The sequence below is a fragment of the Vidua chalybeata genome, chromosome 12 (assembly GCF_026979565.1).
Source record: "Vidua chalybeata isolate OUT-0048 chromosome 12, bVidCha1 merged haplotype, whole genome shotgun sequence".
Classification (NCBI taxonomy): Eukaryota; Metazoa; Chordata; class Aves; order Passeriformes; family Viduidae; genus Vidua; species Vidua chalybeata.
In genome coordinates this window covers 20,190,386-20,261,785 of record NC_071541.1, presented here as the reverse complement: position 1 = coordinate 20,261,785, position 71,400 = coordinate 20,190,386, and the positions used below count along the sequence as shown (strand labels likewise).

The following is a 71,400-nucleotide window of genomic DNA, read 5'->3' as shown; positions in this document are numbered from 1 at the left end:
CTTCAAACATCCCCAGCTGCCAGGAGCCTCACCAAATAGTTATTTGCTGCTGTGGCTTCTGTTGTCAAATTTGACCAGTTTGGTTCACGGCAACACTCAGGTGTTAAATAGTCTGAATTCCCAAGAAGTTTTTTGCAGTGGTGGTTGAAACTTGCTGCAGTCTACATGCAGTGATGGTTTTGAATGGTTTTTTGCCCTATGATAGTTAACTTCATGAAGAGGGACCTAGAAAATAACTGTATTGTGGTATTTTTAATAGAAGATTGCTGGCTGTGATTTTTTTTCACTGACTTTTTTCCCAGGTTGTACTCTGTGTATCTTATGTGAAACCTCAAATCACATAGGTCATGCTAGGAAATGATTTTGCATACTAATACTGGAGATTTAGTACTTCCTTAGTCAAAAGGAAGTTTAGATGAAACATGAGTTCACTTGCTTTGTTTTCGTGCTGCAATGAGCTGTATCCTTACTTCACTTTCCTTTTGATAAATGTCTTCTGTATTTTCCTCTGTTTTTAGTGGTGGAAAACATCGGTTCATTTGCAAATAGTGAAAGGCTCCCAGGAATTAGAGAGGGTAATAGATGTCTGTTTATATTGCCAGTTAATAACGTAACACAGCAATCTTGAAATATTTTTGTGCACTAACTTACTTGCTGAATTTGTGTAATTGTTATCATATGTGAACTTTTTTCAGAAAAAAAAACTACTTGCTCCTAGCATGTTCTAGGAGACATAAATCTAGTGAATAAATACACAGTTGTGTATTTCATATATATATGTGTATATATACACAAACACACACATTTATGTTTGAAGCAGGGCCAGATAACCAAACTAATGCTTTCCTTTGAGAAGGGCACTGAGGCCTTCATAATGTTTGAGGCTGAAGTGTACATTCATTTATTTATAAAGATCTCCCTCTCTGTGTTCTGAGAGAGGAGTACTCAAAGAGGAGTAGAAAATGTGACTATTTTGGTGTCATCATTCTCAGGCCTTCCTGAGGTTTCCAGCAGCACTGTGCAGTGCTGTAGCACATGCACCACTTGGATGCAGAGAGTTTAGTACTATTGCTGTAAAATCACGTGTGTATAGGGAGAGATGCCAGGATTTGTGTTCTGTGTTCATAGCAGAAATCATTAATTGTGCTCACAGACTTTACTTTTCCACAGGAGATGGACTTCACTCTGTGCTTGAGCGGGCAGTGGTGACTTCCTGTTTCTCTCAGGCCACGGTTTATGGATATTTATATTCCATCTATAATTACATGGTTAGAAAAATAAATTGAAACCAAGCACACTAATTGAAAATGTAGCACAACAGTAATATTTTGTGATAATTACTTAAAGCCAGAGTGCTCTGTATTAATTAAATGCAAGTGGGGTAGAGATTTTTGAAAAAAAAATTTTGAAAAAAAAAAAATTTCCAATTGAGGCAGTAGATAAAGGCATTTTTGGTAGTAGTCATTCCTATTAGTCTTAATGTTGTGTAAAAAATTCCAAAAAATACCATTGTGGACACGTATTCTTGTCTGTGTGTGTGGACTGTGGTGCTGCCCAAGAGCACATCTGTGCATTTTTATGTGCTGGAACTAGTTCTCCTTTTCTCCTCAGGACAATTTCCCAGTTCAGAGCAGCTTTCTGGTATGATTTACTCTTGCTCCAGTGTATTGCTGCTCAGTGGGCTAGCAGGTGCAAAAGGAAGTATTAAATGTTTCAATTTTGGGTCTGACTAGGGGAAGAAGAGGTGCCTGGGTTTCAGCTATGAGATGTTACCTTCAGAATAGCATATTATTAAGACAAAGGAAGGTACAATCCAAAACTGAATATGCAACAGGAAACGTTTTTAGTTTATGCTGAAACTTTTGTGTCAGTCACCATCTGATTTTCCTGAGCTTGTTCTGGGAAGAGGGGCTGAGATGTGCCTGTTGCATGTGACAAGAGGCAGTGCAGGGGTGGGTGAGTGGAGTGAGAGAAGTGGTATCAGGAATCATTAAGTTTATATTCATTATATTTATTAATTATTATATATTGTATTATATTAATTGTGCTGCTCCCTTTCTTCCTGTTGTGCACTCCAGTCACACATAAACCCTTTGGAATAAGCACATCTGAGGCAGGAGCCTGCATCAGTCACTTGGGATGCTTGGCACAGCTGGAGAAGTCAGTACACGGTCACTCAGCAAGCTCCTGGGATTCAGGAAGTGTGGCTTCAGTGCAGGGAGTGCTGCTGGAATGCAGGGGTAAAACTGAGGAATTGGTGTTGGAGCTGGTGTAAACCCGGGAGCTCCATCGTGTGGTAGGAGCTGTGCAGCCAGAGCTGCAGCCTTGGCACCTGGGGCTGCTGAGATTGTCCAGCTCCACAGTTGGAGTCAGTTTGTCTCCTTGCACTGCTCTGGGGATTTTAAACACATGCTGGAAGGAAAAGCAGCCCTTGGGAGCCTGGCTTTTTTAACAGGGAAAGCAGATTACTTGGGGATTGTGTTAAAGCTTGTCTCTCACAATGTGTTGTGCTGAAAGAGTGAACGTGCAGGTGCATGACCCTGAACTCCTGTGCTGCACTGGCTGTGACATCAGCAGCATGGTGACATCAGCAGGAGGGAGCTTCTGCAGCTCTGGATTCACTGGGGATGAGAACACACCAGCTCAGTAGAGACTGTGCCAGCAGGATGATTTGTCAGGCTTCCCTGCTGCTGGGAGTGCCAGAACCCCCTGATGCATGGTGTGAGAGAAGCAGCCCACAGCAGGTCCCCAAGGGGACCTGGCAGATCTCACCTGTCCAGAAACATAGCAACCTAGGTGATGCAGCTTGGAAGGACTCTTAGAAATAATCCACAAGTTAAAAATGCCCCAAAATGCAGGATTAATGTAAAGCAGAATACTAAGAATAAAAGTTGTTTGATACATGTCAGGTTGGTTAGGTTTGCAGCTAAGCTTTGTCTAAAGGTGGAGAAATGAAACAGATCTATTTCTAGGTTTATTGTAATCCTTATGTCTTTCAGGCTTAATTTTAAAAAGAAATGGAAAAGCATTGCCTTACATTTTGTAAAATTTAAACAGGTGTGTAATACCCGTCCAGGTTTTCAATGTGCTTCAAACATTTTCAGTACATCGCAGAGCTATCAGCTTCAGACACTGAACGTGGGACTTCATTAACTTCCTGGGGTCACTGTTCAACTGAAGGTGCAGAGTTGGTGCTATGCAGCTCAGCTCCAGGCCAGGCCGCCTCTCCCCATGAAGAATGGGAATTCACACAGATTCTGCTCAGCTGCTCAAGGCTGGGATGCAGGAGCAGAGAGCTGAAAGCAATGTCAGCTTCCCTGCCGAATGTCAGCTCTGCCAGAACTGAGTGTGATGGGAGCTAGTGCTCTGTAAAGGTTTGAATCTGGCCCAGAGCTGTTCTGATTTATTCCTGCTTTGGGCATCAGGACCAAGTACTTGTGTCCAAGCTGAAGTTTATTTTCTGGTAGATGTGTAAGTTAGCAAAAGCACATAATGGGATTTATACCAGTTACAAGTGAGATTTTAAGGTTGATTCACCCAAATTTGTCATCACTATTTGTATAAAGGATTCTGTAGTAAGGCACTGAGGGGGCTGGAAAGTAATTTGATTTTGTGTCTGTCCAAGGAATAACGTCATCCCTTTGTGTGAGTGCACGGGATCACGCGCTGTGTGCTTGGCAAGGACACCAGCGGGCATGAGGGTGCTCTTGTTCTGTGCAGGCTTTGTTTGGAGAGTGGGCTGAAAACAGCAGGCTGCAACTGGGATCAAGTACTAGTAAAATGTATTTAATGTTTTAAAAACTGCTTTTCTCTAAACGTTTTCAGCTATTGTATAAACTACCTGGACAAACAATCATTTTCCTTTCCAGCCCTGTTCTCAAGCTGTCCTTGCTACAAAGGGAATTCTGAGTCACACGTCTGTCTGGCAAGTGTTTTCATTTCAGTATTCAAAGATGATGTTGAGCTGTGTTAATGTGGAAATTGGCTTTAAAGTTACATCAGGGGCAGTTAGAGAAACTCAGACTTCTTTCTGATGGGAAAACATGTCTTTTCAGTGGCCTTTTGGTAACGCAGTTTAACAACTAAATGTCAGGCTAGAGCCCATAATCTTATTGAGTTTTGTTTCTAAGAAAAGAATTCCTGTGCACAAGGCGTAATATAATTTAAGACTAGCAGAAAAAGCTCCAAGCAGTACTTTAGACAGTGCATGACTTTTTTTTTTTTTTTTTTTAGTTATTGGTGCAATAGGTGAAAAGGTCACTCTATGTAATAATATTTTTTAATCAGGTTTGCAAATATTAGGGCAAATTTTTAAATCAGGTTTACAAATGTTAGGGCCTCATCCTGATCCGTATACATCAGTCACATAGCTGTGGTCCTAGATTGCATTATTTTTAAGTTCTAAAGAGGAAGAAATGTATGTCTACCTACAGTGTTTCTGATAGACTTTCTTCTGATTTCAGGTGAGAAGTGACACCTGTGGAACATGGTTGGTAATTCAGCAGAAGTTTAATGACTGTAGTTGCTATGACTGCTACAGCTTGCTTACTTAAGACCCAGGCAATTGGTAAAATTTTGAAATTAGGAAACCTTATTTTTAAAATAACTTCCTTCTGTGACTAGGGGGAGTAAGGGGAAGGCTTTTTCTATGGTGAGTATTAAAAATGCTGTCTGCAGCTAGCCTGACTTGTCTTGACTGAAGCAGCAATCCTGCCCCAGCTCTGAAGATGCCTGCACTGTGGGATGAGGTAGTAGGTTGTATAGTTTTAGGGTCATACCCACCACTGGGAGATAACTATACAATCTACTGTCTTTCCTAAAGCAGCAGATAATCAACAATGGAAGCTCCTCAGTTTTAAGCTCAATGTCAGATTTTGCTGAACTTCTGTACTTGTAGTGCTTATGACAGGAAAAAAATATTTGTGTAATAGCTGTGTGAATTGTGTTTAGATTTTTCTAGTTCTTGGAAAAGCTAGGTTTCATTCTGCAATATTTTTTCTGCCCTAATGAGTAAAAAGTTACAAAGAGATTATTACTGTATGTGTATGGTGGGGTAATCAACTACAAATTCCTGGTGTTCCAGTTGTTGGGATGTTGGATCAAACATCATTCAGAATGAAACTCGGGTTGGCTGCTGAGCTCTTGCTTCTCTGTCAGAGTGAGGTAGTAGATTGTATAGTTGTAGGGTAGTTATTTTACCCTGTTCAGGAGATAACTATACAATCTATTGCCTTCCCTGAGGAGTAAAACAAACTGCGCTCCCTTGCAGCCAGTCCTGGGCTAAAAACACTCATTGAGTGAAACCAGATGAATTCAGGCTTGGAAAACAGCAGTGCCAGAATGTACAGGACTGACAGTGTGAATGGTGCAACCCCCACAGGATATCCTTGACTTAACATAACTTTTCTCCCAAGGTGAGTGGCACAGTGCTGGCTGGGAATGGAGAAATGCCCATGCATTAAGTAGAGGGTAGAACACTCCACAGAGGGAAGTTATTCCAAGCCAGTTAGGAGAACGTAAAATACAGGGAGCTCAAGTTTGTGTCATTTAAACTCTTCTGGCACCCCAATTTCCATAATGCATTAAAACTCCGTGACTCCCAACTGATTGGTAGAAGTTGGAGGGAAAACTGAAAATTACCCTTTATTAATAAGTCTACATGTTTTTCTGCAGCTTTTCCAGATCCAATGCAAAATTTAAGTGTTGGCCAATTTTGGCCAAAACTGACCTCTCACCTTTCTGGGAGGGGTGTGAAGCTATGGAGTCTGAGCATTCAGGAACCAGAACTTTTCTCTGAGGTGGTATTGTTTCTGTAAAAAGACTTCTAAAGTTTATTGCATTCTCTTTCGTCTTCCTGTGCTTGGTGTACCCAGTCTGTAATTGATTCTGTGCTAGCATGCTCAGCAAGCAGCTTGCTGCAGTAACAAAGAACCCCATGGAAATGAGTGATTTTTGGGACGGGAAGTTCAGCTTAGGCAGAGTGAAAATGGAGCCATTGGTGAGTGTTACAGGCAGTGAGCCACTGTTTGTCAGTGCTGACAATGTCACCTCGGAGTGTGTGCCCAGCCAGGGCAGAAGAGCAGAGCAGCAGAGCAGCTGGGGAGCTAAAGTCCTGCAGAGAGTGAAGAACTGCACAGAGGAAGCGTGGGGCTCCTAGGAAGAGGTAGTAGGTTGCATAGTTTTAGGGCAGGGATTTTGCTCACAAGGAGGTAACTATACAACCTGCTGCCTTTCTTAGGGCTTTATTATAACACCAGGACCTTTTGGGCTCCAGCCTGCAAACCTCTGCAGCTTTGGGACATGGAGAGAAAGGACAAGGTATTTCTAAGCGTGCTGAGGCTTAATGAAAACTGTGTCTTGGCAGATTTGGTCCCCAGTTGAAGTGTAGAAATGGTGGCTGGAATGCAGCATGGTGACATTGGGGCTGCACGTGCCACTTTGGGGACACTGGGCTGTGGTAAGTAAGAGGCTGTGCTGGGAAGGCACTCCTTCCAGAGTAAGCTGGAGGCCCCTGAGGTTGGGGTGGAGGTGGTGTCAGCTTCTGAACATCAAGGTACTGGTACTGTGTGCTCACAGGGAGTTGAAATACACCTTCTTTTGGCTGGGTGCATTTCAAGTGGAAAAAGTCCAGTTTTCCTTCCCTGAAAGTATCAGATTCCAGCCTTCCTGAAAGCTGGTGCTTTCTCACCAGGCATGGGCACTCCGAGTGAAACAAGCTCTCGGTGCATTATTTACAGTGCTGCAGGAGGGAAGTTTCCAGTTAAAAATGGTGGTGTGGTTTCTCATGGAATTGTTAAAAATCAGTCCATGTTTTTTGATGTAATTGCAGTGCACCACAGCAATAGTTCTGGTATGGCTCCAGCTGGGCACTGTTCTGTGGGATACTGTGATGTCAATTCTGAGCACCTTGCAGCATTAATGTGCTGTGCTCACACCAGCCACTATTTAAATTGCAAATCAGACACAGAACTAGCTTATAAACATGTTAAGTATTGCTTATATTGAACATTTTGTGTGAATTTAACTACTTTCTTGATTTAGTTAATAAAATACAGCATTTTGTGCAACTGATGGTGAATTGCCTTTACTCTCTCCTAAATGAAGATGTGAATTTTAAAGGAAAAAACAGTGCTCACATTGAAATAAACTCAAGGCCATGTTTGGTCTTCACTATAATTCCAACACTCTAATTATAGTGTTACTTATTCTAGTATTAACTTTTGTTTAAGATCTTTGGTACAAGACTTCACTACTTGGGTGGGGAACATCTGTTTACTGTTGAATGTGCAGGAGCTCTGCTTATTCCTGACCTGGTTACTGACCATGAGTTTAAATTGCTGCATAAAAATCTGGTAAGTTATCTACAGGTAAGGCTCAGGCAGAGAAACACCAGTGAGTTTGATTTTGGCAGTACCAAACACCTTAAAAGCTTTAATACACTTAACATTTTATAGATACAAGTGGTATGCTTACAAAAGGTTTAAATCAGCTGCTGGTTCAGCAGTCTTGTCTCACCAGATAATTTCTCACCTTGATCTGTCTGTGGATTCTACCCAGTGGATGGGAGCTGCGCAGTGGGGCTCAGGGTTGTTTTGCCTTTTCCATGTGGGTATTCTGAGGGGTGCAAGGATGAGGTGACAGCATGCCAAGAACCCTTGTAATACAGGCAGTGGTGAAAGAATGCACAGCAAGCAGTGCAGGAAGGGTTGCAGCAGCAGTGGGGACTTGTTTACCACCCATAGTGCAGTGATTGTGTCATGGTGGTCTTGGAAACATTCCAGTATTGCTCCAAAAATAGAATACATAGCCCCAGCCCAGATCCACATCCCAGGAGAGCAATTTGTGTGCTGTGTGCGTCCATGCAGGAAGGTGTGCTCTGAATTCCCCCTGTAGTGTGAAGCCTGAGACCTGTTAGGCCTTTTCTGGGAGAGAAAACACTGCTAATGAACATCCCTGTGCTTGCAGAGGGGCTCTGGGTGCTCATGCTGTGGTCATGGTAGGGGAACTTGACGCATTAAAAATTTCTTTTGTTGAGAACTTGGGGTGTGGCAGCCAAGAGTTTCCCTCTGCTGTGTCCAGCTCGGGGATCTCCAATATAGGAGGGATGTAGAACTGCTGGAGAGAGTCCAGAGGAGTCCCTGGACCAGTTCCCAGGGCTGGAGCCCCTCTGGAGCTAGGCTGGAAGAGCTGGGAATGTTCACCTGGAGGAGAGAAGGCTCCAGGGAGAGCTCAGAGCCCCTTCCAGGGCCTAAAGGGGCTCAGGAGAGCTGGAGAGGGACCGGGGACAGTGGATGGAGGGACAGGACACAGGGAACAGCTTCCACTGCCAGAGGGCAGGGATGGATGGGACAGTAGATACTGGCAGTGCTGGGTTAATGGTTGGATTCTATCAAAAGGCCTTTTCCAACCTGAAAGATTCTGTGACATCTTTATGCCAAAATCCCCTTCTTGCTCTGTCCCCAGGTAAGCAGCAAGCAGGACTCCCGTAGGTGGAAACAGGTTTTTGCTTTACAAGACAAATTATAAAATACCTGATATATATGCAAGGGGAAAACAAAAACCATTGAAAGAGAGGAACACAAGTCTCAGATACACTGGTCAAGAGACAAGTTCAGCTAAGATTATTGCTTTCACCTGAGCCTCCCAAAAGAACAGACATCCCTCAATTCTGGAGCCATCAGAGCATGGTGTAGTCTTCAGCCCCCAAGCTGAAGCTGTGAATTTAATGTCATAGTTCTGTAAAGTTGAGTCCTGGCAGGAGCTACTGGAGGCATCACATGTCAGTGTGTGTGTTGTTGCAACACGAGAAATCAGATTTACTCTTATTTGTTCTGTTGGTTGTAGTGGAATTGGATTTTCAGGCTGGTTTGTTTCAGACACTTGAAACCACTCCAGTGAAGAGGCTTTGGAAAATCAGACATTGTTCTCTTCCAGCCTGTTGTATGAAAGCAATCTTCAAAATAAAGCTATTACAAGCCACATAATGCTACTAAGGACTGTATTTTTGGCGACTGAAAAGGTGCTTTCTGAAATAGGAGAATGTTTCTGAAAAAATACTCCTTTGACATTAAAACTCTATATATAGATGATGTTGAGCTGGTTAGTTAAACCCAGCACAACATAAAAGCAGGGAAGGGATCAAGTCATGGAAGTCCCAGTTCTGTGAGGGAGTTCGCTACTCCCTGTGTACCTTACCTATGTATTACACAGCCTTCAGTACACTGCCAACAACTCTGTGTAAATGAAGGGAAAGGAGCAACCAGTCAGTGGTCAATGAATCCCAGTGTCCCAAAATGCTGCCACACATTAACCCTGATTCTCAGCTGGAAGTGGTTTCTGCAGTAGCTCCCTAAAATGAGGAAGGATAAAGAAGAAAAGGAGAGGTATAATTTGAATTTCCCAGCTCCTGCAACAGTAAATGTGTCCCGACTCACACTGTGCCTGCTGAAGCTATTGTCCTGGTACAAAACACTGAAGGGCTTATGCTGAAAGAGCAGCCAGAGCCTTCCCTCAATGTCTGTTTTACAGAGAGCAAGGCTGAGGCTGAGGCTGTTCTTGGAGCCTGATGTAATTCCTGATGGGTTCTTCATCAGGACAGATGTTGGGAGGTGACAATATTTTGCTGCCTTTCAGTTTTACACCCAGTTATCTGCCTCAAGCGTGCTTTGAGCAGCATCAGCTGCCCAGCACTGCCCCAATTGCCTCCGTGCTGCAAGGAAAGGGATGCACAGACAACACTGCCTCAGTTTAGAGCAAACCTCATCAGACCAGTGGGAAAATCTATGGGTAAGTGAAATAGGTGGGACGTTAGGCCTGAGAGTAACTAAGGAGTGTGAAATAAGCAGAGTGCATGAGTATCTGAGGGGTGCAAAGGCAGGAAATAGGATTCTTGTTAAAGGCTGGTAAAAGTTCCAGCTGACTGTCAAACAGAGGTGCAATGAAAGATGTGAAACTCCTGTGCAGAGAGCTGAAGTGGGTGCAGTGCCAAGGAGCAGCTCTGGTGAGCTGTCCTTTGACAGGAACAGACGTGTTTAAACCTGGGTTCAGCTGAGTCAAGGGAAATCCTTCTCTTAATCTCAGGGCAGGATTTCATTTTGAACTCAGAATAATTCAAGCTGGAAAGGACCCCTGTGGATTATTGAGTCCTACTCCTGGGTTAGCACAGGAGACCCCAAGAATCCCACCCTGTGCCTGAGGGTGTTGTCCAAACACTTGATTGAAATAAAGTGTACAATTAACTCATTACATTAATTAACATATTAAGAGAAGACTTAGCTAAGACACTAATTATTAAGTATTCTTAATTATATTATCATACTATAAATTAAAATATTTTAAAATTATTAGAATAATTATTAGCTTTTAATAGATTTTTACTTTTTTTTTTTTTAATCTACTTTAGGAAAAGTTTATTGTTGCCTGAGTGGGCAGCAGGAAGGTGTGGATGTGGGAAATGCACTGGGCACTTTCCCAGGGGCCGTGTACCAGCCTGGACCACTCAGGGCAGAGGCTGCTGGTCCTTGCTGGGGCACTGGTGGCTTTCAGAATGTTTGCTTTGAGGAGCTTGGCCATGTCTGCTTAGCCCAGCCATGAAGAGAAAGATGCTATTAGCACACTGAGGGATACAGGAGTTAATTATTACCATATCACGGAATCCCAGAAATGTTTGGGTTGGAAAGGACTTTAAAGCTCATCTTGTTCCACCCCTGCCATAAACCAGGCTGTTTGTTTATTCATTGTGAAGTGAATTAGACCATATTAAATTCTCCAAAGCATTTAAAGTATATTTCTGTGGTGTGTGATAAAAGTTTTTACTCCTAATAGCTTTTAGATTTAGAACAAATTCTGTGACTGGATGACAACAAAACATCTCCTGTGCATCTCTGCCCTGGTGCCAGGCTGGGAGAGCTGGGGGTGCTCACCTGAAGAAGGGAAGGCTCCAGGGAGAGCTCAGAGCTCTTCCAGGGCCTAAAGCACCTCCAGGAGAGCTGGAGAGGGACTGGGGACAAGGGATGGAGGGACAGGACACAGGGAATGGCTTCCCACTGCCAGAGGGCAGGGATGGATGGGAGATTGGGAGGGAATTGTTCTCTGTCAGGGTGGGGAGGCCCTGGCATTGGTTTGGATGCTCATTTTCCAGCACCAAACACGTTCATTGTCAGACAGATAAGCCATGACAAGTGTTCTTCCTAAATAAAATAAAAAAATACAACATGAAATAGAGCTGAAAGGTCTGGGTGCCCACAAGCTCTGCTTAGCAGGGTTTGAAGCTGTGGAGCTCTCCTGGGAGAACAGCCCGGCTGCCCTTTGGCCAGGGCAGCTCTGAGCTCTGTTAATGACAGCCCGTGGGAGGGTTTCTGTGTCACTGCTGCCTTACAGGTGATCAACAGCTCTGATTTTACTGCAGCTTCCACTGACACATTTGCACTATTAAGGTAACAGGTAGCTGTGCAGATAATGCCCCAAAATATTTTCTCGAGTTGGTTCATGGTCAGGGAAGATGGTGAAGACACTTTAAAAGTGAAGTAATTTCTTGCCCACCATTGATGACCTAATGAGACACAGTCATGAGATAAGGGTTTGCGTCACCATCTTTTATGTAAATTCTTTTTTAGGGCTGGTAAGGGAGTGTTACAGTTGGCCACTTCATAAAGGAAAACAAACAGATGGAGGTCTATTTTTAGTCTTCTGAGAATATAACTCACAAATGCCATTTTCCCAGAGGTGATTTGTTGAGTTTCCACATTTCTGCTTATGGTGAGCAAAGCTTTTAACATGGATTTGCACATTAAATTCATGTGACAGCTCCATGCAAAGCTCTGGAAGTGTTGGCTTGATACCTAACAGAAAGTACACAGGTGGCTTATTCTAACATGCATCTTTGGGAGCTTCATCAAAACTCAATCAATTCCAACCTAGGATTTTGAAAATGGTTACCTACAAATGAGGCAAGTAACCATACTCTGTATTTTCTACTGCCTAAACCATGGTGAATATAACCCTCCCTCATATTTTTAGATTATTTACTGGCCACATTTAGTGGATGTGTTATTGCTTGGGTAGTTTGGGTATCTTTCTTGTACAATAATAAAATCCCAAGCAAATCTTTATAAGGTGTACCTGTACAACATTGGTGGTTTAGCACTGTTTACCCAAATAAAAGTGATTTTTATACTTTAGGCAGTAAGTGGAAGGAGCTTTCCCTGCCCAGGTAGCTGCTCTCAGAAGTGTTGCTTCAGAACTCTTGTGCCAGGAAAATAAATTTTTTAAAAATAGTATTTTAAACATGGTGAAGCCAATTCAAAGCATTTAACACTCAAGGGAGCAGCAGCAGATTGAATCTCTTGTGCCACTACAGCCCCAGTTCTCTGAGCTGTTGATGTTACACATCCAAAGAAACTGTAAACGTAAGTGTAGGCTGCTGGGAGAGTTTTCAAAACAAATCAGTGTGGTCACGGTTTATGTTAACTTCTTTGAAGTAAAAGCCACTAGAATATTCCATTTTGTGTTTTTTCTCATGAAACAGGTCATAACTATGTACCATGCAGGGAGAGGTTGTGAGACTACCATCATATATAAAATCAGTTTGGTGCTAAAAGCAGTTACATCAGTCAGGAACGTCCCCAGGAGCTGCTCCTGGCCCATGAAGAGCCCACGAGCTGCCTCTGGGCAGCAGGGCAGGCTGGGGCTGTCCCTGCCTCCCCCCGTTTGCTGGCAGGCAGTGGCTGCAGGAGAGCTGCTCAGACTCTGATCCCAGCCTGCTCTTGTGCAGGTTTCCCTCGGTGTGTGTCAGCTCTGGGTGTGCTCAATACCGAAAGTGACCTCCTGTGTTTAGGATGGGCGTCATGCTCCACCTGTGTGTGACAGGGTCACAGCAGGAGCTGTGCCTGTACTACCCTGGGGACCTTCAAACACTCCCTGTTCACCAGGTGAAGGTGGTCAATCCAATCCCATCCAGCCTGGAGTTTTCCTGGCTCCCTGTGTCAGTGCTCCCTCTTTCCGGCTGTGTCACACCACCAAACAAGCTGTAAGCTGTGAGCTCACCCCTCTAGTGCAAACACCAAAGTGAAAGCAGGGGAAAAATCTCCCAAACAAACCCAAACCAAGCTTCTGACCCACCTTTTGGTGCCATCTCTGGGTTTCATCCTGTTTCTGTATGCTGAGGTGGAAGCCAAGCCAAGTGCCTGCTCCAAGCAGAGGTGGGGAGTGCAGGATGTATGGACAGACCCAGACAAGCACGCTGGCAGGAGCAGCAGAGCCCAGCTCTCCCAGGAGTTAATCCTGCCCGCCGGGCATATTCCCTTCCCCGTGGCCTCTGGGCCATGAAGAGATCATGCTAAAGCCTGCCCAGGTTATGTTTTTCATGTTCAGTAAAACTTGGGTGCCAAAAACGTTCAAGATTCTCCCTCCCCTGTCCTCTGTGAGTTATGCTTCCTTGAAAAACCACAACCCTCTCTAAGTACCTTAGAAATGCACCATAAGCATTAAGCCAACACTCAATGATAATAAATGCCAGGATGTGCTGGTGATAATGTTTTCCACTGAAGACAGGAGCAGTGAAATTTTCCAGCACAACAACAGAGGCACTGTCCTCCCACCCCACACGAGTGACCTTTACCTGACCACCCTGTACCCACCCAACCCCAAACCCTCCCTGTGTGGCAATGTCCCCACAGGTGACACTGGGGCAGTGCTGAGGGTGGCCAGCCCGGCTGAGGCGCTGGCTGACCTTTAAATCCATCTTGTCTTGTTGGCATGGCCAAGAGGAAATCACATGTGTGGCACGAGCCTGACCCAGAAATATTGCAGGGAGTAGGATATTTTGTGCGAATAAGGAAGGGCAGGGTCTGCAAGATGAATCACCAAAACAATAATTATCCTGAGGAAAAACCTTGGAGGGTGGATTAGCCATGATAACTGCCCTTTCAAGGTAACAACAATGCGAGCCGTCAGCTCTTCTTGGTGGTGAGGGACATGGAACGCTACAGCACAAAGCTTAAAAATAAAAATTATGAAAGTTCATGAGAAGAGATTGCCCAAGGAGGCATCCTTCACTTCCCAAATGCTCTGACTTCAGCCTGTGATTGTTATACAATCTGCCACAAGAATTGCTCCAAAAATTATTTTTAGCACACTAGCAGTTTTCAGTGAAAATAAATAAAGGGCCAGACAGTTGCTATAAAGACAGGAAATAAACTTTAGAAACTCTTTAACTTTTGGCTAAGCAGGGCAACTGAATTACACAGTTCCCGAGCATGCATGATTGTCTCAGATAAGATGAGCTCTGATAGTTTTCTTTTTTCTTTCTCGTCAGCCCAGTTACAACATCATGGTCAGTGCTTTGTGACTGGACACACCTGGAGCCAACACCAGGGCCGAGAATCTCAAGGTGCTGCAGTCTTTGCCTGCACCTCTGGTGTGTATTTCCCACACTGTGTCATGTGCAGGCACAGAGCTCACAGCCAGCAGCTCCTGTGGGCAGCACTGTGCCCACTCCAGCCCCTGCAGGGAGGGCATGTGCCACAGCACATTCCCAGAGCAGTGTCGTCTCCTGCCCAGCCCACCCTGCATGGCTCGGGCACAGGAACAGGAGTGCCTCCTGAAGAGGCAGGAGAGCCCTGCTTGCCTGGCTCTTACACTGCTGCCAGGAGCTTCAGGTGTCCTAAAGATGGGCGGAGCCACGCTGGCAGCGAGGGAACAAGCAGAGCTGGGCAGGGGCAGCAGCACCTCCAGCCCCTGCAGAGCCCATGGTGGGCAGTGCACCTGCCAGGCTGCCCACTGAGCAGAACGAGTGCTGCCCATCACACATCTCTGCCCTGGAGCACAGTGAGTGAAGGCCCAGCTCTGGTCCCCAAGTGAAACAATCTTCTGATTCTCGTGACCGAGCCAATCTTGTGCCCAGCCGGGGCTGCCTGGGCTGAACGCTCCAAGCTGCCACGCCGTCAGTCAGGACAGATGTTGGGAGGTGACAATATTTTGCTGCCTTTCAGTTTTACACCCACTTATCTGCCTCAAGCGTGCTTTGAGCAGCAGAGGTGCCACAGCCTTGTCTGTGCTTCTCCCCATCTGCCCACAAGGCTGGAGAAAGTGCTGGCATTCCTCTGGGAATGCTGCCTGGCACGGGCGCTTCCCACGGGAGAGCCGAGTGAAAAAACCCACCTGGGGCCACTCAGGCTGTGCCCTGCACCTGGGCAGGGAAGTTCTCTGCACTGACAGCACCTGGGGCAAGCAAGGCAGGAGCTGGCACAGGGAATGGCAGGGATGCGTGCTCACTGCAGAGGCAGAGGCTGCTGCCCTGGGAGCAGCAGGCATCGCCTGCCCCGCACGTTCTCACTCGGGCAGAGGCTCCACCTCGCACGCAGCTGGGCAGGGATGTGCTGCCAGCCGCCTTCCAAAGAAAGGCTCCTCCTTCTCCTCTCCCAGATGGCTGAACCCCTGCCAGCAGCCAGGAAAGGGAAACCACAGCACGGCCACAGAGGAGCTGGAGAAGGCAGTTCCCAGGTGCTGCTCCTTCCCAGGTGCTCACAGTGACCACAACGTCCTTGTGCCCTTTGTGACCTGTACAGCAACTTTAATAACAACAAGAAAATCAATAAAATAATTTCCCTGCTCTGGTGGGATGTGGATACCTTTCCATCTCACAGCTTCTGAGCTATTAGAAGGAGTAAGTAGATGGTTGCAATTCACCATTACTGATCCTGTTAACAGCTTTATGTGCCTCTGCCAGTTCCACTTCACCCTGAGCTGCACAGCCAACACTCTGGTTTCTCCCCACCAGCCTCCCCCGAACGTCTTGGATGTCTGCTGCCTGGAGTTGAGTCCGTTAGCCCTTGAAGGGTGGCCTGGGAGCAGGATGGGGTCAAACCACTTAAACATCCTACTGCTTTATTTGCTTGCTTAGCTGTACACGGAGTTCTCGTCTGATTGTAGTAACATCCCTGCCTTCTGATTTTAATTTAAGGTTTAACAAAATTATTTTCAATTTTTTATGTCTCCAAAACATAAAAAAACCCACCTTCAGCCACAGCCCTTCAGCTTGGACTCAGTCATGCCTCCCTCAGTGACAGAATGGGAGTAAAACACCTTATCAATTTGGACAGATCAGTTTCCTTTATGGTGGAGTTGTTTTCAGCTTGCTGTGATGTGTATTACAAAAGCCAAAGATATAAATGATCAACTGGAAGTTTGAATTAATTTTTCCTTGTGTCTAAATTAGGAGAGTGAGTAATTGCAGCAGTAATCGCGGGCAGAGCCTGTTTATCAATGCCAGTGAATAATTGGCTATCAAACAATAGTGCACTTTGCCTTTGAAAATTCACAACACTCCAGCAGGAAGCACACCGCCGGTTTTGTGCTCGCCTGGTGATTGATGAGAGGAGTGGCAGGATTACAAATGCAGTTTGGGGAAAAGCTTTCTGACGTGTCTCCCCCAAAAGCATCCCTATGCCTCAAGAGTTATCCTTGCTGCAAGGTTAAGCTCACGGCAGCCTCAGATTACAGCATCTGAAGTCACAGGGCCAAAATAGCAGCAGCCTAATTCTGTAATCAATCACTGCTCCTCACAGGCAGCCGAAGGCTGTACCTGGAAGCCAGAGGCAGGAGCTGCTCTTGTTTTTTGATTTGGTACCCGCGCCCGTCTGCCGCGGCTCTGACCTCACCCCCTGTCCCTCCAGCTCCGGCACTCTTATCTTCTTTGGGCCCTCCCATTTTCCGTGCCAAGCCTATCCTCTCCCCACCGTGCTCCTCATCCCTTCCTCTGTCGGCTCTGGGTCGTGTCCCTGTCCTGCCGGGGTCCCACCCCTGTGCCCCTCTCCTCCGCAGCCCTCCTGTGCCACCACTCCTCCTTTTCTCTCTCCTCCCGGCTGTTCATGGACTCCGTGTGCTCACCCAGGCACCCGCAGATCCTCCAGGTCTCTCACCTGTGCTCTCCTCCTCTTCCAGCACCTTCCTTTCTCTGAGCTCTCTGGGTCAGGAGCAGACATGGGCCAAATGGTTGGGGATCTCTCCTGTTCCTGCTGATTCTAAGCCCCTGCTCCTGGCCAGCCTCTCCCCACCCCCCTCCATGCTTGATCCAAGGCTCTTCCTGCTCCTCACAGATTCCCACATGCACTCTTGGTGATCTCAGGTTCTGGAGTGACAGCCCAGCCAGCTCCTCACATTGGCATCTCCTCACTCCTTCACCTGAGCTCAGCTCCTGTTTGACTCAGGCAGCCTGAAATGGTTAATCTGCAATATTCTGCTCTTAGCACTGCTCTTCCTCACCTCTGCTGTGCAAATTGTGATGTGTAGTGTGTTCTGCTCACTGCTCATCCAGATAATTCAATTAATTTTCCTCTCCTCCTCTGTTTGCAGACCTCTCCTCCCTGTCCTTTCCTCAATTTGAAAATTGCTCATTTGCTTTCAAGCTTCATTTCAGTCCAGTCTATCCTGTTCTCCCAGATTCTGGCCTACTAACTGAATTTCACTGCTTTTTATCCCTCTGGAGCTTTTAACACAGCAGAAAATTCATTCTCTCTACCTTTGTACCATTACCTTTCCAACTATGCAGCTGTAAGATCCAGCTGAATCTGAAGAAATGTATCTGCAACTCCATCTGATGCAATTTCTCACCTGTGGCTCTCTCCTGGCTCCCCTGTTCTCCCAGGAAATATGAGCTGACTGGTTTTCCCCAGGTCTCCAGGAGGACACTTCCTGTGCTCTGTTCTCTCTTCCAAGAGCATCTCCCTGACATCTCACTGTCTTTCATCCTTCCTTCATCCCTTTTAATTCTAATTATGTTTAGCTGTTCTCATTTAACCTTGAATTCTGCAGTTTCCCCTTCACTAACATACTTTAGCATTGCCTTTCTTTAAGATGTATCAGATGTATTGAAAGGCCCTTGATTTCCCTCTTGTCCTGCTCCACCCCAGAGCTCACTGCTGTTCCAAACCTCTGAAGTGTTCACCCCACAGCCACTGTTTGGAAATGCGTGGCTGCATGGCTGCAGACATCAGGCCTGTGGCTGGAAATGTCTGCACAGGCAACCTCCCCAAAACCAGGAGTCAGCCCAGACAAGTGTTTCCCATGAAGTCATTTTTGACGAATCTGTTAATGCTATTTACATCCTTTAAAACTAGATGTTGAATGTTAGACTATTTTGCCCTTCATCTGGACATTATCTCTGCACAGGTAGATAGGGAAATGTTCCTGGCTTTGCAAGGAGACAGGAGATTATTGATAAGATCCCTGATATCTGCAATACAATCCACTTTCATAGGCTTCACAGAATTGCCCCAAAGCTCTCCTATTAGCAGACTGTTTGGTCAAACTTGGCTGGAAAACAAAATCCAGTTCAGTACTTTTCCTTTTTTTTTTTTTTTTTTTTTTTTTTTTTTTTTTTTTTTTTTTTTTTTTAACCAGCAATGCTATTTTAAGATGAATTTTATGGTTCCAGTTTAGGCAATGGCCAAAACGGAAGGGAAAAAAATGACAATATTTCATAAAGTTTACGTGCTTTGCTCGTGACTCTCACACTATGATATCACCATGGTCTCGTGCATTTCTATTGACATTTGACATCAGCCTTGTAAAAGTGCATCTCAAATCTTTGAATAGATGTAAAAGGGAAGTTTTGTTTTGGAAAAAGACAGGGTTTGAGTTCTCTCATTTTAATTATAGTTATATAGAGATATTAATCTAGTCACAGTCTCAAAATGTCTTCTTCTGATTGTCAGATTTGTAAATATGCTTTAGCCCAAGGTCAGACTTCATCACCACACAAAGTGGACTCGTGTCTTTCTGTGCCCTCCTCCCCATCATTCCACTTTCTCCACCCTTTCTCTCCTTCCTGCCATGGACATGAGTTTGCTTCCCCTCCTCTCCACATGATTTCCTCATGCTATTTGTTACCCCTTCCACACAGGGCTGTAGGACTCCTCCCTGCCATGGCCAGGGAATGGACACCACCCTTGTTGTCCAGGCTGGTCCCCACCCAGCCACACGTGCTAGGCACATCACCCAGCCAGCCTGGCCAGCCAGGAACAGCTCAGGGTGCTGCTCTCAGAATGCCCAGAGCCCAGCTCTGCAGTGTCCAGTGCTCCTGCAGTGCCCAGTGTCCAGCTCTGCAGTGCCCAGTGCTCCTGCAGTGCCCAGTGTCCAGCACAGCTCTGCCTCCTCCTCCCCTCCTATGGCCCCCATGCTGGAGCAGCTGCCAGAGCTCAGCTTTTCCCATGGCCAGTCCCTGGTTCCCAGCAGGTTTTGTCACCAAAAGGCTCCTGCAGGACTTCAGGGCCGAGCCCAGCTGGCCACAGGCAGCAAGGATGGCCATGCACATCCAGTTTTGCAGCCCAGCTCCCTTCCCTCCACACGTGCTCTTGCTGCTCCACCTCCCTGTAGCCTTGGGAAGACCCTGATGGCTTTGGAACCTTCTTTTAACAGCATCCACAGCTCTCTGTTTCTTACACTGCCTGGAAGACTGTGCCATGTTTTCTGGATCAGATCCACAGTGTTTAGACCTTTCTTTGGCAATGAATAGTCTGCTTTGACAGTTCATATTTTCACCTTTGTGTCCATTAATAAACGTGTAAAGGAAATGTCTTAAAAAAAAAAACCCAACAAAAATAGTGTTTGTCTAAGTGCATGTTGTGATAATGAAGGAATATTATTTTTGTGCAAATACCACATATTCCCCAGTTTGTTTGCAACAAGTAACACATTTTGGGGTGGAATCAGGAAAGTCTCTCAAAGGCGCTGTGCAGGAAATGAATAGTTAAAAAAAGTCTGGATGAGCAGCATCCCTGAGAGCAAATAGCTGTGTTTATGCCTGTCAGGGAATAAAGGGTAAACAAAAAGAAAGAAATGAGCCCCTGTAGATCTGGAAGTCACTGAGTGATGTGCAGTGGGCATCTGGTGACACTTGCACGCTCCTTGAGGGAACAGACAGTGCAGAGCAAAGAAGTTTATTTTCCAGTTCTGCTACCAATGTTGAGTATTACTGTTAGAGAGAGAATTTTCTTCACATGTATTAATGATTAGTTCCTTCCCTGGTGTGTGCAGCAAGGCAGGGTCCAAACTCTAGGCTCTCCAGGTGATACCAGGGGAAGGGGCACAGCCTGCAGGGCAGCAGGGTTGATCCCAATCCCAATCCCAGTCCCAATCCCAATCCCAATCCCAATCCCAATTTGGGATCCAGCCCCAGCACTAGCCCGCGGTGAGCCTGGATGTGCCACAGGAGCCAGGGAAACCACTGGGTGCAGCCACAGCTGCTCCAGAGGCAGCACAGGGACAGACAGAGGGATTGGCACAACAGCACAGGAACAACCTCTAGGTTCTCCTGTGGCTTTTAACACTGGTTTTTAGAATTGATGGTCATGGCTTCATACAGACATCCTCAGCTGTCAGACAGAACCATGTGATCCTACCTGAGAAACCAGGCTGGATGGAGCTCGGCAGCTCAGGCTTGGAGCAGTTTAACAAGCCATTACTTTGGTTTGGATGTAAAGTATTCCTTTATTTGTACTTGGATTAAAAAGTCAGAGCAAACTCAAACCTAGGGAAACCCTGTACCATGTTTTCAGGAGCTTCTGAGGCCATGTCCAGCTCCAAAAGCCACAAGATATGTTGGAGGCCGTGGCAGAGGAGAGCCTGCCTGGTGCTGGACAGCCCCACACCACAAACCAGCTGCATCTCCCACACCACTGAACAGCCAGTAAAACCCCAAATGCTGCAATCAGAACACCTCTTTCCTCATCCCAAATCTTCTGCTGGCTTCTGATCATCCATCCCCCTCTCCATCGTTCCCCCACAGCCCTCTGAGCCTGTCAGTTCCTAATTAGATGAAGCTGCAGGTAATTAGGTGTCAGGCACCTGTGCTTGCCCAAACTCCTTCTGCTTTCTGGATGCAGTAACTGTGGGGGTATAGTAAAAAATGCAGTGAACCCCAGATCCAGGGAAGAAATGATGATGTCTGGCTCCACATCAGAAGGCTGAAGGATAGCTTTATTAAAACTATATTATATTACATTAATATACTGTTTAAAGAGATACTATACAATTCTACATACTCACTTCTTACTTACCTATCTAACAAAACTCGAGACTGTCTGCTGAGAGCCCGAGCCACAGCTGGATCCCATTGGTCACTGAACCCAAACAACCTTCACCAGAATCCGACACAGCAATCACTGCAGGTAAACAATCTCCACACCACATTCCACATGGGCAAAACAAAGGAGCAGAGATAAAGATTGTATTCTCTTCTTCTCTCTGTGCTTCTCCTGAGAGACAGAATTATGTCCCTCTGTCCAGAGAATGGGAATGTCACATCGGGATGTCCCTGTGCCTGGCTCAGGGGGCCAACCTGGAGCTCCCCTGGGTGGGATGGGGGTCAGAGCTGCCCTCTCAGGGCAGCTGTCCTCTCAGCTGCCCTCTCAGGGCACCCTGTCCTGGGCTCTCTGACCACTGGCCTGAGCTCACCAGTGTTAGTGTCACCAAATCAATCAATCAGAAGGTGATCGATCACAGCAGGGCATGTGGCACCTCTGTACTGCCACAGGGTGCCCAAGCTGGCAGGGAAGGTGCTGTGCTCAATCCTTCCAGGCAGGACTGGCAGCTCTCACCCTGCTTGACTCTGCCCCTCATGGAATTCACCGAGGGAACAGCTCTGCAGCCTTTGATTGCTCCTTCTACAGCCCCACAGCTGGGAGCTGAGAAGTCACCCGTGGCTGCTGATGGTAGCACATATCAGGAGTGGGCCAAGAAGAGCCCAGGAAATCACCTGGCTTTGTGAATGCTATTTATTTATTTCTTTATTTATTGTATCTTTTTTTTCCATGCACTTTTAGGAGGCAGGAGATTCTTAATATAGGGAGAGTTGGTATATTAACCTCACATTTTTGCTACTGAAAGGACTCTCTGGTCTGACTTCTACAGGAGATGTTTTGAAAACAAAACAGTGCAGCTATGATTAGCCTGATAAAAGGGAGCCAGAGTTGGAGTATTGATGGTATGTGCATCTAGGATCTAGTTACAAAATGGGCTTTTAACCACATTTTCCCTTGTGAATTCCTGTTATCAGAGGCCATCTTAAAAGAAAAAAAAGAGAAAAAGAAAAAAAAAAGGCAACCTTTCTTTTTCATTTTAGATGGGGATGTTTCTTGTATTTCTTTATGCTTATGAAAAATGAGCCATTAATAACCCTGACCAGAAGCACACGCAGAGCAGCGGGTGCTGTGTAGATCTCCTCACCCAGCTCCATGGGAGCAGAGAAGCACTGAATCTCTGTAGCTCCTGGACCCAGCTGTGGCTTCGTGAGGGAGCTCAGCAGTCCCAAAGGATTGGATCCAGACCAATAGACTTTTCAAGCTGGTGTGGTTGTGGTTTGTTTTTTTTTTTTTTTTTTTTTTTTTTTTAATCTAATTTATTTTGAGAATACATTTTCAGAGCTGATTAGCTGCCCTACTAAATCACTGCACTGTCTAACCCCAAAAAGCTGCCCTGACAAACAATTAACAATAGAAACACCATTGTGGCAACAAGTGATGGATGGCTCCAGGGTGCAGTATGGGCCCAGGCTTTGTTCAGAAGAACGTTGCTGCTGCTAAATAAAGACATGGGTAGTAAAAGGTGAGAGCAGAGAGATTGTATCTGGAATAAAACTATTTGCTCTGCTTGGGGTGTTTCTCACAGCATTAAGCATCTTAGGCAGGAGAGCCCCATGGCTCTAGTCATGATCAGAAACTGCCAGGCACCAGGGAATTGTGGGATGGTTTGGGTGGGAAGGGACTTTAACGATCATGTTCCAACCCTGGCCATGGCCAGGGACACCTTCCACTGTCCCAGGCTGCTCCAAGCCCCAATGTCCAACCTGGCCTTGGACACTGCCAGGGATCCAGGGGCAGCCACAGCTGCTCTGGGCACCCTGTGCCAGAGCCTCCCCACCCTCCCGGGGAAGAATTTCCTCCCCAAATCCCATCTAAAGCTGGTCTCCTTCAGCTTAAGGACATTTCCCCCTGCCCTGTCATCCCCAACCCTTGTGGAAAGGCCCCCTCCAGCCTTCCCCTTTAGGCACTGGGAGGAGCAGCAGAGCCAAACCTCCTCCTGCCACGAACTATGGGATTTCTCTTAAATCCTTTTTAGAGCAAGGTTTTGAGTTAATTTCTCTTGCCACAGGCAATTTCCCGATTCCTACTGTTCTGTCATCAATCTCTAATTGTTATTCTAAGTTTTGTGTTAATTTACCAACTTGCCTGTAACTTATTACTCTAAAGAGAAGTCGAATCAGTTATCACAATGCCTCATATTGATTTTATTATGCAGATATTAAAATCTATTTATTAGAAGTAATAAATATGAAGACACAGTGTAAAAAAGGAAGCTGGATACGCAGACCCTGTCATGGTAGGTAAGGATTAGTAACTACAGACCACTCAAAAGACATTGTGGTTGAAAGGATGATTTAAGGTCTACAGCATTTTAAAAATTATTAAAAAGCCTGAGAAACTTTGCCAAACAAGCCAAACTACCTCCTGTAATCTGCACAGGAATGTTATTTTATGTATGCTTCAAATGCTTGTAGGTCACAACTTTTTTTAGGAATGAACAGAGTAAGAGAAAGTAATTGATTAGTCCAGTAAGTTATTTTCTCAGGAAAGTTTGCCATTGTCCACTTTTCCTGAACCCCAAGAAAACAGTTTTCTCATCCTTGACTTGTCCCATACCAGTGTGCTGTGTTAAACAGCTGAGGTTGAATTATACAGATCATCACTAGCTTCCACATTAGAAATAAAGAAAAAAACACCTCAGAAAAATGAAGCATAAAAAGTTGTGGATGTATTTGCTGGAGGAGTCTGTGGTGTGTGGGCAGGGCAGCTCTCCCAGATTCCCAAACCTCTGGCTGTTGCACACCTGTCCCTGTTGCCCCCTGCTCGTGGCACTGGAGTGGAGCACAGCTCTGTCAGCACCAACAGCGTGGTCCCTGCTGGTGACGGAGGTGAGTGGAGCATGGCCTTTCTGCTGCCTCGTAATGGCACTTTACTCTTCTAGGGGGTTTCCCCACCCAAAGAGGACCTGCTTCACGCCTTGAATTTATTTTCATCAATACCTGCTGCCCTCTACTCACACCTGTGGGCTCTGGCCCATCCCCTTGTCCCTGGCGCTGGGTGTGCTCCAGGGCTGGGAGCCTTCATTACATTGGAGGCTGCAAAAGCCTCGGGGCAGCTGCACCCACCGCCCCAAATGCCCTGGAGGTGCTGAGGGCTGCCCGCTGCTGCCTGCTTTTCCCTCTCCCCCTTTTCCCCCTCCCCCTTTTCCTCTCTCCTTGCTGCGCTTTCCACGCCTGCAGTTCCGCCCGTGCCCGCCAGGTGCCGCTCTGACAAAGAGGTTGCGGCGGGCGCTGCCCGCGGGGCTCGGGGCTCCCCCGAACCCCGAACCGAACCCCGAACCCGAGCTCCTCGAAATCCTGCGCCCCACGCCCTGCACTCCCCGCACCCTGCACCCCGCAGCCCGCAGTCCTGCACTCCCACACCCCGCACCCCTGCATTTCTCTCCGTGCTCCGTCCCGGGCCGGGGCCGGGCCGTCCGCTGGCTCCGGGCGCAGTGGGAAGCACGGCCCGGCTGCACGGAGAGGCTGCGGGGCGCCAAGGTGATGGGAATCATCGCCGCACTGGGGAATGCGGAGCGATGAAGAGCTGGACTGGGATGCCCCTTCCCCGCCCCGGGAAGTCGGCAGGGACGGACCTGGCGCACCCCCCAGGACCGGCTGCGCCCCGCTCGGACCCCCCTGGGGTGATTCGGGAGAGCAAGGGGTCCGTGCGGCCGCGGCCGCTGCCCCGTGAGAGCTGCTCCAGCCCGACTCCTCGGGGGGCTCTGGCCCGGCTCCTCCGAGGGACACTGAGGGATCCCGTCATCGTGTTTCTGTCATCAGAAAAACATTATCAGCAGAACAATTCCCGCACCACACCCCTGTTATCATTTAGGTAACCTCCCTGTTTGAAATATTTTAAGTGGATAATAAAATAGTCACCATATCCGTGTAAATTCCCGCAACGAGGAGCCGGGATCCTCTTTCCGGCCGGCCCGGCGCCCCCGCCCGCGGCAGGCAAGCGGCTCCGCGGAGCTCCCGGGCGACCGCAGCCCCCGGGCCGCCCCCAGCGTGGGCTCGGACCGCGGACACGGACGTGCGCCCACTGCCACGGGGACCGAGCCCTGCCCTGTCACTGGAAGGATCGGCCACAAAACCGGCGGGGAGGTCACTGCGGGCACACGGGGCTCCCTCTTGGCGCCCCCCACCCCCGCACTTGCCGGCGCCGCCGAGCCCCCTGGTGCGGGCGGGGTGGCGCTCCAGGGATGCTGCGGCCGCCCCGGGCTCACCTCGGTGCGGGGACCGGGAGGCTGCGGGACAGCCCGCGACACGCGGGAGGCAGACCGGGGGGAGGAGCGTCGGGACAAACGCATAAAACCGGACCCAGGTGCTCGGCGGCCCCGGCGAGCGGGCGACGAGCGCGGAGTCAAAGCTGCAGCCCCGCTGCCGGCGCGGAGCAGCGCGGGGTGCGGGCCCCCAATGCCGCCCGGCGGGCCGGGGCCAGCCCCGGGGGCGTCCCCCGGTGACACCCCCCGGAGCCCCCGCCGCCTTCCCCCGGGCCGTGCCCGCAGGAGGAGGATCGCGCTGAGCCTGCCCGCAGGCAGGTGATCCGTCTGCCGCTCCTATTCCCCTCCTGCCCACCTCCCCGCCTCGCTTTCCCCCCCCCCGGCTGGACAACTCCCTCCTTTGGAGAACACGCCCAAGTAGCTGAAAAAGACAGAAAGAGAGGAAAAGAAAAAAAAAAAAAAAAAAAGGGAAGGGGGTTAGTTGTGTGAAGAAGAGAGAGAGCCAATTCACACCGAAGGTGGGGACGCGGCTGGCTCTCGCAGGACCCTGCAGCCCGTCCAGCCCCGCGCTCCCGGACAGCGCCCGCGGCCGGAGCGGGGCCGGTAGCGCGGGCGGAGCGCAGCCCCGGCGGGGCCATGCTCAGAGACGGCGGGGGCTCGGCGCGGAGCCGCGGGTGCTGCGGGGCGCGGCGGGGGCTGCCCCGCTCGGCCGGGCGGCCGTGACCGCCAGGGACGGAGCGGCCCCGGCCCCGAGCGCGCCGGGCATCGTTTCGCGTGTTGGTCTGAGCCACGGCAAGCAAGGAATATGAACAGGAAAACAAGGCGCTGGATCTTCCACATCTTCCTGAGCCTGGGGATTGTGTATATCAAGATCGGGTAAGTAACTTTTTTTTTCTTTCCTTTATAACAATCGCGCTCTCTTTAGCGCTCAGCCCAACCTGCCCAGACCTGTTACTATTTAACTCGAGAAGTCTCAAAAAAAAAAAAAAAAAAAAAAAAAAAAAAAAAAAAAAAGAAAAAAGTGATGATGGTGGAGATCACGATTATTTTTCAAAAGACAGGTAAAGTGCCTGCAGCTCGGAGCGGCCCTCCATCGGGACGAGGCAGCGGCCCCGGCGATTTGGGAGGCTGCGAGGGTCCCCAGGCTGCCGGCCTTTTCCAGCCCGGCCGGCGGCCCGGTGCGGGGTGCCCCGGCCGTTCTCTGCCCGGTATCTGCCCCCGCCTCCCGCAGGGACATCCCTCGGCCGCTGCCGCCCGGGGAGACAACGCCGCCCGCCCCGGGAGGGGCGCAGGGCGGGCGGCGGCGCTCCGGACCCGCAGCATCCCCGGCCAGGTGCGCTGGGTTTGGGAGGAGGCGGCGCGGCCGCGGGGCAGGGAGCGTGGGTTGTCCCCCTCCCTTCCTTCCCTCCCTCCTTCTCTCCCTCTCTCCTCTAACTGCTCGGAAGGTTTGGGAAAACCCTCCCAGCCCTCTGCCTGTGCGCGGCCCGGACAGACAATGCTGCTGCACGCTCTTTAATTCTCGAAGGAGGAAGTTTGGTGGTGTTTTGGCAGGACCAACGTGCTGCCGATCTCTGCCTCGGCTCGGGAAGAGGGCAGCGACAGGGGAAAAGCGGGCGCTCTCCGGGGCACCTGCCAGCGCCGGAGCCGCAGCATGGGAAGGCAGCGGGTGCTGCTCTGCCTCCGGGACTAGCCTTCCCTCAGCCACCGCCGGTGTCTTGTCGTTGCAGGGGTTTCTCCTCTGTGGTGGCCCTGGGAGCCAGTATCATCTGTAACAAGATCCCCGGGCTCGCCCCCCGGCAGCGGGCGATCTGCCAGAGCAGGCCCGACGCGATCATTGTCATCGGGGAAGGGTCCCAGATGGGCATCAACGAGTGCCAGTTCCAGTTCCGCAACGGGCGCTGGAATTGCTCGGCCCTGGGCGAGCGGACGGTCTTCGGCAAGGAGCTCAAAGTGGGTACGTGCTCTCGGCTCTGCTGCCGCCCGCCCGAGGGCACGGGGGGCACCCGGGGGTGTCACGGGCACGGCTGCTGGGCTTGGGGACGGGTAGCTCCCAGCCCGTGCCAGCCGGGCAGGACTGTGTGTGCACCTGGGCGCTGTGCTGTCACTGCCGACCTGCTCCCTCCCGGCACGGCACCTGCCTGTGCTTCGCTTCTATGTGTGCCAGCTCCCACCACACTATTTCACAGCCCTGCTCTCAGAAATCCTCTCCAAAAAGCTTCCCATTCATGTGCACAGGACCTTATTCATGTACTTAGGGATGGGAAAAAAGGGGGCTGGCTCTTGTTGAAGGCAGCAGTGAGAGCCAGAATGCTGAGCAGAGCTGGAACTGCACTTCTGGGGTGCAGGCACCCCCAGGGATACCGGCTTGGTGTTTGTGCTTGGTGGGACCCAGGCACAGCCATCAGTCTTGCTGTGAGAAATTCCTACCACACAAAATCTTTCCACAGCAGCTGTACCTCTGTGCCACGAGGAAGAGTGGGTGTGTTTTGCTTTGAGATGTCAGGGCATTCACAAACGCTAGTCCAATCCACTGACAGAAGGTCCACTTCCATTTCCCATGTCTTCGGTTATTGCAGCAGTACAAAATCTATCCAAATTCTGAACTAAAACAGCATTAATAATAACAAATGTAAATACCTGAAGAAATGGGGCATTAAAACTCTCATGCTCCCATCCTGCAAAACGCTGTAGTGAAATTTACCCAACGTTTCTTTGATTCCATTTCAAATGCAAAGACCAAGGAATGTGTTTTCCAAATACAGGCTAGTCTTTTTTAGAGCCACCACTGAAAGCTCATCACTTTGCAGCACTGCATTCCACGTCCAGAAGGATCTGTGGTTTCCAGTCTCTTCCCCATGTAAAATGAAGTTGCAAAACCCAGAAACTCAATCAAGCAATGCTTAGCATGGTAGAAAACATGGATGTTTCATGAGGAGAGCAGGCAGCACAGAGAACAAGGGCCAGGGGAGTCCTGAGCAGCTGTGGGGGAGCCCTGTGGATGGGCTGTCCCCAGGCCCTAATCAGTCCCATGGCAGGATCTCTCCCAGGCCCTCATTCCTGGCACTCCCATGAAACACAGAGGCGCAGCCTTGCCACTCTGCTCTGCAGCCCCTGAGAACACGGAGCGTGGGTTTTACCACATCAGTGCACACTGGTAGGTGCTACCCAGAGCTTAGATAGGTAAGGAAAGAAGAGGAAGAGAACTCAGCTCGGTTTGAAAACCCTGCCTTTCAAAACCTTTGATAATCAGAGTGGCTCAAGTAGAGGAGGTAAAAAGCCCCCTGCACAACATTGGGAAACATCTGAAAATGGAGCATTTATTCAGATTAGCTCATTGTTTCTGTTCCTTGAGCTGAGCCCTTCCTGTCAGTGATGCAGGCATGTGTTTGCCACTTCTGTCAGTGAGAGTCCATTTGGATGGCTGGCAGGTTTGGGCTCTTCTAGTCAAACAGTAACATTTCCTTAAACAGAGAAATGTGAGAAGGAGTTTTCTTCTCTCAGAAATTAGAAAATTGCAGAGTTGTTGTGGTATGTTGTGTAAACATGCTCTCAGTTCCTTCCCTCCCTCCGAAAATTGAATTATTTAGCTAGCGGGTTATATTTAGGTCCTTTTAAAGAAAGTCAATATCAAAGGAAGTAGACTTTGATCTGTCTTTGAGGTGATAACTCGTAATATGTTCTATCTATCCATTATGAGGCTAAGATGGATAGGGCAAATTCTTCCTTGGTTTCAGAACGCAGTCAAGAGTTGAACAGCATCCAAATTACAAAACTCCATAAAATTTTTTCAAAGAATAACAAAACCCTCAAATTTAAACAGGTTATATATGTTAATTTTAAAGTAAACTTTGGTAAAAATCATAAGAGGGTTGAAATCCAGTGGTGAATTTTTCTTTAGCACAGACATTCCTGTGGTCTCAGGGATAAAACTACTCAGGCTCTCAAACACCACAGAATATTTTAATGTAACTGTTCTGTTCAGGTGACCTCCTTGTTCTTCCGCTTCTTCCCTATCAGCAGGTATAGAAATTCTGAACATCTGACACAGCTCATCTTTCTATGGCTATGGGGAAAAGGCATCTCTTGTTCTTTCTCAACGATCTCTGCCAGGGTGTGTTCCAGGTTACCATACAAAGAAATAATATTTAACCTTGATTAAAAAGGCAACCTATGTGCCATAAAGCCATAAGTCGAATTTGGAGCCCACAAACATGAGATCAGGCCTGAGGGCCTTACCCTGAATAGGAAAGAGAGATGTGGGACATGAAGGATCATGAAGCCCTATAGGAAGTGTTTCAAGGTGACAGAGCACCAGAACAACTCAGGTTACCATTTGGTGAGGATAATGTACCCTCTTTGCTTTTTAAATTAGCCTTTGACGAGGTGTGTTCCACAATACTGTTCCAACAGCCTCAAGCACGCCAGTCCCTTCCCTGGCATTTAAGAACTGACTGTACCTTTCAGGCAATGGCACCCTGAAGTTATTGCCTGGGGAGTGCAGGGCACCTTTGTCTTGCCACTTGCAATGTGAGCCACATGTGAGCTCATCCTTCTGTCTCTGTGAGGCTTCCTTTGCCTCTGGGGTGGCTCTGGTGGGCTGCTCTGTGATGAGGACATGACTTCAGGGTGACAGTAGTGTGGCTGTCCTAGCCACAGCCCTGCAGGCAGGTGCAGCCAGCAGGGGCTCGCAGCAGCCTGGGAGGATGTGCCCAAGTAACTCCTATGGAAATGGAGTTTGTGTGTAAAACAAGCTCCCTTAGGTACCAGAGAGTCTTGTGATCTATTTCCCAGCCCACAGCTTTGATGGCACACCAAGCCACATCTTCAGTTCCAGCTTTCTTTGCTTTTACCCTTGCTGGGTAATCTATTCAATGAATGTTATGCAAATGTACTGCAATTATTTACATTCTCTTATTGCTGTTCAAAGCGATTCCCCTCCTGGCCCTGCTGTTGTGTAGCTAAGGGATCATGGCACTCTCTTCTGTGTTTCTCTTTTCCTATCTTTCAAATGGCAAAAGGAATATTAGCCTTATTTAAACACTTGGACTTCTCTAGAAGGAAAGCATCAAACAGTATTTCCCTGTTCTAACCTGTAGCATGTGAGTATTTTTTAAAATTCACATACAATCCATCACCCAGTGAAGTGATAGTTTATTTGTGGAGTTTATTTGTGGAGTTTTTTTGTAGAGGTACAGTAAGCAACCGTTTGAATTCATCCTAGAGCATATTTGTGCTCATGGGCTTGAGTTTCCTGCTCGTCGCAGTGAGCTTCCAACCAGTGGCCAGCACTCACTCTCCATTTCCTGGGTCATTTTATCAGTTTTGCCCTTCCAAAGAGAAATTCTCCCCTCCTGACACCCTGTGGATGTAACCTCGTGCCAGCTCCTGACAGCAGTGCCAGGAGCACGAAGAGAAGTCACAAAGTGCCATCAGATTGCTCTTCTCTGGTCACGGAGGGAATGATGGAGCCCAGATTGACACAGGCACGATTCTTCTAGACCTTTCCACAGACACCTTATTAATAATGTAGAGTCACGGAGAGAATTTTTAAAATAACCATGGAGATGACGCAACACTGCAATTATGGACACACTTAAAACCAAATACATTTGCCATGGTGGTCAGCAGTTCTGTTCCTGAGGACGGCCACAATCAAAACCAACGTTTTTAAAGCAGGATAGGCCAAAACCCTCCTGCCTGTCTGTCTTCAGGTGAAATGTGGCTCAAGCCTAAGGGTCTGAACAGCCAGAGATGCCTTTGATACAGTCTGAAAATCAGATTTGGGCTCTGCTGGATCACAGGAAGAGTGAGAGCTGTGACAAAGGCTGTGCCTCAGGGGCCCATTTTGCGGGGCGCAACCTTGTGAGCAGGTGGCCAGCAATGACTCTGCTGTTGTCTCAGAGGACTGCCTTGGGACACGACTAGATTTTACAGGATCTGGAGGACACCACCACATTGGCATCATAGGGGAAAAAAACCCATCTCTTTTTTCCACAAGTGAGCAGCACTGGCACTGTTAAACAAGAAAGTGAAGTGGTACAAACTGTTTGACTGCACTTCCACAGGGGGACACGGCCAAGTGGAGACTCCTCAGGACAGATCTGAGAAAAGAGAGGCACAAGACCCCTGCAGAGGCTGCAAGGACCCAGTAGGGGAGGAGGAATGGAGGGAGTCCTGCGGTGTGAGTAGTGATCTGCAAGGAAAATTTTAGCAAAACATTTCAGCCAGGTCTTCATCCTGGCCTTACTAAAATGCATAAATTCTTTGCTCTCTTCTACCCTGGAAAATGCTTCAGTATAATCACATTGATACTTCACCCACCTGACATTACTCTTGGGAATACGGAAAGCTGAAATCAAAAGAAGAATCCCCATAGACAGGCTGGTCCCAAAGCTGATGAGCAAAGCAAGGCAGCCTAGCAGCTCTGCACACTGTGCCCGATGCCTTTGGCTCAGGGATCCTCCCGGGCTGTCCTGAGGCACACACACACCAGGAGAGCCTGCTGGCTTTCCTTTTTCCACTGCACTGTTGGCTCTGCCCTGGACTGAATTTAGCAGTGATTCATTTTCCAGATACTAAAATCAACTTTTCTTTTATGGCTTCAATCAATGTAAGGGAAGAGTGACATTCCCACTCCTGCCTACTGAAACAAATGGCAACTGCCCTACAAGGTAAACCCTTCACTAACCTGTTCAGAGCTGTCAGCTCTCCTGCTGGTATGGAAAACAGAAGAAGATCTAGGACATTTACCTCTCTGGGTAGCTTTAACACAAAAATTAACAGAAAAGTTATGAGTAAATCTTCATATTGTCACTGTATTACAGCCAAACACTTGTGAAAGCATCCCAATACAAGTGTGCTGAAGAACAAATTTAATCTTCAATCATTTCAGGGAGTTGCTGTAGTCTCTTGTGTCAGGTTTTAAAGTCTGATTGTTTAAATTCCAGAATAACAGACCAAGTGAGCAACCACTGGTGGAATCCCAGAATCTCCTGAGCTGTAAGGCACCCTCAGGGATAATGGAGTCCAACCCTTGGTCCAGCACAGACACCCCAACAATCCCACCCTGTGCATCCCCGAGAGCGGTGTCCAAACTCTCCTGGAGCTCTGTCAGGAAAGTCCTTCTTGTTTTTGTATTGCATGGAAGATTACCTGCCCAGGTCTGTGGGAAACAGTTCTGAGTGCTGCTGCACTATGTGGTTTGGTCAATATTTAGAGGAAAGTTTGAGAAATATTCTGTTTTCTCAACCACTGCTGTTATGAACACCCCAAGATGCACCAAAAAAAAAAAAAAAAAAAAAAAGTAATTAACAGGAGTCTTGCTATCTAGTCAGGTGAAGTCAGAGTCTGAATTTCTGTGCTAGGTTTCCAGCCCTTACAACCAGTTTTTACTGTCAGTGTCTTGCAGAAGAACAGTCATTTACAGGCAAAACAGAGGCCAGGCTGAAATATGGCCTGATCATCCAAAGCTGCTTTATGCCAAAAAGTCAATCTTTCTCAGCAGGGACTGTCACTACAAGATAAAACATTGCCCCAAGGTCACTGCAGTTGGAATTCCCATCACAAGGTTTTCATACCTGCCTTCAGATGTGTCTTGTGAGTACTTGTTCCAGAGAAAGAGAGAGATTGCATCTGACTGGGAAGGTGGAAGATCTCCTGTGGCAGGGGCAGGGCTTCCCAGTAGGGCTGGGGTGCGGGGGCTCAGAGCCCTCTGAAAAGCAGAGTCTTATTTGAACTCCAGAATAATGGCTCTGATTTTTGCAGTGCACACGCCTTGAGTAGTAACTTTATACATTTAGAGGGGGTATTTTGAGAAATAGTCACTTTAGCTGGAGTGTTTCCTCTGCAAGAGTTTCACATGTAAATGAAAGGAACTTTAGCTCATGAAAGTGGGCAGGACCTAAACCCCCAGAGTCTTGAATGCCTCTTAAAGCCCCTCTGTATTTTATTTATTTGTACTAATCTTTGTAAAACCACAGTGCTGTTTTATAGGGAACCATCCTTTTAATTCCAACTGAATACAAGATTTTAAGGCACCAACCCCCCAAACTTTGTACAGAAGGGGAAGAAAAAATTAGGAAGAGGGTACTTCAATGATTTTTTTTAAGCTACCATTCTTATTAACCACTCATGCTAGGTTAAAGAAAGGTGAAAATAAAAAAAAAACCTGCTGAACCATTTGTAGTCTACCAAAGAAGGAGGAGGCAAAGCCCGAAGCAGGCAGGGGATGAGTTCTGCTCTGCGTTTTTCCAGGCTGTGAGTTATGGCCTCTATAGAGAGATGAGGAGAAATGTTTGCTGTGGCACATAATTGGCAAGGTATGCTGTGTTTTCCATCTTTATATTTTCCCAATCATATTTCAGCTCATGTCACTGCAGATAACTCCCTCTCTGACCCTTTGGCATTAAATAGCAGAAAATACAACCCATGTTTTCCAGTGAGATAAACAGAAATTTGTCTCTCTTTTATTTCACAGCTTAGTCAATTTATGAGGGGGACTGATAGGGTGGGACAGGCTTAGATCCTGAACTGTTGAGTACCTACTGATTTCCTGCAAGTAAATCCACTCTGCACTTTGCAGGCTTAGGCTTTGTTTCCCAAACAACATCAAGGTATTGCACTTCTTTTAAAAAATAAGTTCCAATTTCTAATCAGTGTGAATGAAGTTTTTACAAAGTTTTCAAACTTAAACTTAACCTGAATGAAGTTAGCTAAATTAAAACCAGAATGCAGACCAGTCTGTGCAGCTGGTAGACAGGCTGATCAGCCCAAACCCAGTCTAGCAAACATTCATATCCAAATCAGAGGCATGCAGTGAGTGTTTGCAGAATTAAAGCTCCGAGGTGTGCATGGGTTGTGTATAATTGTGCTCAGTGTTAGGAGACAAGCTGCCCTGCTAGTACCTGTGTCTGCACCCACCTGTGACCCTCTCAGTGCTTCCCCTCGAGACACCTGGCACCCCAGCGTGGTGGCTGCCTGTGCAGAGCTCACAGACACAGGTACAGACAGCCTGGGAAGGTGCCTTGCCCAGTGCAGGGTCTGCAGACAGGACTCCAGTGCTTTGGGAGAGGATCTGCATCAGCAGGTGCAGAAATTTTGGGAGCCATCAATGCCAAGCTCTCTGCCATGAGAGCAAATGGAGCTGCAGTGTGCTGCACACCTCACTGCAGTGCAGAAAAACACAGGAAAAGCAGGAGGATATTTCTGTCCAACACCTGGAGAGAAACCCTGTGGTCCCACGGCACTGAGGCACTGGCTAGGGCTGGGGAGAGCCCCAGGTGAGGGTGAGGGAGCAGAGCCATGGCTGGAACCCATCAGGTCATGGGCCCTGTGAATGGCCAGAGCAAGTTCTGACCGCTGCCAGATCCTTCTCTGGAGGTTCCAGTGCTTGGAGTTGAGCTCTGGAGTGTTTACCATGGTTTGTCTGAGATAAGGAGAAGAATGTGTGATTTGGGAGCTGAAAGAAGGGCTTGTAATTCTTGTACACATCCAGGGCAGGCTGGACGGGGCTTGGAGCACACTGGAGTGGTGGAAATGCCCCTGCTCGTGGCAGGGGTGGATGAGTGGAGCTTTAAGGTCTGCTCCTAACCCAAACAATTTGGGATTCCATGATTCTGTGACAGGTGAGGTGACTCTCCACCTTTGCCTAACATCTGTAGGAGCAGCTGCTTGGCCATACCTTGGTAAAGTCATGCTTTCCCTTCAGATCCTTCAGGAATTTCAGCTCTGCTGAAATCCAAAGTAGGGGAGTACAATTTCTACTTAAAAGTGGCAGGAGCACCCCCATGCCCAGATTACCCTGTTTGGGCACAATCCCCTGGGACCTCAAGCACTGTCACAGAAGACACTCAGGCTGGTCTGAGCCTCCCTCCCATGCTGGCATTTCTGTGAGCCAGGCTAGGGTAATGAGACTTAAAAAGTCAATCATTTATGAAAAAACAGGAACAGTTGGATGCAGACGTGACAAACCCGCATCACTTTATCACCACTGCACAAGTGCCAAGGCACTTCCTACTTGGGTCAATTCTTCTAGGCACTTGCTTTTTTTACCTTGTAATCTTCAAAATTTGAGTTTTTAAAACCTGCTGAGACTTTCTCCCAGTTAAGACAAACTTATAAAATAATTTATGTAATGTAATTTACGATCAAGCTTGACACTGGCTTCTGACTCTGCTTGTACTAACTAATTTTGTATTTTCTACATTGCATTTTTCTCCCTTCTAAAAAGCAAAAAAAGCTGCTCAGCCTCTACAATGCTGAGTATGTCAGATTCAAATGATCTCCCAGTGGTTTTTGTTCTAGATCTTGAAAATAACTTGTGCTGAACAAAAGTAATCAGATCAAAATCAAAAGGAAAAAAGAACCACATGTAAATTCAACTCAAAAATATTTCTTTGACAATGTCCCATTTGCTGCTTTGTGGAGCAGAAACCTGGTGTGATGCATTGCTGCCCTCTGAGAGATAAAGTGGGACTTCTTGTTGTACACTGTTTATCAGTGCCTTTTTCACAGTGTTGTGCTTAAAACAGTGAGGGTGTTGATGAGTGTAAACTGGAGGAAGAGCTCAACTCCAAATACACCTAAAGCCTGGCCTTTCTCTTCCACATTCAGATTTTTATAAAAAACCAAGAGTTCTAGAAAGCTTCATCTGCAATTTCCATGGTCAAAACAAATAATTTTATGATTTTTTTTGTTTTGTTTTGTTTAAGTGAGGAGAAACAAGGAATCCTTTGAGGAAGTCGGATAATTGACTGTTCCTTAATATTTATTAAGTTCTTTAATAAATGCAGCACGTTGCAGCATTAGGGAATACTGCCTTTGCTATTGGAGGGCACGAAGTTGACTATTAACAGATTGTGATAATGTCATCTTGTTTTCCATTTTACTTCCTCGATATAAGGAAGTGAACATTTATCATTAAAAGAGACCAGCAGTGAAACCCAGATCATATTACATGAAAGGGATACAGCCAAGGCTGAGGTGTTGTAAGGTTTCTTTCCCAAGTGATGATTTTTTTTGTGAAATGCAATGAACAGCAGAAATGGGCTTGTTTCATGGGCAACAAACACTTGCCAGCAGCTGAGGTCTGCCAGGACTCAGCTGACAAGCACTTGGAGAAGGGAAGTGGATCTTCCCATCTGCACTCCCCTAATTAAGAGTCTGATTCTGATCCTACTGAACAAGGGTGCATTTTGTCATTGGAGAAATAAGAGTAGGACAAGTTCTTGGTTTGGGAGATCCAAAACTTTTTAAGGGCTGTTTGACATACATGGGCAACCTCTGCAAACCTCCTCAGTCTGTGAAGGGCCCTCTCTCAGCTCAACTGGCCCCAAAAGCCTAACAGATCCCTGAGGGTCCATGTGTGGGAAATACACACATCAGGATGCAACAAAACTTCAAAAAGAGAAATTAAATCTTAGATTTAAAGTGAGAACCCCCCACTCAGGGAGCAGAAACCTGACATAATGGCCTTGTTGCAAAAAGTAATATTGGCCCAACCTGTGTCTCACAGTCCTCTGGTGAGGCTGTCACTTCACCTTGCTCTGGTCATGGTGCCTAAAACAGGTCAGGATTTTTTCTTCATTTTATGAGAAATTTTGAAATTAAACCCAAGACTTATTTCATTGAGTCAGCACAGATGTCAGTGTTGAAAACTTTTTGACACCTACAGTGTGAAAAAATTGTCCCAGTTGAGTTAAAATGTTTTCAGAACACGAGTCAAACAGAAGCAGTCATCCTGTAAAAATAACACTTAGTGTAGAATTAAATTTTTCAATAAAATCCTATTTCCAAGCTGAATTTTTAGAAGGTTGAATGTGGGTGCTTTAACAATTTAACCCCCAAGCCCATCTATTTTGTTTTCCTTTCTTTCTTTAGTTTTGAGCTCCAACATTTGCCACCCCACCCTTTCATTTTAAGTTTAGTTTACCTAGTTCTAATAGCATCTGGAAATACAGAGATGAAGCTGCCTCGATACCTTGGAGTGGCCCCCTAGAACAGAGGCTAGGCAAAGTTAAGAGAATAAAGTGAGTATTTATTAAAAGCCTTCAATAGGCACACCTTGGCCAGTCAAAGCCTCCCAGAGGCTGCACCCAGGATGGATGATGGTCATAAGTTTTTCACACAATTATCAGTTTGGTCCATTTACATATCAGAGGTTAATTCTCCAATTACAGCTGCAGGTAATGAAGTTATTTACCCCCAGTTTCCTCCTCCCCATTCACTTTTGTTTATACTGAGGCTGTAGGATGTCCTTGCGTTTCAGGCCTAGAGGGATTTTTTTGTCTGACCAAAACGTGGAGACAGTTAACTAACACTCTATACAGAGTTTAGAGTTATGCATTAATCAGTACAGGATTTGAAACATATAAAAGCTAAAATCCAAAGGCGTCAGCCTGAACAACAGTTGATCTCCCCCCGCCTCGTGGAGAGCCATTGCTTTAGAGATGAGCATCCAGCAGGTCAGTCCCAGGGGAGCAGAGCCCCGTTCATGGAGCAGATTTACATTTCCAGGAGCAGGTGGTGCTGCTTGCCTGCAGGCGGTGCCGGTCCCTCTGCCGTGCCCGCCGTGCCCCTGCCCGCTGCTCACGGCTGTTCTGCCTTGCAGGGAGCAGGGAGGCCGCCTTCACCTACGCCATCATCGCGGCTGGCGTGGCCCATGCCATCACGGCGGCCTGCACGCAGGGCAACCTCAGCGACTGCGGCTGCGACAAGGAGAAGCAGGGCCAGTACCACAAGGAGGAGGGCTGGAAATGGGGCGGCTGCTCCGCCGACATCCGCTACGGCATTGGCTTCGCCAAGGTCTTCGTGGACGCCCGGGAGATCAAGCAGAATGCCAGGACGCTCATGAACCTGCACAACAACGAGGCCGGGCGCAAGGTGAGTGGCCCTGCTGTCCCCCTGTCTGTCTCGAGGCTGGCATGGGGCTTGGTGCCCTGCGCAGTGGGAGAACCACAGCGCTGCCGTGCTGCCATCATTCACAGGAGACAAGCAGGCACCTCTGCAGGTTGTTGGACCATCTGCCCGTCAAGCATTTGTCTAAATGTTACTCTTTGCAGCTATAAGAAAGGGGGAAAAAAAAATCAAACAAACGTTTTATCTGGGAAGTCAAATGGTACTTCTGGTAAAAAGCTGCCTGCTGCTGTGTGGGTGAGCAGGAGTCTTGTCAGGTTCAGACATGAATGTCTCACTCAGCTGAAAAGGGATCATTTTCATCCCTGCTGTTCAAACGTTGCTCTTTGTGTGAGACCTACCCCTGCAAGGAGGGAAAGGCTTCCACAGCAACACCCCGGGCTGAGTCCTTGTCACTCTGTGTCACACTGTGACACGGATTTGGGTTCGGCACAGTAGCATTCCCACCCACCCCATCCTTTGGGACTGAGAGCAGCTGCTACAGAGGCAGCACTGGGGAAGGCAGGACTCCAGCAGCTCCCACACACAGGTTTCCTGGGGATCCCAGGCACTGAACACCCTGGGTTTGCTGCCCTGGCCATGTTTTTGATCTCCAGTGGCAGCTAGGGTAGGCACAGGACCCAACCTGGGCTGAGCTGTGCTCCCCAGGTCCCTGTGGGCCAGGCATTCGAGGCAGTCCCAATGGGGCTGTGGCTCCAATTCCAGCAGCTGGAATAGCCAGGGGTGTCTGTATGCTCCCCAGACACCAGGCACAGCCCAGCAGGGCTCTCCCTGCAGGAGTTCTGCTGATCCCATCTCCCAGGGATGTCAATCCCTGCTTCCTCAGCTCTCCTTTTACCTCCTCCTGTGCAATAGTCCTGATTCCAGCATCATGTGAGTGTGACTTAGAGGCAAATGGGAGAAGGAAGTTGGGAGCAGCAGTTAATTTGTGGATGCTATTTTTGTTGTGGTAATTACCTGTAGGCTGAGACCTCGCCAGTTATGCTGGAGCCAGGCAGATTGTATTGAAGAAAAGCCATTTCCACCCCAAACAAAAGCCTAACCCTTCTTTAATTTAATGCTACTAATGTAGGAGTTTTATAGGTGAGATTCTGAGTTTTACTCTGTGTAGAATCCCAAATGCCTGTGTCCGGCTCTGTGGTGCAAAAACTTGTACTTCAACACTGGCAAAATGAACCCTGAATTCCGGGAATAACTCCAGGACTGAGCATTAATACTTGCAAAACGAATGGTTCTGAGATCTTTATTACTCAGCTTCTGGTAGCATGAAGGCACATCCTGAAAAGCCTGGTAAAACCCCAACACCCACAATCTGCTCTGCTGTACATGCACAGACCCAGTGAAACAAAAAACAGCGGAGGAGTTTCACCTTTGTGGCAAAGCTACTTCCTTGAAAGGTCTGCTTGTATTTGATGGGTGCTGGCAGTAGAAGATTCCCAGGAAATGACACACCAGCCTACACCAGACTGCAAACATGGCTGGAACTGCCTACTGGCCAGAAATTTTTCCCCAAAGCAAAGCTCAAAAATGCAGACAAATAGAAAAGTTGCATTTTTTACCTCGGTTATCTCCCAGGAGGGGACCTGGGGCAGAGGAGGGCCATTGGTGCTGGACGTGGCTGTGGGAAGGCTGACTCCAGCAGCCTCCCCAGCCTCCCCAGCAGGCTTCTTGTGTTTCTCACCTTTCTGTGCACAATTTGCTGTCCTGGAAGCTTGTGCCTGGAAGGTTCAGCTCTCCACATTGTAATCTGGGAGAGCAGTAGTTTGTAATATCTCTGGCCATCTGCCATTTCTCCAGCAGGCTCAGGAGCTGCTCTGATCTAGAGATAGCTCTGCGCTTCTTCCTGCATCCCTCGCAGAGCAAAATTACCCATCTTTGTTCAAACAAATCTTTACTTAAATCTGCAGGGGAGAGAAAGAGTAACAGGACTGAGGAGAGGCTTGTTGCTCCACTGTCCTGTAGAGAATGAATAAATGATGTTTTTGCTAGAGAGATTTCTTTCAGGCTTTGCTCTTGTGTGAAAAATCACAGTATTTAAAGACAATTGGCAGGGAAGGCCATTACAGGTATTTGGCATGCCAGGACTCTCACAACCTGACTCTTCCACAACAAAGACAGCCTTGTTGTGAGGTGGAACTCCATTTCAGAGCAGTATGGATCTTATCAGCCTCCACACAATCTATTCATGGTGGCTTTCCTCTGGGCTACAAATTCTTGTCTTGTTTCACTCGCCCATGGCTAGGTTTTGATGATATTTATGCACTTAGGAGACAGACTGGCACCTACCAGGTTTCCAAAAATAAATCAATTCTTATTGATTTCTTACTACCACCTGTAGGCACTGCTATGCTGTTCAAAAGTCAGTCCTCTCTACTTTGGTCTTGCAATGTGAAACTGTGCTGTGCCCACTCACCTGGAGTCACCTGTGACAAGGTCCTTCTTCAAGGTGACACCTGCTGCAGGTGGTTCAGGATACACTCTAGAAAAGCACAGATCCATCAATATCGAGTTGTCTTCTTGAGAACCACTGATAAAACCATCCATTCCATCTTGGCAGGTGAGAATGGTCTGCTGGGCTTACTGGGAGCACTGGGTACAGAAGGGACTGCAGGGTATGAACCAACAGAAAACCACCAGGAAAAGCCTGATCCAGGATTTGTGGACATCTCAGTTCAAGGCTTTCCAGCCTCTCACAGTCCTGTTTTACCCAAGCAATATCTCTGTGCTCCCTGGGGTGCCAGCAGCAGTCTCTGAACATCCTGAACACACAGCTCTGTCAGAGCAGGGGTACAGTTATTCAGGGAATGGGCACAGCCCCAGGGCTGCCAGAGCTCCAGGAGCCTTGGGATGATGATCTCAGGGATGCCTGGGGTGGGATTGTTGGGGTGTCTGTGCAGGGCCAGGGCTTGGACTGGGTGATCCCTGAGGGTCCCTTCCAGCTCAGGATACTCTGTAATTCCACAATCTGTCAGCTCTTGCTGGAAATGAGACAACTGAGGGTGTCAGATGTGGAGGATTTCAAAGGTCATAGGTGGAGAACATCCCTGTTCCTTTGCTGAACAGCTCGGGTCGTGCAGTGCCTGGAAACCCTTGGGGCATGCCCAGGATGCAGCGAAGAGCAGCCCTGGGAGCAGAGTGGGGGACATGACCCATTCCCATAAACACAGCCAGGGGTGCCTGTGGGTCCTGCAGCCAGGGCCAGCTTTTCTCATGCTGAACGGCTCTGACTCTGTTTCTCTGTCTGTCCAGGGGACAATCCATCAGGACTCACTTGCACAGCATGAGTTCCTCGGGCTGCTGGAAGGGCAGGGGCAGAGTTCCGCACAGGGGTCACCAACACCCCACCAAAGTGGCCCGAGCAGCCCCAGAGCCTCACCTCATTTGTCAAACCTACTGGAGAGCAGCGATTTCTGACCTTCAGAAGCAGAGTTTAGGGTGTCTTTCCTTTTTGAATTAGCGTTTCCTGAAGTGCTGATTCACTGCAGGAAGGAGCAAGCCGTACAGTGAGAACAGGAGGAGAATTCATAACAGCTGGGGCAGAAAAGGGAGATAAAGCTTCAATTAATTTAAAGGCATAATCCTTATTTGCCCTGCAAACTTCCATGTGAGGGGGTATAATTGTAAGACTGAATTGTCTGTTAGCAAATTTGTCTTCTCAAATATGAAGTTGATTAAATTACTGTAAGTAACACAATAATGTATGTCTGAGAGATATTTATACTCCAGGAAACAGAAATGTTATTCTCCAGGTTATCGTGCTAAAAAATAGCGAGCTAGATACTGAAAGGCTCTACACATTCTGGCTGTAAGTATCTCATTCTGACAGCATGGCAAGGTACATGACCAGACTGCTCTCTCCTTTTTTTTTTTCCCTGTGACATTGAAATTCCACAAATGGCATCTTGCATCAGCGTTACATCATATTAAGTATAATGCAATATTATGAGTCATTCTTATAAATCATGGGCACAGACTGCATTAGAAGGCTTTTGCCTTCAAGAGCACATCAAGGTGGATTTTTATTCAGCATTTCTCTTCGGAGGCATGTGTAGGTGCACTAACTTTGCAATGTCTCTCCACCCTCTGCATCAGGAGCATTTCAGATTACCCCTTCATCTCTGAGGCTCCCAGGAGATGTGGAAGACGTGCCTGACAGAGCTGCTGCAAACAGCAAGCAAAGCTGGGAGCACCCAGGAGGTGTTCCTGAAGTGGATCATGCAGGGATCACAATAGACTGGCGTGTTTAATGTTTTATCCTGTAAAAAACTGCAGCAGTGACACAGTGGCATTCGGAAAGCAGCGAGCTCAGGGCTTCTCCCAAGCTGTCCTGGAAAGCCACACTTGTGGGACTCTTTACTTGCTGCTTCTCTGACCTCAGGAGAACATTACTGCCATGAGACTTCCTGAACATGTTCCTCTTCTTGTGTGGTGTGCAATACCACTGCAATTAACTTTATCTGGAGGGGACAGCTATTTCTACCTCTCTCAAAATACCTTTTTCTTTAACTACCTTTTCAGTTGTGTTCTGTGCTGACTACCAGCAGCAGCACAGAACACAACCTCCTGCAGATGAGCGACTTAAAAAGCTGTGAGCATGTTAGGAGAGAGACAGGGCTGATAAAAGAGGCTGCCAAACAACATAGCATTTCTATTTTTCTGAATATAGGCCTAAAATTCTGGAGATTTAATAGTTCTGCCTGAGCTAAATCTTAAAGCATATGAAAATATGCAGTGAAAGGGGAGTGCAGCTTGGTGGGCTTGCAGTCGCACTGGAGTGGCCCTGCCTGGGGAAGACCAGTCTTGCAGAGGGACCCCAGCATTCCAGCAGCTCCTGATAGGAGCTCTGCTCCCAAAAGATGACCAGGGATGCTGGTCTGCTTGGCAGGCACAGTGCTGTCTGGGCACAGGTGGGTGCCAGGGAGACGGAGACACAGAGGAGGTAGGAGATTCCTTCCACAGGGATGTGGCTGCTGTAAGCCAGCCCTGAGCAGTGCCTGCACACAGCCCAGCTGGCTGAGAGAGCCACACCGAGTGCCCTGCTGCTCCCAGCCCATCAGCAGGAACGGCTCTAATGCCACACACCAGAATAGAGCTCCAGTGTCTGGAGCTGCTCACAATTGTTGAAGACTCCAGAGAGTCTCTGAGAGCAGCTTTGAGCCAAGCAGGACTGGGAGAGGCTGTCCTGGCACTCCTGGCACCAGCAATGAAGGGATATTGGAGTACCAGCAGCATAGCCATGTTTCCTAGAGTTCAGGCTTTAGCAGTGCCTTTGCAATTGCACTTCACAGTTTCCAATGGGTTTTTGTTTGTGGTGGGATTTTTTCTTTTGGTTTGGTTCTTAGTTTGTTTTGTTTTGGTTTGGTTTTTCTGGCATGGGCACAGAAATGTTCCTCATTTTCCTTTTCAGAAACTCCTGTTCTTAATGTTAGGGATTCTCCTCAAACACTCAGCTGAATGGTGCCCCTTGTTGATAGTGGCAGTGACAATTCTGCCAAATCCCACTGTCACTGTCAGAGCTGTGACAGGAGAGGTTGGCACATCTTGACCTACAGCCTGGCCCTGGCACCTCTGTGCTGGAGACAACCATGCCCAGAACATCCTGCAAACATCCTCAGCCAGGACAACACACAACACTTCTACTCACAGAGAAGTAGTATTAATAGATAAAAAAATGACTCCACTGCTAAAACGTCACACAAACCCAGGAAATCTGGTGCTGGGTGCAGCAGATGTGCCTGTGTAGGAGCTCTCCTGGTACAATATTCTGCCTAGACTAAAATCAGGCAGACAGAGAAGGTTGAGGAGAAGGTTTACACACAAGGCTTGTGCCTCTCTGTGACCAGACAGAATCTGTAAAAGTATCTTCTGGCAAATCTCTGATGTGGCTGTGGAGGCAAAAAGGAGTGTCCACCCAATGCCCCGGACCCAGTTCTGTTTATCCAAGGTACACCCAGGGCTCAGTCCCTGCCTTCCCTTCAAGCACTCCGGCCCCAGGGCCTGGCACCCCATTGTACTTCAGTGCAATTAGAAAAGGAGCCTTAAATGCCACGAAGTCTGTCCTGGCAGCTTTGTCACCCCGCGTTGGCTGGGGCAGCAGAATTCCCAGAAGGGCCAAGCTCTTGAGTTTGGAGTAAATCCAGTTCACTGAATGGGAAAGCTCCCATTGAGGCTGGTGGGACTGGACAGGGCGCAGCTGAGTGCTTCCAAAATCCCATCCAATTCCATCCCAAGGCTCTGCAGGCCAGTCTCCTAGGTGTGAAAAGAAATACACATCCCTATCAGCCTTAGAGCATTTTGTTTGTGTTTGAAAGGATCAAAGCACTATTTATGGCTTTCCTACTTTTTAGATAATAGTCTTAAAGCAAGTCCGAGCTTGACAGACAAGCTCTGCATCTTCTCAACAGCCTAGAGTAAAGATAAAGGAAGCATTAATGTTGGTCTAAATTATGAGAGGGAATTGGACTGCACAAGAACTGTAATCCACAAAAATGAATTTTCATTCCACTTGTCCTCCACTTTCAGCTAATCAGAAATGGTGATACATGGTCCTACTTGTATTTTGGCTTTCAGCTCCCTCCTATATCTCATGTGGTTGAAAACTGAATTCCTGATTTACACTGGAGATTAGGGAATGATAAATGCTATCACTCGCCTGCAGTCACAGTTTTAGAGGATTCTGTCATTATGAGCAAAACATGCATTTCATGTGTGTGATTACTGGAGCTGACAGTCTGTCATGCTGCTGACAGAGAGCTGGGACTGAGTGCCACCCTCTCTTCATAAATAACAGAGATCTCAAATTCCAAATTTAACAGCGGGCACCTTTTAGAATGGCAATAATCAGATGCTTGCTTTGGTAATTAATTTGCTCAGCAAAGCCACTGGCTGGGTCACAGGTTTCTGGACAATTTCTGATTTAATCTGGCCTTTCTCTTTGGACAGTTAGCAGCACTTTCCACAGGACCATACTTGTCATTCAGTGCTGAGAGGGGAATACACAAAGGTGCTGTGTAGATTATTCACTTCTCCCAGGGTTTTCAGGACCTTTGGAGCCTTGACAGAGTCTTTGGTGTCTCTACTGTTGCAGAACAAAGCAAACATTAATGATTTGAAACATATGCTTTCACAGAGCACAATCATCCCACAGCAGATTCCTGTTGTGTTTGGGGGTTGTAAAACTTATCCTGCTCATGAAAAAAAAACAAAAAAAAAAAAAAAAAAGAAAAAAAAAAAGAAGAAAAAAAGAAGAAAAAAAAAAGAAAAAAAAAAAAAGGAGGAGTTGGACCAACAAGATGAGCTTCAAGGTCTCTTGTTGGACCAACAAGATGAGCTTCAAGGTCTCTTCCAGCCATTCTGTAACTCTGTGAAAAGTTGCAAGAAAAAACCAGCACCTGTTAACCTTAACTGTGACCTATGAGCTTGGCTGTCCTGCCTTGTATTATTTTTGTTAACCTGTGCTCCTTGATGTTTTGTTGAGATCAGAATCCAAGATTTTTGAGTTTCATACCTGAATTTTGGCCTACATTTTTGAAAAAAATTCAGAAATAGCGTTTGAGAACTTTCTGTTTCTTCCAGTTGGCATTTGTCACACTGGAAATTCAGGTTTCCAAACCCAAGACTTATTTCCTTGCCTCTTATTATGATCTTCCATATCCACACTTCAGCAGAACTCAAAGAAGATTGGTATTGGCCAAGTCAGCAGGAAACCAATGGTTAGGCCAGTTCACTGAGACCACTTTTAATGCAGAAACAGGCTGTGTTTATACATGAAGTACACACCAAATTCTGGTGGAGATCTCCCACTGTTCAGCCTCATTCACTAAATCGCTGACAAATTAAACCCAAGACTTGGATGTGGGGCAGGATCTCTGCTCCATGCCGTGTGAAACTGGAATCCTCTGCAGTTACAGCCCAGACCTTCTGAGCCTGAGCTGAAAGTGTCTCCAGGAACGTTTCCAAGAGCTTCAGTGATGAGTCAGGAACATGAACTCAGTTACCTCAGCTAGACCTGTAACTCAAAAGAGGTTTTGGTAAAACTGAAAGTTGAACCAAGGTTTGGTTCAAACCTTATCATTAACATGTGGTGGCAGAAAACTCTGAGCTCATGAAACCCTTATTTCACCAAGAGAAATAATTGCCAGCATGTGCTGTACAAAAGGAACAGACTTTTGCTTTAATGGAAAGAGTTTCCAGGTATTTTGAAGTAAACAATTTAAAAAATCAATGAACAAAGAACAACCTTTTAATCCAAGGACACAGGTCTGTTGGTGCTGGAAGGATGCAGAACTGAGCAATGGAAGGACAGAAAGGTTTCAAGGAACTGCAGGCAGGATGCTTGGCTCTCATGCCCAGTTAGTGCCAGAAGGCACTGGGATTAATTTGAATTAGTGCTGGTTATTGAAACCAGCCCGAGCCTTCTGGTACTTGAAAGGGAGCTGCACCTAAAGGGTGTCCCTGGGCCAAGCAGCAGGAATGGCATGGCATGGGCTGTAACCCAGATCTGAGCCAGCTCCATCCCGGAACTCCAGCCAGGCTCCCGTGGGAGCAGGCTGGTGGCCTGCACTGAGGGAACCAGCCTTGCCTACAGCATTCCAGATCCTGTACCAAAAATGAGCCCACACACAGTGAGGGAACAGCCACGCACCCTGTGACAGAGCTGCTCCCCCAGGAGATGTTCCCTGAGCCACAGCACACTCTGTTATGTTTGGGTGGATAAATCCTGCAGGCGTAGAACAATTAACCATCGAGAGGGCACAATAGCCTGTGAATAAAGAAATGCAACAAACAGTCAAGAGAATGTGTCCAAAAAACTTGGATTAAGACTTCACAGAAGTTTCTTCAATACATCTACATTTTGTCATTTTTAGTTGAAATTACTTTGAAATTTCCAGTGGGAAATGAGAAGGCAGAAGGAAGCCAGACACCAAGTGAGTGCTTGGGCTTTGCTTTCCCAGGGATTCAGCCTGAGAAGGCTGCCTTGCTATACTAAGAGCAAATTTAGACTGGAAGGTGTAGTCAAAGTCCTAAAATATTTTCTAGAAAACTGTAGATTTGAATAACTATGCTAAGGAATACCCTAGCATTAAGGTATTGGTTTAATTTAATCCAACAGACTGCTGCTTTACATTAAGGTATCCCTTAATGAGAGATTTATAAAATTGAGATCAGATCAATACACTAAAGGTGCACTACAGACATGCATGATTTCTTTAGCTGATGGTTCATGTACTGGTGGGACTGGTGTTTAGCTCTGTTACAGGCATCCTGTGGCCTTCTGAACTGGAGACCTGGAGAAACTGGTTAACCCTTTATTAAAAACATCCATCTCAAGGTGAAGACTCACTTGTGCATGGCTTATAAAGAGGAACCATCAATGGCATTGTAGGCTGCTGCTGCTGGTGAACTTGTGTATAAGTGGTGAGCAGGTAGACCAGTTCAGAAAAAGCAGCAGCACTGGGTGGTGTGAGGGTAAGCTGGCCCAGGGGAACCCCATCCATCCACACAGCACACCTCAAGAGTGAATTCTGTTAGCATGTGATTGCTTTGTAAGACAAAAGCTCCAACTATTGCTCAAAATGGTAGAATTGCAGAATCACAGGATGATTTGGGTTGGAAAGGACCTTAAACCCACCCAGTCCCGGCCTGGCCTTGGACACTTCTCTGGGCAGCCTGTGCTTAGGCTGCACTCAGCATTACACATAAATTTAGGAAATTCCACTTCTCCATTGGAGCAAAATTTCATTGAGAACAGGCCAGAAGATCCCTGTTAAAATTCTTGGCCTGGGTCCGCGCGTGCTGCTCTTGGCAGCTGCGGGGCTGCAGAGAGGGGCTCTGCTGGTAGGATCTTATCTCTGATAAGTGGGAGCTATTTGAAAATGTGGAAGTGTGGACCTATTGTCCCAACTGCAGCAGGAGGGGGAAAGCACTTATGGATTAAATTTAATTAGAAAGTCATCTTTGTAATATTACAATTCACACCAAAATCATGTCACTTTATGATAACATGAGTATTTTGAATTGTAAACACAAAATGTGTGGCAGTCTGTTCACAATATACATTCTGTCATTGTGATCTAGCTTCTGCTTCCTAATAACTAACATAATTGCGTGGAGATTATCTGGAGGAATAACGAGACATTTCTTTTAAACTGGCAAGAATGGCTCTCACTTCCCTGGGCAGCTGTTTCTTGATGTGCCAGCCTGGTGAGATTCCACCCAGGGTACAACCATCCATGGCAATGGGCTTGGTGCCTCTGCCACAGCCCAGGTCGTGTTATCCCTGGAGAATAGCGGGGCTGGGAGTAGGAAGGGAATGGGAGTGGGTGTGAGGTGGCTCAGGTGCTCTTCCCAGGTCAACAAATGGCAGGTAGGCAGAGCAGGACATGAGTGCCTCTCCAGTGCCATTTACTGAGCTGTGAACTGTGTTAGGACTGAAGTATAAATATGTCTCTCTGTATCAAATACAAGCATAGCTCATGTTTTGTTCTAGACCAAAGTAGTTAATGAAGAAGTTGAGCCAAGAAACTTTGTGTTTTTATAAAGGCAGTACTGCAAAATTGATGGAGAATTGCTTTGAAATTACTTAAAAAGGCTGATAGAAAGGAAAAACATCCCTTTCAACTAAAATTACTGTCTTGGAGAACTAAAATTTATAGGCATTTTTCAGCATGATGAATATGTCCTCTGTAGTATCCTCTGCTGGGTACCCTAGGGTTAACTCTCACAGTTTGGTATGCAACCAAATGAACCTATAATTAACTGTGTGTGGCTATTGGTTGGAAATATTTGGAAGCAATATGAAGTGATAATATTCTGCAGCCCATGCTCCTGCCAGTACCTGGCTTTGTTAGTTTAACACAAGAGGTGTTTCCTGATTACTTGTCTGGAACCAGGCTGCTCTCTTGGCTTCCATCACTCTTTGGAAACTTTTCTCTTGACAACTTGAGCATTTCTCAAAATGCTCTACCTGGTGGCTCCCAATTCTTTATACACAACCATTCTTTACGCACAATCCTTTACTGCCAGCACCACTTCACTGGAGAGCTTCTCCTCCACTGGGGAGGGCCCCACAAAGGTAAATTTCAGTGGGAATGAGTCAGGCCTGGGTCATTCCTCTCCGTGTGCATCCGCTGTGATGAGGACAAATTCCAGTTGTGTCATTTTTTGTTTTCTCTGCATCATTTTTATGTGCAGAATGACTCAGGCTCCATGACACTGCTGCCCAAAGGGACAGCAGTGACATCCTTGTCTGAGTAACCCCAAGAGTTTAACTCACTGTGTACCCAAACTGAGGAGCATAATTAAATTCAGTTCCTCTTACCTGGGGGTGTTTCCCATTTCTTCAGAAACATCAAGCTAAAACATAAACTACAAGCACAATTCCCTTCTTAATGCCACCTTTGTTCATAAGTCCAGAGGATGGGTGAAGATCATGGTCCCAAGATCAAAACTTACAGCAGACACTCTGGACGTAGGATGCTGGAAGGATTGTATTGACTTGGAAGGGGTCAAGGTCAGCAGACATGGCTCAGCTTGGATTTCATTGACTTCACTATTATGATCCATGCATTGACTGCAGGGATGAGCTTGCAGGGTGAAGCAGGGATTAAGGAAAATGATGTTTTTAACAGTGGACATCCATGATATTTTTAATAATAGCAAAATACCACGCAGATCACTATTTTAGAGAATCCTGATTGGAAGTACCAGCATTTAGGGTGATTTTTAATTGATGACCAGAATGTAAGGAAGGTAGATATGACCTAAGAAGAAATATTATGCAGCTAGCATGTCAAAAGGCAGAAAAATTGCTGCCTAATTTTCTTTCTAAACTTAGTGTCTTAGTGTCAGTGAGCACCATGCTGTTTTTCCATTTCCAAAACTCCTTGATCTTCATCTTTTATTCACTTCTGCCATGAACCTTCTCTCCAGTATCTTTTTGGAAACGAAGATGTGTACCATGGAAAACTTATGTAGTGATAGGAAGGAAAGCTAGATAACATAACCAACAACTCTATCTGTAATTCTGTGCCACCACCCCCATTCCCAGCCTATTTCATCTTCATCCTACAAAGTGCTCAGGTAGGCCAGGCAACAAGACTGTTCACTATTTCACAAGCTAAAATCCATCATGTCCACAGTGTCAGTTTTGCTTGGACAGCAGCAAGTAATGATCCTAGATAAATTCTCCCTTAATCTCACAATCCCATTTCAGTAAGGGGCTAGGAAATCCCATTTTCATTTAATTATAGAATATAAAATCACATATTGAATGTCTTTAAGACAATTCAGCTATATTCTAATAATAACAAGTGAAAGCACATTAAAAGAAACCAGATTTTTTTTTCAGAGCTATTTTTTCCAAGTTCCTTTCTATGACAGGTCTTCAAACTTCCTACATGATGACACTTCCTTGGCACTGCATTGATCTAGTCTAATCTAGGTGATAATGTGTTTCACAAGAGTTACTTTTCAAAAACAAGTAGTTTATCAAACCCATTGAGAGTTATGCTTTCAAATTATTTCCATTTTTTCTGTTAAAATATTTGCCTTTCTTTTAAATAGAAAACCCCTCAGAACCAAATGGCAAGTGGTGCTTCAGGCAGCTGTACCCAGGGGCCAGAACAGCTATGACCCCTCAATAAACTGCCAGGCCACCTTTCAAATAGTGAGCCTTTGTCATCAGCAACTGAGAAAGCACAAAGTGCCACACCAGGACCCCCCCCATTTCCCAGCTACTTCCAACAGATACTGGGAAAATGCTGCTCTCAGTCTCTGTCCTGATGTAAAACCTACCTAAGCATTAATTTGGAAATTTGTAGTTGAAATTTGAAGCTTTCTAGCAGCATTTCCTGTGAAAGGGTGGGTGAGGACGTTTTGCACTGAATGCACCACAGAAAACACAGAAAACAGGAACTTTGTCTCAGCAACATCCCTTCAAAGCACAGAAAACCCAACCTGAGGCTGCGGCTCCAGCTTGGGCATTAATGGTTTTTATATGCGTTTTGATGACCAAAGAGAGATGAGAGTGCAGGTTCCTTTCTGTCTTAAGGAGAGCTGGAATGTGCTCGGGAGAGAGCTGAGAAGGAGAGGGGTCCCAGGGTGCTGCAGCTGTTATCAGATGCGGTGGGGAAGGGACAGGGTGAGGGAAGAGATGAGAGGAGAGAACACCTGGGGAGACCTGAGGCAGGAGGGCCTGACCCTGGGGCACAGGGGATTTTGGGGGTGTCACTCCTCTCAAACCCCTACAGATGCTGAGCTGTCAGCATCAGGGGCTGCCACATCACACCCACTACCTCTGCAGGCCGGACCCTGATGGAGGCAAACACAAACTTCAGAGGCTCATTTGACTTTCATAAAGCGTGATCAGATTTGCAGAGCAGTCAGAGAGAGCTCCTGAGGGCTGGGCAAGCTCAGAGCCTCAGCCACATGCACGGGATCCCCTTGAACAGTTACTTTTGTGAAACCAAGAGGGCTTGGACACAAGTTTATCCCAAGAGCAGATAAGCTGTCCTCCTAGAAGGACCCCTCAGTGCCAGAAAGCTGAGGAAGAATCTGAATTCTCAGGATGAATTTCTTCATGGAAGGCGTTGTTAAACATCTGCAGGGGCTGCCCAGGGAGGTTTGGAGTCCCCATCCATGGAGGTGTCCAAGGACACCCTGGATGTGGCACTCAGGGCTCTGGGCTGGTGACAAGGTGGGGATCAGACACAGCTTGGACTGGATGGTGTGGGAGGGCTCTTCCCCCCTGAATATGTCTGTGGCCCTGAGGTATTGTGACACCTTGTTTTATTTCACAGAGCAGCTCCTACAGCTTCCAAAAAGGCAAGGGCCAGGCCTAATGTTTGAGAAGAGCATTAATTAGGTTGTGTGAGAATCCACCTCATTAAATCTCACCTTTTGAAACCAGTTATGTCCTTTGTGTTCCAAGTTCAGCTATTCTTCAAAAATAACAACTATAAAAGCATTCTGTGAAATTTACTTTCTGGACCCAGAAGTGGTGATAAATTGATTTAGTCTACAGCAAGTCATGGAGGTTATCAGAAGTATAAGAAAAATATGCAGGAGAAAATATTTTTTGCTGCATTCCTCTCAGCTTTTACTGGTCCTGCTCTCATTCATTTGCTATTCTGCACAGTGTTAGGCAGTGACTGAACGGCACCAGCTCTGTGATTTAAACAACACAACTTGCCCAGGGAAAGAGGATCTCATCTCATCTCATCTCATCTCATCTCATCTCATCTCATCTCATCTCATCTCATCTCATCTCATCTCATCTCATCTCATCTCATCCTGTTTGCACGTGCTGACAGCATTGTGTGAGCACTGTGACCATGCAAAAAGTCTAACTAAGACTTGTTCTTTACTTCTTTGACATACTGGGGAAACAGAAGCTGCATTTCAAAAATAATTCTGGTATATGATCAATTTTTTATAAAGATGAAGTAAAGGGCAACTAAAATTTCAGGCAGAAAGTACAAAAATAAATTTGAAACCCTATAAAGGGCATACAAGAAATTAAAGGCATCTCCTGCTTTGGGTGGCATAGAGAAAGGTCAGAAACGGGACAAAAAAGATTGAATTTAGGAGAGTATAAAATTTCTGAAGCCTTCATTTTTCAGGGTTTCATACTTCAAACCTGGAAAAAGTTTTTTTGCTCTTTAAAACAGGATATCCCTTAGAGAAGGTAGATGGTGGTGTTGGGAAACGCCACCCAGCTGTGGTGTTTGCAGCAGGGTGTCATTTATCAAAATGGTCTTGGCTCCCTGCATAACCAGCCCTCAGACCAGCAGGTTGCCTGATTTTCCTGAGACACCTATTCCAAGGAAAGTGCAAAGGTGGTTTGATTGATGTAGGTCACGTGCTGTGGTGATTCTCTGCTCATTTTTTATTAAAACACAAAAATTCTTGTCACAAGAAAAAGGGTTCAACCTGCCTGGGATAGCAGGATTTCTGGGATAGTCACAGCTTGTGGTGTTCAGGAGCAAAGTTGTTTGATACTGACTTCAGCTATTCTTTTGCATGGATTTACTTATCAAAAACATGAGAAAAAACATCTTTTGGCTGTGCTTAATAAGATCTTCATAAGATGTTCAAGTGAGGTATCAAAGCCTGTCTGGGATGAGTCACTCTGTGGGACACAACCCTTTCCAAGCTCATCCCAGTCAGTTTGCTAGAGGAGACAGTGCAAAATGTGCTCCTACAGAAGACTGACAGCAGCTCTCTCTATATAATTAGTGGCCATCCACTGATGGGAATATTTTCCATATTTTCTATTTAAGTTTGCCTTTGCTAATTTTAAGCTTGTATTTGAGTGGCTTTTATGCAGTTTCTCACTTTTCTTAAAGATTCCATAGGATTTGTCTCTGACAGCAGGGTTTCTTTTTTTTTGGTCTCTCTTGTTCTTTTTTTTTCCAATCAAAAAGCACCAGGTATTACTTGTACTGCCATCAGATTTCAGAGCTTTGGTGCTAGAACAGTAGTGCAAGTTACTTCAACAGTAGCATCCTTTTGAGATTAATCTCACACTTGGATAAAACAAGTGGCAGAGACATTTCCTAATAACTTTAATAGACATAGTCCTTTTGCTGTCTCTCCAGTCAGTGCTACACATCCACCCAGTGCCCTATCCAATTCCTGGTCTCACTCTATACATGATTTGGTTCTTATGTTATTTGTTGAAAGGCTAAATAAGACATGGTTTTATTTTATTAGCTTAAAACATCCTTTTTATTCAATGAATATTTCCAATAGCAAAACAAATGTATCTCAACGTTAGTCCCAAAGTTTGGGGAGCTTTTGTCTTATTTAAGGAGCTACAATTGCCTCTGTAATAATATAAAACACCAATTCTCACCTTCCACCAGCTGAAAGGGGCATCTCCCCACGGCCCTCCCCAGCCCACAGAAATGTTGTGGCCTCTCTCCAAGCCCTGCCATGTTCTTCTCTGGAGTGAAAATCTCACTCATTTTGCCAATACTTACACTTTCCTTGACCTTTAGTGAAGGTGTGTGTGCAGACATTTGCAGGAGACAGGAATTTCCTGACCCAGGCGATCTGATGTCAGACAAAATTAGGCAAGACCATGGCCTTGGTGAGCAGGAGTCAGTATCTCCCTAATTACCTGGGCTGCAGATGCAGCCTGGGGCCAGGGTTATTCTGGCTGCAGCACTGCAGGCTGCCTGGCTGTGCATTGATCCCGCTCCCATGGGAATCCTGCTGCAGGGGGGATGCTGTGGAGGTGGGATGATCTCCAGATTTGAGATGTAGGTCCTTCAGCACAGCTTTGGCATCAAGGGCTGCAGAGCTCTGGCTGAGCTGGGATGGGGCAGTCCCTGATCCCACTGTGGGGTCCTTGGGGAACTCAGCTACTTTGGTGCTGGGAGCCCAGGACACACCACTGAGTGACTTGGGACAGATTCCGGGCTGAGAAAAGCCCTGTGTGGATGTGAGTGCTGTGTCTGAGCATGCCAGGCACAGAACCAGCTCTCCATGTGCCCTCGAGAAGGGTGGGACAGCCAGGAGCCCTGGCTGAGCCTGCCCCAGCCAGGCTCCAGGGCCACATGGAGCTGGAACAGCCCCACCAGGCTCCAGAAACAAATGGAGCTGGAACAGCCCCAACAGGCTCCAGGGCTGCTGCTACCTCCCTCCCATGGCCAACCCCACACATTCCCTGCAAAGCTAAAGGGGGAGAGCAAACATGTTGTGTTCCCAATAGCAGTGCCCAAAGGTGCTGCATCTGGAGATAACATCAGCAGTGAGAGCCAGCCCAGCTCTCCCCACACAAACTATTTCCCAGAGGCAAATGGCAAAGGGAGAAAGAGGGAGAAACAAGTACTGACAGTTTGCTGTAGGAGCTTAAAGAAAAAGTGGACAAAGCTAAAAGAACTCCAGCTCTTTGTCTGCATTTAATCCAGTTCAGAGCACCCACTGGTGCATACAGATTTACTTCCTATGAGTGGTGGAGCTGGATATGGTCATTTGGTAAAAAACATGGGATCTGGAATTGAAATTTTGTGCCCTCCAGGCTCTTACATTTTAGGAAAAGTCAGTCTGTAACACACCTAAAGTTTAAATCTGATGTAAAAACATGAGCTGCTGGATAATTCCTTCAAAGAAACAAATCCTGAAATAAAAGGTAAAGAATGCTTTCTTATTTTAACACAGACCAAGTTTTTAAGGGAAGGGCGGTGCTTTTGGCTCACAGGAACCAAGGAAAAGACTGTGGTCTGCTGTCCCTACCCAAAGAATCCTGTATTACAGGCACGGATTCATCAGCAGGCACGGATTCATCAGCAGGCACTGGAATAATATAATGGTATTAAAATACCACCATCCACCTATTTTAATGTAAAACAAATAGTCCAAGCACCTGCTATCAGAGTACAACAGAACCATCAAATCACCACTGCAGGGTTTGCTTTTGCTGAGGCCAGACAGTTCGAGTTCCATATAGCCTCATTTCTACAGGCTGTGGAGCCAATTCAGCCTTGCTGAATTTGCAGGACACGGCCCTGAAAGCCCAGAGAGGAGGATGGATTTGTGCGCAAGAACAGAAGCAACAAAAGGGGTTGTGAGCCACAGGGGGAGAGGCTGGGTTAGAGGAGGCTGGACTAGAGGGGACAGCTCAGCTGCAGAGGGCAGGGGACAGAAATGAGGCAGATGTGCCAGAGAGATTCCAGCACAGAGTTTGAAACCTCTGGCACCTCTGACAAGTGCAGAGAGAAAGGAAGAGGGAGCCAGTAAGCCTTAGGAAAATACAGAAACAATAAATGGGAAAGAGAACAATAAAGCAAAACTTTCTCATCCCTCTGCTCCTTCCCATCCCCTTCCAGGTGTTTTTGGACCTCCAGGAAGGAGCCCTGGCACTGGGGCTCAGCTGGTGTTGCTCAAACTTCTGCTCAGGCAAAAGCAGCCCTTTTAACCCTGAGTGCCACGGCCAGGCTTGGCTAGAATTGCAGAGCAGGGCCTGGCTGTGTCTGGGGCCAGGGAAGGAGCCCAGCCCAGGACACGAGGCCACCCCAGGAGTCCCCATCCCTTCCCGAGGAGCCCCATCCCTCAGAGACTGCTGGCTCTAAATGGGATGGTAATGAAATAAACCAAAAGGCAATTTAGGCTACTTAACTACACTTTAGGGTAAAAACCCTACCTGGATAGATGGCACATGATGTGTTTTGTGTTAATGTTCCAGGCCAGTTGGGTGGATCCCCATGGCAGATTGGAAATATTTTGTTGCAAGTTTGAACATAGTACCAGGATGTAAGGCCAACCCCTTCTACAAGAGCAGTGATTGAATTAGGGCTGAGAAATGTATCCCTGTCTAGTTTCAATTTCAAAAAAGAGAGCTTTTAAAAAGGTACAAATGAGGCTAAAGGAATTTATGTTATTTTTCCGGTTCCTGTGCTATAACTCCTTTTCCATCTCCTCATCTATCTTCCAAGTGTCCTGCCTTATGAATGAGTGAGCAATAAAAGAAGTATGCAGTGGCTGAGAGAGAAACTCAAGATAACAAGATAAAGCCAAAGCTTGAGCAGAAGTTAAGATGTAGATCAGAATATGGAATTTTCTCACATCTAAGTTTTAGGGCAGTCATTAGATAGTTTGCATGAGAAGCTGATTTAAAACCAGTAGCACAAAATGTGACCTAGCATATGCTGAATTCACTTGTGTCAAAGGCTTGAACCTGTGCTATTGGGGGTTGTGATCCTGCCTTCAGTCCACTAGTGCTGACAATCTCCTCATAGACTAAAATAAAAATAAAGCTATTTCATAGAATCAAAAAATCACAGAACCATGGAATGGTTTGCATAGGAAGAGATCTTAAAGTTCATCTAATTCTAACCCTTGTTCTGTGGGCAAGGACACCTTCCTCTAGGTCAGTGCTCTGTCCTTGCCACCCCCAGCTCACACTGAGGTTTTAGGCTCAAGATCCCCACACATGTACAGCCTAGGAGCTAGACTTGGCTCCTTCAGTGCAGGCTGCTGTTTTCTGCTGAAAATGGCCAGTTACAGTGCCTGCTGTTTCCAAACACCCCAAACTGAAGGGAGAGGCTGTAACAAAGGGTTAATTCCACTTTCCATATCACTGCCCAGGTTTGGAGCTGCACAGATCAGCTGGGTTTTCTCAGGGGAAAAATGATGTGACCACTCCCTGAGCCCTGATAATCCCTCTGACTGGGCTTTCCAGTGCTGGGCTCTGCCAGGTTAGGCAGAGTTTCATCATCAAAATTATTGTGGCCTCTTTCAAGTAAAAGACAGTGAGAAATTAATTGCTGTAATTAGATGTGTTTGCTTGTGTTATCCCAACGCCACTGCTGCTTGGGGTCAGCTGCAGGGCCCAGGACACAGAGCAGGGACTAAGCTGGACTCCAGTTTTATTTGGCAAAGACTGGGCTGGTAAACAGCAGGAGAAGATACAGGGACAGAATTTCAGGGGATGTGAAGGCGGAAGGGAAGATGAGGCTTGTTAACTTCAAAAGGAAAGTGTTGCGCACTGGGCAATCATGTTGAAGAAAAGCCGTGCCTGAGGAGGGTCCCATTCGAGCATTGGTCCCTTGGCTGTGGAGTTAGGCAGAGTCATCCTGCCTGCTGAACTCACTGTGCAGAAGGGGAATCAGCTCTGCAGGCAGAACTGGGTCATACTGATGAGCATTTGCCGCCTGGGACAGCAGCGTGGCCTGTGTGTGGTGGCAGCTCCCATTGCAGAACAAACCCATCCCTGAGCGTCACCCAGCATCCATCTAACAGCCCTGCTATTAATGCATCCTTCTTTGTTCTTCTAACCACAGATCCTGGAGGAAAACATGAAGTTAGAGTGCAAGTGCCACGGGGTCTCGGGGTCCTGCACCACTAAAACCTGCTGGACAACGCTGCCCAAGTTCCGGGAGCTGGGCTACATCCTCAAGGACAAGTACAACGAGGCCGTGCAGGTGGAGCCTGTCAGGGCCAGCCGCAACAAGCGCCCCACCTTCCTCAAGATCAAGAAGCCCCTTTCCTACCGCAAACCCATGGACACAGACCTGGTGTACATCGAGAAATCCCCCAACTACTGCGAGGAGGACCCGGTGACGGGCAGCGTGGGCACGCAGGGCAGGATGTGCAACAAGACGGCGCAGCAATCCAACGGCTGTGACCTGATGTGCTGCGGCCGTGGCTACAACACCCACCAGTACTCCAGGGTGTGGCAGTGCAACTGCAAGTTCCACTGGTGCTGCTATGTGAAATGCAACACGTGCAGCGAGAGGACAGAGGTGTACACCTGTAAGTGAGCACCTGCTCTGGCCATTCCCTGGCCTGGATACATTTGCACATGCGCTCGACGTAGCTGAGCGAACTGCGGGAAGAGCTGTTCTCCTCAAAGAGATGCTCACCAATGGAGCCCTCTCTTCTCTCCTCACTATTCGTTGCTTATGTGGATACACATTTCAGACTCTTATAAAGTCAGCCAAGAAACAAAAACAAGCAAACCCCACCCCGGGCCACCAGAGACATGCAAGAGAGAGAAAAGGATCATCTCAGTGAGCCTGCCCCTTGGGAGGAAGGAGCGCTGGCTGCCTTGTGGAAAGACACCGGCCAGGGAGGAATCTCTGGGTGTGACAACGAACTCTTGGTTTGGGAAAGGGATGGTCAAACACCTCTGTGTACAAGGAGCAGGGAGGGGTAGGGGAGCAATCCCTACAAAAGGGCTCTGCACAGGATGGGATGGACAGAGCCTCCCCGTGAATTGCCCGTGGGAGTGTGTGGATAACACAGATTTAGGCTTCCACATTCGTGAAAAGCTTCTACTGGTCTTGCCCATCTTTCCACTTCACAGCACTTGCTGCAGCAAGAAGAACTGTGGAAGGGTTCTGTAGACACTGCTTTATCTGCCTTTCTCGTGTGTGTGTGAGCTGCAGATTTTAGCACAGGGATTTGGGACACTTGGGCATAATAATAACAATATTTAACAATTTATTCAGATAAAACTAATGTTAATTTATTTAATTAAAAGAAGAACTTTACCAACCCTTCTGGAACTATTCTGCAATTAAAGTAGATAGCTGGCTTTCTTTGTGGAATAATTTTGTAGGATCAGCAAGGAAACACTGGAGCTGTTCATATTGATCTTGAGTAGGGTATTTCTATTAGTTGGACTTGCAGGATATGTTCTACAGTACTGGATGTTTAAGGACAAAAGCTGACGTCTTTATATATATGTACATACACAAACACACTGTATTTTGGGGTTTTTGTTTGTTTCCTCCTGTTTGCTGCTAGTTGTCTGGAACAAAAGTGGAGTGGTAGGGGTTAAAAATCTTTACCAGTTTTGCGGTTATATTTTTTTTCTTCAATTAAAGAAAGAAGCATTAATAAAATCTTGTTTGGAATATGTCTAAAAATAAGCAAATCCAGACAAAATTCCATCTTTTGGAAAAATCAACCATAGGATAAGAGAGTATATTTTGTAAGAGACTATTTTTATATAAATATTTTATTTATACTACGTCTGCTTGTTCAACCTGTACTTTTTCTCAAAACAGGCATACAATTTGTAATTCTTAGGCTATTTAACAGAGAAAGGGTAATTAGTTTGTGAACACAACAGCAGCAAGCTGGATGCATTCAGCTGCAATTGGTGGATGTGTCAGAAAGCAGGATGAACTTTCTCTCCTGGCTCTTTTCCTGCAGCTTAATTTGCAGAATATGCAAAACAAGAACAGGGTATGTAGCATCAATTTTGTCACATGGCTTGAATTCATGATTGGTATTAACTGGATGCTCATTTATCCCATTCAAGAAAAAAAAAAATCCGAATTAGCTTCCCACATGCGTCAGTCATTAAACTGTGGCGTTATGACTCGCAAATGTGCTGTGTGTGCTGTCAGTTAAACCTCTGCTTTGTGCTGCTGTCAAATCTGATTCCCATCAGGGTAAGACTGTAGACTGTGACTGTAATAACTTGCATGACACACATCGTCTGATTCTCATAGATAGGATACAAAGCTTACTTTTTGTCCAGCTCCTTTTGGCATTTACATTATCCTTCCCCCACCACCCCCCAAAAGGCCAGACCCTGAAAATACAAAAAAAAAAAAAACATTGGACGTTTAAAGAGGCAAATTTAAAGACTACTCACTTGTTTTTCAGAGCCCAACTAAGCTGTTTTGCATTCCCTTTGTGGTATTTCCTTTTTATCGCTGCTGATTTCTTCAGACATTTGAATGGTAAATATTTCTCTGCATTTAAAATCGTTCTGTTTCTACTGCTTAACTCATTTGTGGCTGATAAAAAAACGTGTCTAATTCTAACATTGTTTTTCACTGGGTAAGAAACGTGGCCCAGCATTACAGATGATATTGCACATTGCCTGGGACAGATCAGATTCTCTCCTCCTTCCAGGCTGCAGGATCTCCCCAGTTAATGAGGCATCAGTGGTGGGAATGTGTCACTCACTCCCTGCACAGCAGCAAGTTCCATCAGGGGTAGGTGAGACAGCTCTGTCCTGTGTTCTCTGATCCTTCTCAGGCAAAACTCTCACCCAACACTGTGAAAACAGAGAATTTCTGAGAAGAGAAACAGAAGCATCACAAAAGATGCTGCAGAGTTTGACAACCTATCTGCTAGGACTCGGGTTTTAAATTAATCCTTTGTATATATTATTTAACTACACAAGCCCATGCAGTACTTAATCCTAGCAATGTACATCAGGGGTTAATGCACAGTTTCTTTGCAGACCTGCTACTTAACACTAAATAGAATTTTTATTCAATTAAGTCACCAGAATGAGGTATCAAAATAAAGTTATTAATGTAATTTACTTTCAATTTTATGACTTGTCAATTTTCACTGAGTCTTATTTCATTGAGCTCTTAGTCCTCCTCAATTCCACACAACTAGATTTAAAATGCAACCACATACAGTAGGGATGTTCATTGCAAATCTCTATTATGGTTAAATAATTCAGATCTAACATTTAATATTGGAATCTCCCCCCAGTTTGTATTGGGCTTTGATTTAGTGAATACCACATCATAGTTAAAACTGTGTTTTCCTCACTAATTAGAGTTACTTTACAAATTATTGCTTTTGCAGCATGTTTTTACCATAGGAAAGTGATGTGTAAAACTCATGCTTCCTGTAAATTTCCATATGCAGTGATGTGTCATGTACAGCTAGCAGAATAATTATTGAAGGACAAATATCTTTAAACAGTTTTACTCACAATAATAAAAAACTGGATGCACAAGGAATTCAATTTGGTACAAATTTTCCCTATATTTTACAATATTGCTGATGAGAAAATGGAGAGAAAGAAAGGAAAAAAAATGTTGATTTGTTTAATAACTGGAATAACAGTTTGGGGATCATGAATTAAAGAAGCAGGAAAACCAAATGCTGCATTCACCTAGAAAGTATTTGGAAATTTGGCTGTGTCATCCAAAATAGGAGAAATCACGCCCATCAGAATGCGCCATGAATGTGGAATTAATTGGTCCTTCGCTAAATGGGCTTGAATGGCAAAAAGAATAAACAGGAGAAGGGGGAAGATTTACGGGTTTGTGGATATTCCTCCCCTCACAACAGTTTGGTCTTTGTGCTCCAGGATAGAAGAGCTCTGTTTTTACGTGGGGAAGGAGCTCACAATGGCACTGAAATGTACACAAGTGCAGGACAATGCAGCCCCCAAAGGAAAATACATCTTTTCATGTGTGCTGCCAGGGCAGCACTGGGCACAGGGACAACCTGGAGGGGGCAGAGGAAACACAGCCCAGGAGCAGGGGCAGGGAGAGCAGTGGGAAGCAGAAGGGAAAAAGCCTGGCTGCGAGCTGGGAAGCTGTTAATTGTGGAATCTCCCTTCCCCATCCTGTAGTGGAACCCCAGTTTGTGGAAATGAAGATGTTCTGCCTCAGGATTCCCAAATAAGTTTTAAGGATTTTACCTCTCAGCCTTTCTAAAAGGACAACTAACCTGAATTCACTCAGCTTGATACTAGAAGCACCTACACAAAACATGATCAGTCTCAGTCCATGATTAAGTTTTCATTGCCATGTATGCACAAAGCTAACAGAGAAATGTCTTTCAACAGTGCTAATTAAACTGAAAACATCCTTAAAAGATACTCTTAAGGGGCTCATTTGGTAAAGTTATTGTAAGGGGACCCAGTAACTTAGAAAAGGCAAATAATGGCTACATACCATAGTTCACAAGGCTCTCAATGAACTCTCCTGTGGATTACAAAACTCTTTTTAACTGACCACAATTCAAAATCAATTTGTTAAACAAAGAAACGTCACAGACTGCAGTAAGTATGCACAAATCCAAATTAGGACTCTATATAGGTATTTCTGATAGTATTTTCACATTTGTCATTATAATAGACATGAGGAAATATGCACTGTGAATGTCCCAAATGTGCATATTAACGAACACTGTCCCTTGTCCCCAACCTGTAACCTAAGAAGCCAACGGAGCAAGAAGGTCTCCAAGTCTGAGCTGCAGGGTGGATGGAAAACCGGATGTGAGTCAGCAGTGCCCTGGCAGCCAGGGGGGACATCCCTGATCTGGGGGGCACCAGGCCCAGCCTGAGCCAGGGAGGGGATTGTCCCTCTCTGCTCTGCACTGGGATGGCCTCACCTCAAACATTGTCTGAAGTTTTGGTCACTGCAATATAAAAAAGAATGTTCAAAGGAGGGACACAGCACGGGGAAGGGTCAGGAGGGGCCCTACAAAGAGTGGCTGAGGGCACTTGGTTTGCTCAGCTGGAGAAGGGAAGATTGAGATCAGACCTCACCAGGGGCTGCAGCTCCTGCCGAGGGCCAGCTCCAATCTCCGCTCCCTGAGACAGGGACAGCACCCAGGGAACAGCTGGAGCTGGGCCAGGGGAGGCTTAGGGTGGATATCGGGGAAAGATTCTTCCCCCAGAGGGTGCTGGGGCACTGAACAGACTCCCCAGGGTTTGGCCATGTCCCCAAAGCTGCCAGAGCTCCAGGAGCATTTGGACAACACTCTCAGGGGTGGGATTGTTGGGGTGTCCTGTGCAGGGCTGGGAGCTGGACTTGATGATCCTTGTAGGTCCCTTCCAGTTTAGGACATTCCATTATTCTAACTAGAAGACAGAAAAAGACATTTGAAAGATAAAGAAAGTAAAGGCCTATAACAGACCGCGTGCACCCCAGAAATGCTTTGGAGCACAGAGGAAAAAGAAGGAAAACCCCTGAACAAATCAATGCACAGAAAGCACACCACTGTGTCCAGCACGGAACAGAAAGGGCTCAGCAAAATGGGCAGATTGCAGCAAAGCTGAGCCTGCCCGCTGTTGCACAGCCCATAGAGCAATTTCATTCACATCAAGCCAAATCCAAGTATCTGTTCCCTGGAACCAGCAAGAAACCTGTTTTGTGAGTTGTTTCTCACACAGAAGTTCTTACCTAGCAACTTTTCTTTTGCACATGGAAATATGCACTATGGACATCACATATAGTGTATTTTCTAGCATAAAATCCCACAGAGGATGTTAAATACCCATCACCTTAAGAAAGAAGTCAATGGAGAAAGATACAGAAGATCCAGTACAAGCAATCATATAGGACTGGAAGATAGGTCATTTATTAAAAAAAAAAAATGTTTTCCACATATTAAAAAACATCAGGATAATTCCTCTTGGCCTTCTCTAATGCTGTGATGTCAAGTTGTGCAAAAGTTCTGAGCTGAGCCTGGTCCCAGCCAGCCACTATTATCCCTACAAACAGACAGGAAATCAGGAGACAGAGCCCAAGAGAGTTGGCCAGTGGGCACAAAGGCAGCCTGTGAGAGAAATAGGACTATGGCCCAGATTTCTCAGCTTCTGCCATCCATTTTTTTAAGGAACTTGAGCAATGACTGATTTGTCTCCTTGTATAAAATACATATCCAGATTTGAGGGTTTGGAAAATGCATTCACTGCATGCAGTGATTTCCCTGTGTGTTCTGGGTAGTTGAAGAAAGGAGACTCCTTCCCAGGCTCATTAAATGCTGAGCACACAGTAATTAATATAACCTCCACATTAAGTATGAGTCATGCACCAGGGAAATGGAAGGAACCTGGTCTCATGTCTTGTCTCCTCGAGTCAAGTGATCAGCAAAGCTGGGAGGCAAAGGAGATAGCAGAGCAGGCTTTTTGAGGGAGGGGATGTGGACAGCAGCTCCACAGAGGGAACAAACAGCCTCTGGCAAGCTGAAACTCAGCTGAAAGTCTCCACAAAGCAGGGGCACATTGCTCTGATGCCTCAGCACTGGAAGCATAGAAAAAAAAAATAGGGAATATTCTAATGGAAAGCATTTAATAGGATGGTCTTAAAGCACATGGTGTTTGCTGCCACCAAAAGAGGGGGATGTGAGATGACTCACTGGGGTCAATGAGTTGTACCAACTAAATATGAATTATGAGAATTAGAACAGAAGCTAAAACAAAAAAAAAAATAAATGGATTAAAGCCTTTCTGAGAAGTTAGAAAGGCAATTTATTTGCTTCTGTCTCTTCTTTTGTGCTCAGCTCGGGCACCTGTCAGAATATTTTGACGCTTGCCCATTTTTAGTTGTGAGCCACATGAGCTGAATTCAGATTAAACAGTAAAGAAAAAAAGCATTCCAGAATATATATTGTGTTTATTTAGGCCAGAGCAGCTTGGACGACAGTGCAAAATCAATCAGAGCCCAAAAGGAAGCTGGCAAACCGTCAGTGCCTTGGCATATCCAGGCTGCACTTCCTCAGAAAGACAAGGGAGAGGGTCTGGGAAACTCCTGGTGTTTGTAACATACCCTTGGTTGATATAATAACAAGATGAGATGAGGGGATACACAGACCTGAATTAATGGCTACACATCAAAGTTGTCATTTTGATGACTTCTTTGGGCAGGAGTGGCAGTGGCCGGGTGATAGATTATTCTCCCTTTATCCTGTCAAAATGACATCTGCTTTATTCACAGATCAGCCACCAGTTGCTACAACAACGCCAGTGTGCTTTAGAAAATGTTGTTGAGCTGCTGAGAGAATCTTGGCTACCCATTAGCAAAATGTTAACTATGCAAAACCAAAGAGCAATTGGTTTTGTCGTAGGAAAGAAGTCAATGCTCTGCAATAACTAAGAATGTCAAAAAGAATTTACATTCAAAAAATAGAGAAGGGGTTTAACCCATGATATCACCATGATTCAAAAACCCCCTGGAATTCATTAGTGAGACATTAGGTCTGAAGAATAGAGAAAATAAATAATGAGTTTTAAAAAGAAAGAACAAGTACACTTTCCTCTGAGCAGGTTGTTGTCTGCAGCATTTTAAGACATATGCTGCCCTTCACTTTTTCTTGTTCATTGTCTTGGAGTTTTACACAGTAAACCTTCACTAATAGGGGTTTATTTATTTTTATTTATTTCTTTTCTGCCTGCTTAGCACTTGGAGGAGACCCTGGGTGCTGGTAAACCATGCCAGGACACTGAGCTGGCTGCCAGCAAAGCCCCTCACCCCCACTGCAGTACAGGCTGGGAGAACCTCAGCCACCTATTCCTTAGAAAGGCAATTCCAGGGAAGCATTTGCAGCAAGAATGGCTTTGTCCTGCAGCCAGACAAGACAGCCCCGTGTTTGAGGGCAGTGCTGGGGGGCAGGAGCCACAGGGCGGGAGCAGGTGAGCATCCCTGGAAATGGGAGCAGCCCTGGAGGGGAACAGTGCAGACCTGTGCTCAAAGGCACGGAAATCCTCAGCTGCTGAAGGGGCTGCTCTGAGGGGGAGGTGCCTGAGCTGCAATATTTGGAGTGAAATTCCTCCAATTTCTAGGAAAGCTCTGCCCGCATGGCCCAGATGGTTGATGGAGGCTGCCTGCCACTGAGGGTGCTGGTAATTTGTGTCAGGCAGCATTCTCCTCTGAAAGAGGATCCCTGGTCCCAGCCCTCTTTGCCTTTGGAACACAATGGCTCTATCCATCTTGGCCATAATTTTTCATCCACTTCAAAGTTAAGTGAATGTAATTCTTAATTTGTTTTCCAAATGACTCCAACAATTTTCTTCCCTTTGTCTCCCCAACAAGATCAGATTGATTTTACAATGTGTTGTACTTCAAATTTAACTTCATTAAATGTTTATAACATTAAGAGGCTAATGACATAAGACTTGTCTGTGGTACTTATAGGCTTTATGAAGAGACTGAAGACCTGAGAGGGCTGAAGTTCAGGTTAATTCTTTGAGAATGAAATTCAACACCTGTAATACAAAAACTACTAGTACTATGTCAAGGCTATCATATTAATTTAATTTATCAGCCATATTTACTGTTGAAGTTGGAAATCTCAACCCAGCCTACAATAGATCATAGGTGTATTGTTTTCCTGTCACAGTAAATAGGTCCCAAATGCTGATCTAATGATCTTGTTACATAACCAAACTCAAGATTTGTTAAGCTACTGGAAGAACGCATGCAAAAAATTGCCAGGAGCCATTTTTTGCTACATTCTGAACATATGCTGGAGTCACCTCCCCACAGTGGTTTCCTGGGTTCTATCTGCCCCAGTTTCATGTTATAATTGCAAAGCCATGTGGTTTAATGAAGAATTCAGCTACGTTTTGCTGCCCACTACTACCCGGTCCAGCTGTCATCAACCAGTCTGGTTTTCCTTCTTGGTCCTGAGCTTGCTTCTTCTCCCAGAGATCCTTCCTAGAGCTGGTGATATTCAGTCCACGGGAATTAAAGGGACATCACACATACTAGTGTCAATGATGGAGTAGCATTAGTTGAATCATATTCCCATAATTTTCAAGGGAGTGCAGGTGAGGAGTGGTTCAGGGGTCTTTTGGCATTTTTAGTGGGGTTTTTTTGCTTTGTTGTAGCTGTTGCTACAAGCACTCAAGGCAGCAAGGAACAGGGAAATAGGGGTGTAACAGGGGACTAATGGGTTGCTTGAAGCTTTTGAATACGTTGGATCATGCAGCTTTACCCTGGAACACCAGCAGATTTTTCTGTGTAATCCTAAACTCGGATTTCAGCTGCTCTCAGGTCTGTGGGAGCCTATGGGACTGGGTGCTGTTCTTTGAGGCTTGGTGAAGGTCAAGACTCAGAGCTCAGCACACCCACTCAATGCACCCCGGGGTTCATCTTCTCAGGGGCCAAAGCTCACTCTCAGCTTTAAAGGACAAGCACAGCACAAGAGGTAATTTTTAAAAGGATCCTTGTGTCTCAGGTAGAGCAAGCAGGGAACAGCAGCACTCACCAGCATCGTTGTCATGGCTACAAATGGCAATGCCTACCTTCCACATGTATGGAATGTAATCTGGGAAGAGTCCAAAGAGCATCCTAAAAAGCCACTGCCATGAGACGGCAGCAGGTCCTGGAGCCCCACTAGGCCACCAGCAGCCATCCTGTCATTGTCCCCATGGGTGTGTGCAGCACGGGCAAAGGGCAGCTCCTTTCCCAGCCATCCAGTTAAACCCACCAGGTACCCCCACTGCCCTAATGTCAGCCAATTTCAGCTAATTATACACTAGGAACTTTATTTCCTGAAAATGGATATTGCCTTCGCAAGAAGTATGGATAACATCTTCATCTGCCAGAAACAGGATTAGTTTTGACAGAGTTATGTTTACAAACATAAAATTTATCACCTTTTTTTTTTGTTTTAAATAGCACCTGTGTGCACCTGGAACAAGACAGTAGCTAATGATTTATGTTGGACAGTAACAACGGCTGGTTTTGCTGGAACTCTGCCACAGCTGAGTGTCTGTCACTCTGCCCTACTGGGTCAAGACAACACATCAGTCAAGTAAATCACTTAAGTAAATTATTGAGGACTTAAATTGACTTTTTCTACATAATATGTAATTACTTCCTTGAACCAACATTCCCTTACATCACCGATCTAAAAAGCTTTCTATTTGTTTTTTAACTGAATATTGATTGCATTTAAATTACAGCCAGCGTGTACTATTTATCTGAAGTTCAGATTCTGGGGAACAAACTTTCCAGCAGCGCTGTCAGCCCTGCAGGCTCTTGCCACCCACATCCCCACACCACCCAGCTCCAGCTTTGCCCACTGGGCTCCCAGGGCAGGAACAGCCTGCAGGGCCAGGGCACCTGGGAGGGAAGGGCTGGCAGGGCTGGGGATGCTGAAGCAGTGCAGCAGCACAGGGAAAGATGAAAGACAACTCTGCAACACCAAGCTCTCATCCTGACATGCTGGAACAATGAGGATTTCTGCTGTAGCCAGCAAAGCTGTTAAAGCCAGAAGTGAGAATTACAAATGTAAAATCTCCATGGGGAGTACAGGGACTTAAAGCCCCACAAGGCTGCATCTGCTGCTGGCTGTGCCTGTGCTCCTGTCATAGTTCTAGAAGAAAAGCCAAATACGCAGAAATTCCTCATGTCATCACAGAAAGATAAGAGATTTTGGCAGATCGCATTCTGCTTCTGAGCTCTCTCCCTCACTCAGACACAGGGTGCTGGTCTGTGGCACTGCAGTGGAGTCAGAGCTCAGCAGCCCTGAGCCACAGAAACCTGTCCAGGTCAGCTGCTCTTCCCCAGGCTCTGTGTGACAGCAGCTCAGCTCAGAGCATGTGGGCCTGTATCACTGGAATCATCTCAGATGTCAGGAAAAAATCCTCTGAGTGCAAATATCCTTCCTGTCAGAGAGTTTGTGTGTCCTGTCCTCAATCATCCTCCCCAAACCACCCTTCCAAATCCTATGAAACCCCTTCAGTCTGTACAGTAATTTTCCTGCGTTAGGAGACAACTGAGAGGAAACAAATACCAGTCATTTTCAGAAGTGTCTGCATGCAAGTTTGGTGGAGGGCAGGAGAGGCAGGAATAAGACACTGGGCTCAAAGAAGGAAGTTTTCAAGTTGGAGTCCTGCACCAACAGGGATCACATACCCCCTCCTGCTTTGGGCATAAAGAAAAAACTGTTTAAATTTGAGTTTGAAACTGGTCAAGTGACCCTCGGCTGCAAAGTATGTCTGGCTTTGAGAAAAGGCCGAGGAGGAGACTGCTGACCCCAGCAATGATGAGCAGAGATCAGATTTGTCAATGTGCAACATTTAATATTCCTTAGTCAGAATTGTTTCCAGTTAGAACTGGCAGAAGTGGTAAATATAATTCTCTCAGTATTTTATTAGTGAGATGGGAAGTTAATTGGAAAGGGCAGCTAAAAGTAGTTTTGATAAGGCTAGAAAATACATTAAAGTCAGCATTGTCATGGATTGCACCCAAGGTCACAGGATTCAGTCACAGGAATTGATTGGTATTTACAACTCAACAAATTGCTTTAAGCAAGAGTGACATCATGGCCCACACTATTTACCAGAGGAACTACACACAGTGAGGCTGCAGAACAGCACATCAGCTGTGGGTGGGTTAAGGCACTTGGTGTGGGCTCGGCTACAATCAGGAGAATTCTCCCAGCCTCATGTTCTGCACAAAGCTGCACTCTGTGAACCCAGGAAAGTGAGGAGGCTGATGTTAGGTGAGCACCTGAGCACTGCTGACCAACCACAGCATGACCACAGCATTCCTTTTTATTCAGATGGGAGATTGGAGAAAGCCACTTTCTACTTCATGCAGCTAATTGTATTTTAATTAAGAATAATTTCAGAAAACAAGGTCCTACTTGCATCTGTTGCAAGAACATGATGGTTCCATGATGCTCCCAGCACCCCAGCAGACAGAAGAGCAGGCTGTAGCCAGGCCTGTGCCCTGAGAACTCCTCCTCAGCCCTCATAGGCACTTGGACTCTTTCTTGCTTGGTTCTGTGTTGGGAGAGTTGAACAGGAGCTTTGAAGAGGCGTATTAAGGAGTTGGGCTCAGTGATCCTTGGACGTCCCTTCCAACTCAGGACAGTCCTGATTCTGTGATTCCACGTCAGCCCAGACAGAGACCAGGGAATCCCAAACCAGGAGCCATTTCATAGGTCTGTGAAGTGTAGGAGCTGCAGGAGAAAACCCTTCAGCTGCCCTGGAGGGGTTTTGTAGTGTTTTTTCTCTCCACATGATTAAATGTGGAAGTAGGAGTGCTACCAAACCCCATGGACAGCAGGGACACAAAGCTGGCTTTGGCTCAGAGTAGTGGCCAAGGGACCTGCTCCACCCATGAGCTGTGTCACTACCACCCTGTGGTGTCACACAGCCCCAAGCCCCAGAGCACCTCCTCATGCCCTTCCTTCCTCACTCAGCAGGGCACATTTTCACTATAAAGTCCATTTTCTTCCATCACCAAAGGAGGCAAATCCCCTTTCATGTAATTTCATGTGCTTCAAGGTGCTTGTGGGCTTTGACCAACTGGTTTGTACAATCAGACTTTTCCCCTCCCTGCTGGAATCTGTCATTCCCTAATGCATTACTTTACACAGCAAATTGAACGTGGGTTTGTGGGTATTTTTGCCAACCTTTATGAATCCTCTTGAGTGATCTGTGGATGGGATCAGCAAACAAATTTTGTTCTGGCTCTCCAAATCCTGACACAAGAACTGATTTCAGCAGGACACGTTAAGTGAATGATGGATCTCTGCCAAAAGGGCATGCAGAATTTTGCAGGGGGGAGGAGGAAAGAAGAAGACTTTGCTTTCTCCCTTTTTTCTTCTTTTCTTCTTAGCCGGTCTTGTTAAGAAAGGGCAAAAGCACTTAAATTCATTGCTCTCAAAGTAAATTGGTTTTCTTTTCTACCCTCTCAGAAGTGTCTTTCCTCCCAGACTTACCTGGTTGCTGCCTTCCTGGAAGCAAGAACAGGTGAGATCCGGCTCAGTCCCTGAGCCCCATCCACCCTCAAGCAGCACCGCGGGCCCTTCCCTGGGCTTGGCTGCCCCTTGGCACCACCACCCCTCCCATTCCTGCCCAAGGCTCTACTGACACTTTCTCAGCACATTAAGGCTGGCAACAAGAGCAGGGCTGTTTTAACAAATGCCAGTGGGCTCAGGAGCTGGAGGGAGCCTGTTCCTTTGGCTCCTGGGCAGCTCTCAGAGGCTGCTCTGTATGCCTGGCCAGGACTCTGGATGCTAATTTGTTGGCACTGCAAACTCCCAGTGCAAACGAGAGATCCCATGACCTTCTTCAGTTACAGATAACACAAACTGCAGTTATATTTAAGTGGCAGATTGGTTAACCTCAGTGACTCCATTTCTATCATTAATAAAGGGTTACGTTACAAAGGCACCTTG

The 71,400-nt window shown here is 46.5% G+C and overlaps 1 protein-coding gene across 1 annotated transcript; it reads left to right on the top strand.

Moving 5' to 3' along the window:
* Positions 1-25,479: 25,479 nt before the first annotated feature.
* On the top strand, positions 25,480-61,063 carry WNT7A (Wnt family member 7A). The gene is made up of 4 exons (XM_053954058.1): positions 25,480-26,220; positions 27,072-27,298; positions 37,952-38,223; positions 58,044-61,063. The coding sequence occupies exons 1-4, from the start codon at positions 26,150-26,152 to the stop codon at positions 58,521-58,523; spliced, it is 1,050 nt and encodes a 349-aa protein (XP_053810033.1). The 5' UTR covers positions 25,480-26,149; the 3' UTR covers positions 58,524-61,063.
* Positions 61,064-71,400: the final 10,337 nt, after the last annotated feature.

Coding starts and splice junctions, on each gene's coding strand:
- WNT7A (XM_053954058.1), top strand. CDS start 26,150: ATGAACAGGAAAACAAGGCGCTGGATCTTCCACATCTTCCTGAGCCTG. Junction 27,299..37,951: donor CGGCAAGGAGCTCAAAGTGG/GTACGTGCTCTC, acceptor TCTGCCTTGCAG/GGAGCAGGGAGGCCGCCTTC. Junction 38,224..58,043: donor ACAACGAGGCCGGGCGCAAG/GTGAGTGGCCCT, acceptor TTCTAACCACAG/ATCCTGGAGGAAAACATGAA.